The 72,089-nt window shown below is 39.7% G+C and overlaps 1 protein-coding gene and 1 non-coding gene across 2 annotated transcripts; one reads left to right on the top strand and one right to left on the bottom strand.

Moving 5' to 3' along the window:
- Positions 1 to 43,057: 43,057 nt before the first annotated feature.
- Positions 43,058 to 45,526, bottom strand: LOC111908473 (protein NRT1/ PTR FAMILY 5.5). The gene is made up of 4 exons (XM_023904299.3): positions 45,335 to 45,526; positions 44,840 to 45,054; positions 44,253 to 44,767; positions 43,058 to 44,171 (listed from the first exon to the last, which is right to left on the bottom strand). Exons 1-4 carry the CDS (start codon positions 45,357 to 45,359, stop codon positions 43,304 to 43,306), a joined length of 1,623 nt encoding a protein of 540 aa, XP_023760067.1. The 5' UTR covers positions 45,360 to 45,526; the 3' UTR covers positions 43,058 to 43,303.
- A 25,317-nt stretch (positions 45,527 to 70,843) lies between these two features.
- Positions 70,844 to 70,950, top strand: LOC111908490 (small nucleolar RNA R71). The gene has a single exon (XR_002855888.1). It is a non-coding gene; the product is annotated as a small nucleolar RNA R71 (small nucleolar RNA).
- Positions 70,951 to 72,089: the final 1,139 nt, after the last annotated feature.

Below are 72,089 nucleotides of genomic sequence, written 5' to 3'. Positions count from 1 at the left end.
GACTCTCTTGAGGACTAGAAGATGATTCTCCTGATAATGTTGAAGAAGACTCCCCCTCAGGTGTAGTAGAAGGCCCCCCCTCAGAAGCAGCAGGAGATCCTCCCTTATGAGAACCAGAGGAATCTCCCTCAAGTGAGGCTTTAGCTTTCCCTTTTGATGAACCAGAAGATTTGGATATAGGTTTGTACACGACTTATTCATCTTCATCTTCAGAGATGCCCTTCCAATGCGAATCAGCTCAAGATACATTGTTTAAGTACATGTCTAAGGATTTAAAAAGTGATGTGTAATCAAACAGCCAATCCGGACCCACTCTTGCGTCTGTCTCAGTGTCTTCCAACCAACGCACGTCATAGGATTCCACAATCTTCTTGGTTTTCTTATTGTAGACTCTATAAGCGGTGCGAGCAGCGTACCCCACAAAATAACAGTCATCGGCTTTCGCATTAAACTTCGGGTTGGCATCTAGGTGCAGAAGGGTGCAAGGACAGCCAAATACTCGAAAATGACTGACCGATGGCTTGTGTCCATAGTAAATTTCATACGGGGTTTTCTTTTGAGCTTTGTTGATAAGCACTCGATTATTAACATAATAAGCAGTGTTTATCGCCTCCGCCCAAAAGAAAACAGGTAGCTTTGAGTCACACAACATCGTTCTTGCAGCGTCTTTGAGTGTTCTGTTCCGCCTTTCAACAACACCATTTTGTTGAGGTGTATGAGTTGAACTAAATTGACGCATGATACCCTTTTCAGCGCAGAAGTGATTGAGAACAGAATTCTTAAACTCTGTTCCATTATCGGTACGAAGCGCCTTCACCCTATGATTGGTCTGATTCTCAACAAGTATAATGAACTTTTTGATCAATTCAGTGATGCCAACTTTGTTGGATAGAAAGAAAACCCACGTGAATCGAGAGAAATCATCAATCACAACTAAACAATAACAACTTCTATTGATGCTTAGCACGTTCACTGGACCAAAAAAAGCCATGTGAAGTAGTTGAAGAACCTGACTTCTTAAGTTAACATGTTTTGGCAAATGTGGCTTTCGATGATGCTTTCCTTGAGCACATGACACAAATTTTTCAAACGTGATAAAGTCTTTGACAGGCAATCCACGGACCATCTAATTCTTTGCAAGACGATTTAGATTCTTGGCGTTAGCATGACCTAATCTTCGGTGCCACAGCATTGCAGTTTGCTCGGAGATCTTGGAGAACAAACAAGTAACTTGCTCTGGGAGATTGCTATTCATATCGATAATATAGGCGTTCCCATTCCTTTTTCGACTTTACGAGAATCCATTCTTCTGGGATGACAAAGCCTGGCTTTAAGATCATGCATTCCTTGTTAGTGAAATGCGTAGAATAGCCCTTGTCGCAGATTTGAGAGACGCTTAACAGATTGTGTTTTAACTCGGGAGCGAAATTCACATTTTCAAAACTTAGAACTCCATTTGACACAGTTCCCTTTTGAGTAATTTTTCCTCCATCTCCACCCGCAAAAGAGACATATCCCCTATTAAATGATTGAATGTTGTGCGGTTGGGTGATATCTCCCGTCATATGCCGGGAACAGCCGCTGTCGACGAACCATGGTCTGACGACATTTCCCCGCAACTGTCCCTGCAAAATGTGCGGGTTTAATTAGATTTTGGCACCCAGGTCATGATTTTCCTGGGTGTTCCCGATGCCTTTTCAAATTTATTACAAATAACCTTCTCAGTGGGCGTAGATGACGTATTGGGAATAGGTTTGGGCCTCCACTTATAATTAGGTTTTCTGTATGCCTCATTTAATTTTTTCATGTTATGCTTAACAGTCTACTTACAGCATGTATGACTTCTACCAGAGTTGGTTGAAGTTCCATTACTGTTTTGGGAAGAGCTTGACCTTGGCATGGCTGTGCTCCTCTTTGGTAGACTTCCTGGGACATGGTGATTAAAAACCTTTTTACATTTGAAGAAAATATCCCTTTTTCGTTCATCTGCCCAATCATCATCTCGAGAACGACTTCTAGAGAAGTTTCTATTTAAAAACCTTCCTCTGAACTCGTTCTCCCCTCTTGGAAGATTATGGCTCACAAACATTCGATTCAGACAATTTTTAGCAATATGACCACTAGTGCCACAGTTAAAACAAATATTCTTGTTATTGTTGGAACTAGTACTGCATTGTTCAGATTTATTTTCCCTACCAACACCCTTGCTTCTCTCACAAGAACTAGCAACAATATTAGGTTGTGAGGGAAGTGAGGGTGCTTTACTGGTAGAGGGTTGTGAAACTAGTGGTATTTCAACATTTTTATCACAAACACTCAAATTGTCAACCAAATTATTCAAAGATTTATCAGACATATTAAAAACATTCAAAATAGTATCAGTATCAGGAGAAATAAAAACAGTATCCGAAGAATCAAAAACATCACAAAAACTATTGTCATTCAAAACATTTGGAAAATAATTGTCTTTGTTTAAAGCTAAAACTTCAGGTTCGGACTCAGGTTTGATTTCAAACACAGATCCTTTAACTTCGTGCTGTGACTGATTCAAGGATTGATCTGCAGGAGAAGTAGAAATGTTAGTACTTTCAACATTAATAAACCCTCCTGAAACAAAACCATAAGATTTGCCATAAACTATAGAAGATTCATTGGCAATTTCTTCCTTGGACAGTGGCTTATGTAGATATTAACGATTAAAGGGAGGTGGCACATTATTGTATCCTAGAGCTTTCGATTGATTTCTTTTATATTTCATGGTGTGGTCTATCATATTCGCAACCACTTCACTTGAATGATCATATTTTCGAACATCAAGCTTGGTAGTTTCAAATTTACCACTCAAGGATTCAATTTCAGCCACCAGTTCCGTGTTTTGTTTGACTACATAATCATACTTTTCACATTTATTACTGTAGTCCTCCTGTAGTTTTCTAAAGTCCTTTATTTTTTATTCTAGTTGAGCCTTAAGAGGTTTCTAACCTTTCCTAAGTTGATATCCTTCATATTTAAGGTCTTCTACGTCCCTTTTTAATTTGTGATTTAACTCACGAAGAATTTTAAGGCTATCTAGTTCACTTTCTAGATTTTCAATTTTATCATGTAGGGCTTTCACATAATCAATACAATCTTGTGAACATGATGGAAGACTTACCTTGGATGAATTAGGTTCATTGGAAGAAGATACCATCAAGGCAAACTGAAGCTTCAGCACGCTATCCTCTGCTGCAACGATCCCTGCTGGTGTATCATCCGTTACTTGTGCCATGTGAGCATTTTCTGGACCAGAGATGTTGAGAGCTTGTATTTGATCTTCCCAGTCAAATGATTGTGCAACCATAGCCTTCTCATTGTTTGGTTGCCCACTGCTTCTGTTGTTTCCCACTACAACAATTGATCTGTCATTGTTGGGTCTTCTATCCCGGTGAGGGCAATCACAAGCAAAATGCCCTGGCTCGTGACAGTTAAAGCACCTAAGCTTTCCTTTATTAAACCCATCCTTCCTGTCAACGCTCATTCCCCAATTATTCTTTCCCATCTTCTTGGGAAACTGCTTTGCCCTAAAAACGGCCATGGCAATTTGCCATGTGATGTCCATCTCCTCAACGTCCTCCGGATGGATTTGATCAAGATCTGCAAACGATAATTGAGGAGGAAGCTCCCCAGCTACAAGATCATTGTAGCAGTTGATTAGCCCAGCAGAAAAGACAATGTTCTCATCAAACTCCTTTCCCTTTGAAGAAGAAGAAGCAGAAGCCACATTTGAAGGAGTTGTTAAGAGTGATTGGTTCTGTGGCTGGGGCATGGTTGAGACAGAGGGAGCAGATAAGTGAGAGAGCATCTGAGTCTGAGGAGGTGCATTGAAGGGTAAACCTGCAGACGAATAAGAAAATGAAGACAGAGCATTGTTAGTTGAAAAGCCAAGGTTTGCAGTTGAGTATGAATTGACATGGTTTATCTCTCTTTGCTTGTCATTAATATCACATGCTTTGATGACAGCCATCACTTCAGCTAGGATAAGGCGATTGAGATCTTTAGTCTTCTTAATCACAGCCACATTCATGTCCCAAGATTTTGAGAGAGCATTTAGTAGCTTCTTGTTGATCTCAGACTTTGTATAGAAGATCCCCGCTACAGTCATTTCGGTATTGAGAGTTGTAAACCGTTGCAACTGGGCTTCAAGAGTCTTGCCATGCACATAATTCAACATGTTAAATCGTTGCCTTAACATGTCTTGGCGACTTTCTCGCATATCCTCATTTCCTTCATACACTTCAATCAGTGCCTCCCATAATGCTTTGGTAGAAGTGTATTCTCTGAAACCTTGTGCAATGTCTGGTGAGAGTGCCATAGTCAAAATGGCCAATGCCTTCTCTTGTTCCTCAATGGTATCGAAATCTTCATCGGTATAATTTTCAATTTTCTTATCCACCACTTGTCCCGCGACTGTAGTGATTCTGATCGGATCTTTGATTAAGCACTTCCAGACTTTAAAATCCTTCATTTTTATGTACTTTTCGATTCTGTACTTCCACTCAGGAAACCATCAGAAGACATAAGTCGAGGAATGCGCGTAGTTGTTCCCATCACAACGTCTAGTTCTTGGTATTGATTTGGATTTTGTGTTTCCATTTTTTATTATGATAAAATATAACTAAAAACTTTATTTACCGTAAACTATTGAAAAAAAATTTATAAAGGTTCGTACGGCCGTAAACTGATGTTTACGGTCTAAGAAAAATTTGAATTCTGAATAAGAAAAAAAATTATTGATTATTAAATAATTGAGTTACAGAAAATCTTTAGACCGTAAACTTGTGTTTACGGTCCAAAGATAATTTTGAATATTTACTTAGAAAAATGAAGGTGCAATTTATCGATTAACAGGAAATCGATTTTGTGTGAATCATGAGTTTACGGTCGATAAAAAAAATTAATTTTTTTTATTTGAAAATAAACTCAGTTAAGTACGATAATTAAAGCTTGAGATCAGAAGCTCGATTGACTGTGAAAGAGGATTGTTTGTGGTGAATGAGGCTTAAAGGACTTGCGGCCGTGAACACGAGTTTACGGCCGTAAGCTTCGAAAAACTTTAGATTCGACTAGAATGAAACCCTCTTTATCACTGTGAATATCGATTTGGCTAAAAACGCAACTGTAGGACGTCTTTGACACTGGTTTTGCTCTGATACCAATTATAAAGCCTGAAAACGGATCTACCAATGATCAAAAATGAGTAACAGATGCACAAGATGAATCAATAAGCAAATAATGAATAAAACCAAGCTTGCATATGCTTTAAAGCAATAAAACGTCAGATACAACTTGGAGAAAACACGAATGTATCAACAACCTTTAAAGTCTGACACAATGCCCTATTTATAGACTCAACTTACAACCGCAAGGTGTTTACGACCATAAGGAGTTTACGGCCATAAACACATAAAGACTGTAAACTCAAGACAAAAATGATTATCCTACACACCCACTACCACTAACTACTATGCCTAGACCAAACCATTATTCAGGGTCTTTCAGTGGATCAGGTTGGGAAACCTGGTGAGTACATAGGGTTTTATACCCACAATAATATAATTATTATGTTTAATCATCAAACAGTTAACCCAATTACCCATCCCCATTATCTTCTTTACTATTAAGGATCTACCCTAAGAATCAACTATTACTTATTCATTACTCCTAAGGATTACCCGAAGGAATAGGTACGAAGTCCATCGTTGTCAATGACACAACTGTCAAGCACAACTGCTAGTTCTATCACTTATGCACAACTGCCAGAATTGTGACATTCTGTGTGAGGCGTAGCTACCAGTATTGTCTTTCGAGCATAGCTGCTAGGGTTATCTCGTTTATTGGTATTATCGTTTTCGATAGTCCACTCGCAATATGTGACAACCCGAAATTTCCATTCTGAACAAACCATATCAAGCCAATAGAAGTTAGAACAGTTACAGAGAAATTCCAGACTTTGGGTATATGTTTGAGTATTTCAAGTTTAACACTTAAGGAGATATCAGGAGAGTGGATGCACTAAGGTTTTGTGCAACACTATTATTCCAATACTCTATGATATTAGAGTTCATTCCGGGAATAAAATATTTTCTGCCAAAAAAATCTCAAGACTATAAATAGAAATCTGAGCCATATTCATTCATTAGTTACATTTCCAACTAGAGAAAATCCATTTTCTCTCTCACGGATCTTCGGGTTTTTATCCCAAATCGTGAGTACCTCTTCCTAGTTTTATTATATCACATAGATTGTGATTAATAACATCAAAATCATGACAGAACAGCAAGATTTGTGAGTTTACTGCCCAAGAACACCTAGGGGAGTAAACTCCTTTTCAAGAGCCAAATGGTGCCTAGTCTTTCCTTAAGCCATGAAACTAGTTTGGACTTGTACACTAATGAGTTTAGGGACAGAAAAAAATCTCAAAACACTAAGATCTGTGAGTTTACTGCCCAAGAACACCTTGGGGAGTAAACTCTTTTTTAAGGGCCAAAGTGTGCCCAATGTCCCTCCAAACCTTGGAAATGAACCATGAGACTACCCATGACATGTTTAGACATCCAAAACAAATAGAATCAAGGGTTGAAAGTGAGTTCACGGCCAACGAAGTTCTTGGGCCGTGAACTCCATATTAGGGTGCCAAAATGCCCTAAAGACCTTCATTAAGCCAAGAGGCAAACATAGAACCTTACCTTGATGTGTCTAGGACCCAAAACAATAAAAATATCAACACCCATGAGTGTTTACGGCCGCAAACACATGACCAAATGGTCCATGGGCCATGAACTAAAGTTAAGGGTGTTTTGATGCCACCAACACTTCCAAAGGCTTAGGCTTTAAATTAGAATGCTTCCTTATGACCTTTAGGACCCTCATAAACATAAATGGCCATGAGCTTATGGTAGTAAACTCATTTGAGCCGTGAACTCCTTAGAACTTCAAAGAAAGTGGGTTTTCTTCATCCTAAATTAGAGCTAATGTCCCTAAATTATTCCCAAGCCTTCAAACATGCATTCCTACATGAGTAGCCATGAGGTTACGGCCGTAAACTCCCTTGGGCCATGAAATCATGGTAGTAAACTCATGTGAGTGCCTTTATACCTTCCTATGTTGAATCACATGTGATTCCAACACTTGGTCAAGGTGTTACCTAGTCCCGGAAGGTGTTCCCTTTCATATTGATGTTATAAACACTATATTCATGTCAATATGTGTCCTTATATGTCATTTAGGACTTATTGTGTCTCGGGACTTCATTCGTGGAACTTCTCATCCATACACGCGTACCCGCTAGAACCACTCACAACAGGTGAGTTCATACCCCTAAATCAATGTTTTAAATGTTTTTAAATGCTTTAATGGGGGGTAATACAAGTAGAAAACAGTATGTTATTAAATCACTCTTATGTATTTTATAATTGTGTTTTCATCCAGTAGATTTCACATACTTCAAAATGTGATACATGAAATAGTTTTCTATCTTAAAATACCTTGATAGCATAAAGTATTAGTATTAAAATGTATATTAAATGACATCAAGTCACTCTTAATTATTGTTCAAAACACTTAGATATCTTACAAAACCATTAGTTTTACCTTCTTGAACAAAAGTATACCTATACACTTATGTTCATATAAATGTTTTGAGACTATAGTTTTCATCCTTCATTCAGTTTCCCACACTCTTGTTTAGCAAGGGTGTATAAACCTACTTGAACAACCAATTACCTTTCAGTTAACTATCATAGGGATAGTTAGAAGATATAAAACATTATTCCTATTACAAGGAATCACACAAGAGTCAGTTCATTCATGAGTCTATACCAATACATTACTTGATACATGAGTACACTTACATATGCTTACATGATACATGAGTACATTTACCTAGGCTTAAATGATACATGAGTACGTTTACACAGATACATTTATTTGAATACGTTTACATGAATACCATACATGAGTACTGTTACATAGATACATTTTTCCTGTATTCACTTACCTGGATACTTGTACCTAGAGTTACGAGGAAGATCTATTCGTACCTTCTGTGTAAATTTTCCTGCCCATCCTAGTTCAAGGGGATGTTTAGACAGGTCTAACCATTTTGGAGCCCAGCAGTCAGCACCAGTGGGTGATGAACATCTACGGATGCCTGTGGTTACTACTTATATTAGGAGTCAGCTACGAGACTAACCATTCCTCGAGCCTACTATTCGCTACGGAGGTTGATGACCATCTACGGAGGTGTATGGTTAATACTTATATTAGGATTCGTTTACGGGACTAACCCTTCCTCTACCCTGCTACTGCTACAGAGGACAATTAGACAATCTTACGATGTTCATTAGGTTATACATTTCGCTTTCCGCGATGGCGTGTTAATCCTAATACAAAAGGATAACACTTACATGGTTATATTTTTCCTATTTACTTTATTTTGTGATGCATTGACATAAACGATGAGTTAGACTAAGTACTATTTGTAATAGTCAAAAAGAAGGGAAAACTATCATTTTTATAACAGAACATTCAGGTCTTGGTAGAAGACTATCATATCTTTTTCCTATTTTACTTTATTTTGTGATACATTCACATAAACGATGAGTTAGTCTAAGTATTGTTTGTAATAGTCAAAAAAGAAGGAAAAACCATCATTTTCATAGCAAAACATTTGGGTCTTGGTAGAAGACTACATTTCATACTAGTAAGAAATAAGGGATTTTCTAGGGTTTTCAAACTTATATCAATTGTTACATTTAAAGATTTGCCAGACATTCATAACAGTTTTCCAAAACAAGACAATGAAACTTAAATACTTATAAATTCACCAGCTGTAGGCTGATACTCGCTTTCAAAATAACTTGTATTCTCAAGTCACCAGTTAGATAGGTACGGTGGCCAGGTTTTGAGAAGACGGAGCACAGTCAAGACTCGTCTTATTTATATTATTCATTTTATTGTTGTACATTATGAAAGAACACACATGTATTAAAACTTTACTTTTAATGCAATGGATGATGTTGTTGGTTGTTTACTACTTTACACTGTTATGATACTTCACATGACGTCCTCCACCCCGGAACATTTCCGCCGTTCTTGGTTTTGGGGTGTGACAGATTGGTATCAGAGCATTGTTTATAGTGAATTAAGTATATCAACCCATAAAAGATATACTAACTATAAATACATTGGGATTAAAACACTTTGTCTAAGAGTTTATACTTTTAGATAATAAAATATTTAACAAAGTATATGTGCCTGCATTCATACTAAATCTGTGTCATAATGACAAGAACAAAAGTATTGCGATTGTTGAATATCACAGGTAAGCTCAGGGATGTATGGTCAGTATTGGGAGTAGCATAGCCTGATCAACTATGTTGTTCCTAGGAGTGATTAGCACATCCCTAAGAATGGTTGTGATATGGCAACAAGTCTAAAAACTTACCAACATTACCACAATGAGAACGTTATAACAGAACCTAAGTCTAAAATACCATAGGGGTGTTTTGTGTTACTATAAGTAATTTATACTTGAGAACTAAAATGGAATCTTCATTTCCAAGTTGATAGTTGCTAAGTGGATACACTAAAGTTATCTGTAACTAGGATGTTATAGACTTAGAATCGGTGAAATTTTGCTTTACCCCTATTCCTTGTGAATTTGGAGTTGAGGTCACTTATTTGAAGGCCTATCCTGTGTTGATTACATATAACTGGTATGCACTTTACAAATAGCGATGTAACTAATGAAGATTTCCTATATAATTATCTAGATAGTTCGTCTAATAATTATTTTCTTACCCCAAATCCTTGCGTAGATAACATGGCTGGATTCCATCCCCACGGCAACCTGTTCCTTCCGAACGAAGTTATTGTTGGGTGGTTTGGAGAAGAACCAGATGATGATCATCCGATCCCTCTGAATGATCACCATACTGAAGACCTTTCGGATGGAGCTAACTCCGAACTCGAGGTTGAGAACCTACCCCAGGCAACTCTCTTTCCAATTCCTAACCCTCGTCCGACTTTTCATGGCCCGACGCCTCCATGGGTGGAATGTCTAGAAACATGGAGCGAAGATCAAAATCAACCTATGCCGTTCAATGGAGACCAAAGTTTCTACGACGTAAGTGAAGGGAGCTCAGCAGACAGAGTTCTACCAATTCTGATCCGTAGAGTTGCCCGAAACGAAATTCAGGGCATGACAGCTCTACAACATATCGTAGAAGTGGATACAAATAGAGGAATGCATATGCTTTGCACCAGTCGCCTTGAACATGCTTGTGAGAGGCCTGAGAGAGACCATGAAACCCTGTTGCAAGCATTAGCTAAAACTCGAGCCGAAGTCATAGAGCTTCGAGTACGCTAGAGGGTGTACGAAAGATACCTTCTCGATATGGAACGACAACTGGCCGAACTGAGAGTTCACCAGAGGGATGACCATCACCAGTAGTATATGCTTTACTTTATATTCCTTTTTAGAAAGGAATCGCGTTTCTGTCTATGCCTGATGTGGCCTTTTCTATGAATCTAGCATGTACTGTAAGTACTTTTGGTTAGGTCTCTATGTTGTCAAGGACTATCTTTCCTGGATATGATGTAAGACCTTTTTACAAGGTCATTTTCCCGAACTTGTACGTCATGAATATCAAAGATATTGACAGTCGGCTAACTTCTGTGTCATCCTTTATTCAAATACTCTTATCATACTTTCATTAGAGTCTATCTAAAACATGCTTTAGTCAAGTCATTGGACTATAGAAATTGAACTTCGGAGACATCTCCAAGTCTCTTTTAATGGTTGGATCATGTTATTCGCCAACCAACGATACCTCGGTTCGAACAACAAACGCCTTGAGACCATTGTACGAACTTACTTCCGATCTTTGCTAGGACTGCATCATAGGGATGTAGGTCAAACCTTCGTAAACATACTTCCATTCCGTACTAGGACTGCATCATAGGAATGTAGGTCGAACCATAGAGAACATACCTCTATTTTGTGCATGAGCGATCGAACTACATCTAGGTTCAACCATTTTCACTCACAAATTCATTTCTTTCGGTGTAACAGAATCATGTCGCCCAAGAAAAACGATCAGCCCATCAACCAAACACCAACTCTTCAGATTGATGCAGCTACCTTTCAAGCTGCAGTCTCGGCTGCCGTATCAGCTATTCTGACCCACCTTAACACTAACAACGCAAATGTTTGATGGGTTTTAGCCATAAGAACTTTCCTATGTGCGCATGCAAAACCCTAATGCTTGGAACTAGGCTTTCTAATAAACATGCTTTGAATCCAAGTCTTCTAATGACTAATTAGGTTAAATAACAACATTGAAACAGATCTAGAATCATACCTTTGAGTTCCTTGTTGATCTTGAGGTCTTGGAGCTTCTAGAGTCACAAATGTCACTCCTCTAATGGCTTACAAACACCAATAGCAAGAAGAATGATTTAGGAGAGATGAGAGGGGAGGAATTCGGCCAGGGTTCTCTTACTTTATGAGATGTGTCGAATTCCTTATTCCATGGGGTCTATTTATACTTGTAGACTCCTTAAGGGTTACAACCTAAACCCTAATTGGATAATCTTCTCTTAAGGCTATCCAAAACCATTCCATAGATAAGCCTTTGGACGATTTTAGCTATCCTATATCTCATAGAATTCGTCCAAAGCATATCCTAATGGATTTACAGTCTAAAGTTTAACTATCAAACAATTGACAGTTTATACCCCTTTATTTAATTAATCTCTTTAAGTCACCAAATTAATTCTAATTAATTCTTTGACTTATATTAATCAAATAACAAATATATTATTCATTATATTATTCTCATAATATATTAATAATATTTACTCTCTCTTAATAAATCCTCCTATCAAGTTGCTATGGTGAAGGCAACCCAAAAGGACCATGCACAACCGGGTCAAACACTTGTCTAATATAGTTGCAGCCTTAGACACTATTCCAACAGTCTCCCACTTGGATAAGTCTAGTAACTATATTCACAAGTACAATTCGGTTTGCAATCGTAGCTCTCAAAGACGCTGTCAACTCTGATCTAATCAATCTTGTCCTTTATATAAGGGAACGTACAGTCCTCTGTTAGATATCATGCTGACAATCCTATGGAATGGTTAGTCAAGCATTTAGGTTTCTCGATCTCTGATTTATTCGACATAGAACTTAATCGAACACATCAATTCAGTTCTGACCGGGCCAGGCACATAAGTCAAATCAAATGATCGAGCGGCCGAGATATCGCTTTTACCTTCTTAGATAAAAGTTACAGATAAACTTCGACTTATATCATTTACTTATTCATTAACCAACTATACACAACAATACGTTTTATAACACCAAGTTACTGATGCGTTTTCGTATTATCAATGTAGAATCAATTAACAAATAATAAACCATATATCTAGGTTTTAAGACTATATGATATTATCATCTTGCGATCACCTTTTATATCGTATTCCATAAGGTGATTCCAGCAAGCGCGGGTTTATTCCAATGCTCAAAACTAGTTCATAAGCACTCATGAACGTTGCAGCAATCCTTTGCTATGTCTAACACCATTTAGACATTCTACACACCAATTCATGACAATCTTCATTCATATCTACTCCCAACATATGAACGATTGTGGACCATTTGAACAATTCGATTATTCCTAATAAACTCAATTATTCTGGAAGTCAAAACATGCAAAGTGAAACAATAGCTAAACAATTAACATAATATATTAACATTACTCATAAATAAAACTCCTTTATTTAATCATCAAATGTCAATTACATTTATCTATTACACGTTTCTAATACTATCTAATCTATGCTAATATCATCCTTCAGCCCAATACTCCTAGCATGCTGCAAGTGCTTAACCATACTCAGTCCCTTCGTAAGCAGATCTGCTGGGTTATCTTCTGATGATATCCTCTTCACTACGAGTTGTCCTTCTTCTACACGATGTCTAATGAAGTGATACTTTCTGTCGATATGTCTTGATCTACCATGATCCCTCAGTTCCTTTGTCAAGGCAACCGTGCCTTCGTTATCACAGAAAATCTCCATTGGCTCCCTTATGGCAGGTACAACTCCAAGATCACCGATGAAGTTCTTTAGCCATATTGCCTCCTTCGACGCTTCGCACGCTGCAATGTACTATGATTCGCACGTTGAATCAGCTATGGTTTCCTGCTTGGAACTCTTCCATATCACTGCTCCTCCATTTAGGGTAAAGACCCAGCCCGACTGCGAACGGAAGTTGTCCCTGTCAGTCTAAAAGCTGGCGTCACTATACCCTCGCACCTTCATGTCATCACTCCTTCCGAGGACTAAGAACCATTCCTTCATCCTCCGAAGGTACTTAAGGATGTTTTTCACCGCAATTCAATGTGCTTTGCCAGGATTCCCTTGATATCTGCTAACCATGCTCAAAGCGAAGGCTACATCAGGGTGAGTACAAGTCATAGCGTACATGATTGAGCCAACTGCGGAAGCGTATGGTACTCGGCTCATTTCTGTTATCTCCGCTTCGGTACTTGGACTTTGAGTCTTACTCAATTTGGCATTACTTTGTATCGGTAATTCTCCCTTCTTTGAGTTTTCCATACTAAAACGTTTTAGTACCTTCTCTAAGTAAGTATTCTGACTATGTCCAATTAGTCTCTTACTTCTTTCCCTTACTATCCTTATTCCCAAAATGTAAGAAGCCTCTCCGAGGTCCTTCATAGCGAAGCACTTCCCGAGCCAGGACTTAACCTCCTGCAGAGTCGGGATGTCGCTTCCTATGAGTAATATGTCATCGACATATAGAACGAGGAAGCTTACTATACTCCCACTGGCTTTGACATATACACAAGATTCGTCTTCGCTTCGTACAAATCCAAACTCTTTGACTTTCTCATCGAAGCAAAGATTCCATCTGCGAGACGCTTGCTTAAGTCCATAAATGGACTTCTCAAGCTTACACACTCTATTCGGATGCGTCGGATCCACAAACCCATCTGGCTGAGCCATGTAAACATCCTCAGCCAACTTTCCGTTAAGGAAAGCGGTCTTAACATCCATTTTCCAAATCTCATAATCATGAAATGCAACAATTGCTAGCATCACTCTAATAGATTTAATCTTCGCAACTGGTGAGAAGGTCTCATCATAGTCAACTCCGGGAGTTTGAGTAAAGCCCTTCGCGACCAATCGCGCTTTATATGTGTGTACGTTCCCATCCACATCGATCTTCTTCTTGAAGATCCATTTGCACCCAACGATCTTCCGTCCGGGCACGTAATCAACCAAATTCCAAACTTGTTTAACATACATGGATTTGATCTCGCTATCCATTGCCTCTTTCCACTTTATAGACTCCGGGCCTGCCATGGCTTCCTTATAGCTATTAGGTTCATCAAGATTTACTAGTGTACCATCACTAATATACGTGTCCCCTTCGGTAGTAATATGAAAGCCATAAAACTGGGGATGAACTCTAATTCTATCGGAACGTCTAAGAGGTAAGGATTCGTCAATCGGTTCAACCGGAGTTTCCTCCTCGGGTTGAATGCCAGCGGTAGAGGTTCCTTCATCTATCGACTCTTGAATCTCTTCAAGTTCGATTTTCCTCCCACTGTCTCCTTGGCTTATGAGTTCTCGCTCCCGGAAAACTCCTCTCCTCGCAACGAAGACAACATTGTCCTTCGGTCTATAGAAGAGATATCCAAAGGATGTCTGCGGGTAGCCGATGAAAATACATCGCTCACTTCGAGGTTCAAGCTTGTCGTGAGTATCTCGTCTTACGAAAGCCTCGCAACCCCAAACCTTGATATGTGCCAACGAGGGAGCTTTCCCTGTCCACATCTCGTGAGGTGTTTTGGCAACCTTCTTAGTAGGGACTCAGTTAAGGATATGGGCGGTAGTCTCTAAGGCATACCCCCAAAAAGAGATTGGTAGTGAAGCACGACTCATCATAGAGCGAACCATATCTAATAAGGTTCGATTACGCCTTTCTGCCACACCATTCAACTGCAGTGTCCTAAGAGGCGTCAATTGTGAAACTATTCCACACTCCTTGAGATAATCGTGGAATTCAAGACTTAGGTACTCTCCTCCTCGATCGGATCGAAGCATCTTGATTTTCCTGCCCAATTGATTCTCCACTTCATTCTTGAACTCTTTGAACTTTTCAAAGGTGTCTGACTTTTGCTTGATTAAGTAGATATACCCATATCTACTATAGTCATCGGTAAAAGTCACATAGAAGCGGTTCCCATCCTTCGTGGTTGATCTAAACGGTCCACATACATCGGTATGTATTAGGTCCAATAGACCCTCGCCCCTTTCACATGTACTCGTGAAGGGTGACTTAGTCATCTTTCCAAGCAAACAAGACTCGCATGTGTCATCTTCCCTAAGGTCGAATGACTCCAACACTCCATCCTTTTGGAGTTGGGCTATGCGTTTCTTGTTGACATGTCCAAGACGACAATGCCACAAGGATGCTTTATCCATACTAGTGGAAGAATCAATATTCAAAACATCATTTCCTAAGTTATCAACAATCATAACGATTTCATATATTCCATTACATGGTATAGCTTCAAAGTAAAAGACACCATTTAGATAAGCCAAAATAGAACCATTCTCATTATTAAAAGAAAATCTAAATCCTTGTCTATATAAACCATGAAATGAAATGATGTTTCTAGCCATTTCTGGTGAATAGCAACAATTGTTCAAATCTAAAACCAAACTATTCCTAAGCACTAAAGAATACACTCCAATATTGGTCACAGGCGACGATCTTCTATTCCCCATGATTAGATTGATCCTTCCTTGCTCCACATCCCTACTTCTTCTTAGTCCCTGCACATTAGAACAAATGTGATAACCACAACCGGTATCAAGAACCCAAGAAATAGCATGATTAGAATCGTTAGATTTGATTGTGTATATACCTACGAAAGATGGCTTGATCTTTCCCTCTTTGATTGCTTGCAGGTAATATGGGCAGCTTCTCTTCCAATGTCCTATCTTGTGGTAGTGGTGGCACTCTGCCTCCTTCGGGTTAGAACAGGGCTTAGCGGGATCAACTTTGGTCCCACTAGAAGAGGCACCATCTCGGGCTTTCTCCTTGCGATAGTTCTTCGATGAAGCTTTCCTCTTTTTTCCCTTCCCTTGACCAATAGCCAAGATAAGAGCAGTGGACGGATTGGGAGTAGGTGCAACAGACTTGTCCTTGAAGTTGCTCTCAGTGACCCTCAAAAGACCTTGGAGTTTGCTTAGGGTGACCTCTTCTTTGTTCATGTGGTAGGTCATCCTAAATTGGTTGTACATCGGAGGCAAAGAGTGAAACACCATATCGATCACCAAGTCTTCACCGAAGTCAACATTTAACTTGCGAAGGCGGTCGACATACATTTGCATCTTTTGCAGGTGCACGGTAAGAGATTCTCCATGACCCATCTTCACGGAAATCATGTTGGTGAAAATCTCATAACGCTCTTGTCTCGCGTTTTGATGGTATCTCTCCAATAAGTCTTGGTGCATCTCGTATGGGTACATGTCCTCGTAGGACTTTTGGAATTCGTAGTTCATGGTGGTGATCATGATGCAATGTACCTTCGTTGCATCTCGCTCATGAGTTTCAAAGGCGGTGATTTCGGCGGGAGTAGCAACTTCGGGGTTGATTTTCTCGAGCTTCTCATCGAGGACATACTCCTTATCCTCATAGCGAGCAATGGTGCGAATGTATCTTATCCATTCGCTAAAGTTCGTTCCATCGAAGGTGACCTTTTGGCAAAGGCTCATCAACGTGAAAGAACTAGCAGCAGCGTTGTTTGCGTTCGACATCTACAATTAGAAAAGGACAAAGATAGATTAGAATAAGAATCCCTAATTATCACCCAATAAGAAAAATTAGGGCTAGGATCCAACAATAACATTTACATACTAGAAAAGGGATGCCGTAATCTAACATGCAAATAAATTGAAGGTAAGTGAATGACGATTCACTAATTCTCCATCACAAAACTTAAACTATTAGTCCTAAGTGTTTTTGAGAATTCCTAGGTTCGGAGGAGATTCATTGAAACTATTCAATGGCATGTTTAAATCTCGATATGCCCCTCTTGTTTGTGACTGGGATGCCGAGGATCATAAAGCGGGTGTGAATTACCATGTAAATTCACATGGTGCCTTCATTGTAACGATCACCTATTCGATGTGCCGGTAAACCACACATGCTCCATCGAACTATGATAAACAATGAATCACCCTTTGCCACCTTCGCTTAGAACCAATTAGTGTGTCGGTAAACCACACACGCTCCACTAACATCTTAGCAAAGTGCAAAGTGTAATTTCATGGGATTGCATCAATTCACTTTTCCTAAAGTAACTAGGATTCGGAAATTTTAAAAAATGTGTAGTTACTTTGTATTTCTTATTATACTTTTAATGAGAGGATGAGGTTGCCCTATCCTACCCGTTCGGCTAACGATCCTCCACCAATCAAGCAAGCGGTGGGTGTGAGTGTACACCCATTAAGCGCCATTTTATAGGCCACAACCTTATACCCACCTTATAGATCGGCTTCGTGAATGAGGCCTACTAACGGTAAGACTAGCATTTAGTTATACATATATATATATATATATATATATATATATATATATATATATATATATATGTATGTATATATATATATATATATATATATATATATATATATATATATTATTCTAGTAATATCATATTAGTATAGGGTTGTATTTTAAAACTTTTAAAATCTAGGGTTTTAAATTTAAGTTGTCTAAATTAAAACTTTTAATCACAAATATAACTTTCAAAACTTGAGGGTAGGGTTTAAACATTTAAAACATGGAGGATCAAATAACAAATAATTCCAATTAACAATTAATATCCTAATTATCTATATTTGATTTTATTCAAGATAATTACCAAAATAATTAAAATAATTAATTAATTATCATATAAGGAAATTAAATATTTTATTAGTTGATAAATACCTTTAACTAGATCAAGATAATAGTCATATATATCAAAAAATCGGATTTAGATTGATCTATTATGATTAAGGTAAGTTTCCATAAGATAATTATGAAAAAATCCCGAATCTGGCCATTCCTGACGCCTGGACTCGCCGAGTGCACAAGGGGACTCGCCGAGTCCACCTTGGGACTCGCCGATTCAGTGACTCAGAAACCTAAAAATCAAATTTTGCAGGTTTGTTTCAGTTAATCAAGCAACAATTTAAAGAAAACCAAGCTAGGCTCTGATACCACTGATGGGTTTTAGCCATAAGAACTTTCATATGTGCGCATGCAAAACCCTAATGCTTGGATCTAGGCTTTCTAATAAACATGCTTTGAATCCAAGTCTTCTAATGACTAATTAGGTTAAATAACAACATTGAAATAGATCTAGAATCATACCTTTGAGTTCCTTGTTGATCTTGAGGTCTTGGAGCTTCTAGAGTCACAAATGTCACTCCTCTAATGGCTTACAAACACCAATAGCATGAAGAATGATTTAGGAGAGAGGAGAGGGGAGGAATTCGGCCAGGGTTCTCTTACTTTATGAGATGTGTCGAATTCCCTATGCCATGGGGTCTATTTATACTTGTAGACTCCTTAAGGGTTACAACCTAAACCCTAATTGGATAATCTTCTCTTAAGGCTATCCAAATCCATTCCATAGATAAGCCTTTGGAAGATTTTAGCTATGCTATATCTCATAGAATTCGTCCAAAGCATATCCTAATGGATTTACAGTCTAAAGTTTAACTATCAAACAATTGACAGTTTATACCCCTTTATTTAATTAATCTCTTTAAGTCACCAAATTAATTCTAATTAATTCTATGACTTATATTACTCAAATAACAAATATATTATTCATTATATTATTCTCATAATATATTAATAATATTTACTCTCTCTTAATAAATCATCCTATCAAGTTGCTATGGTGAAGGCAACCCAAAAGGACCATGCACAACCGGGTCAAACACTTGTCTAATATAGTTGCAGCCTTAGACACTATTCCAACAATGTTAGCGGGATTGTTAACAACGATTCCAACCCGAATAACAATCAAGCACCTCAATGAACAGCAAACTATGACGACACCCCGAGTCCCAAGACCAAGTGTAACAAACGGAAGACTTGGGCTAAATCAAAGGACAAATCACTTCAAAAGGCGAACAGGAAACAACCACGAGTAACAACCTTCACATCCATGACATCAGTACCTCCTACTACCATCCCTTCGGGTATCCCACTTGCCCCTAACCCAACAGACCGTATGTTGGGGACTTACCGAAGTGCGATAAGTGCATCTTCCATCATCGAGGAGGATGTCGTATACCGCACTGCATTAACTGCAACAGAGATGGGCATACTACCCGCTACTGCAGAACTCGGATCCAACACATTACTTCGACCACCAATGTCAAAACCTCGCGGATATGCCATCTATGTGGTGAGATAGGGCACTTCAAGAGAGACTGCCCATCAGGGCAGATCGACGATGGAACAAGAAGAGTTTGACCTCAAAATGGAAAGAGGCAGCGAAGGAACCTATTATAGTATCGGTTCACTTCCAATCGTCATTATTTTATATGCTTTTAAATCATGTTTAAAAACTAGTGCAACCAGAGTCTTATCTTTTGCGGGATCCTATTCGTTTAGGGATGCTCGTGCTGCGTATACTTGTCTTTTGTAGTATACCTTGTTCGCAGCAATAGTCTTGAAGTAAATCTAAAAGTATAGTAACCCTTTTAGAGATTGCACTGTTGTGTTTTGTCTGTAACGCCTTATGTTCAAATCTAATGTCTTTAGTTTCCTTAGGATTCCGACTTTATCTTAAGACTTGAGTAAATTCGATCTTCGCAATACCAGCTTCACACGTACATCTCTTTCTCAGTAATCGTCTTTTAAGCGAAGCCGTCATATCCGAACACCGAAGTACTCATACAAGGAGTACCTTATAGTTCTTTTCCTTTCCGAAAGAATCCCCACAATATTACTCGTGCAGTATGTCACAACTGGAAATTTTGTGTCATGTAATCTATACACTCAAGTTAATGTGAATCAAAAACTTCAATCAAATACATCATAAAAGTACTACAAATAGTCATCAAACAATTGGAAACCCTAGAAGTTCTTATTTAGGTCCACCTTGGACTAGAACTTCCTTATTGAATCCAAATGGACCAATAAGCTTCCAATTTGACTACCATGGGCTTAGAACCCTAATTGGGCTCTAATTGGACCCACACTAATTTATTTCAACACTATGGGCCATGTTGGGCCTAGAATGAAATGAATTAAAAGCCTTGATACATGAATAACCTAAACTAGTCCAATAAAAATATAAAAATCCTACCACATTCTTTTAGGCTTAAAACATACCCAAATTAACTCTAATATTGGGCATAGGGGCAAAGGCCCAAATTTTTCCTTTTCCCTTCCAAATTCTCGGCCCAAGGCCCAAGTCCAAGAGGAAATGGAAGAGTTGACTATTTGCTTGCCACCTCATTTATACCCAACATGTTTCCATGCACATCTCATACTTCTAGGAACATATCACTTCAAAGATCACTTCTTTTCTTCCTCTCTCTCTTGCTCTTGGCCATATCCAAACACACACACAAAATTCACTCATTCTTCTCTCAAAGAAACTCTCTCATTTCTCCTCCATAATTTCGAGATTTAAGGAGCTTTCAAGGAGAATCCATCACCAAAACTCATCATCTAAGGTAAGTTGATGACTAATCCATGATCTAGCTACTTCATTTCATCAAAAATCTCTTCTAAATCTATTCCAACTTGTGATCATGCACCTTAGAAGTCACCAAACTCGAGATCTACCAAGGAAAGGTGCTAGGGCCAAAAATCACTTCACTTCTCTTCCATCTTCTCTCCAAAACCGAAACTACCCCCCTAAGTTGAGCTTCATACCCCCTATTTTCTGTTTTTATGAGTTTTGTGGGGGGGGGGGGGGAATACAACTGAAAGTGTAGATCCATATATGTTTTGTATGCCTTGTATGATTTCCATGCTTATATGTGTGTTTTTGTGTGTTATAATGTTGGATCTAGCCATAAAACCCCTCAAAACCAAGATATACCTTATGTTAAATGATACTAGCATCAAGTATATTCCTACATACAAAGTGTTCCAAGAAAAATAGCTAAATGGCTTAGTAACATTTTCTTTGGGCTAAAAACTCAATTTTTGGACATAAAATGCTAAAAATATAAAGTTAAAGGGCCCAAATTGAAATATTTCGAAATCTGATAGGGGAGATGAGCCAAAACAGTTTCCATAATGTATTTTCTGAAAATATGCTTGTTGGAGGATTAAAAACATAAATTTCAAGCTTAATGGGCTAAAAATGACATTTTCGGCCCAATAAGGCCCATTATACGAAATTTTCTGTTTTGGAGGGCCAAAACTGTGTTTTTCTGTAAAACAGTGGACTATTAGTGTCCAAGCCCTTTTCAAAGGTTTAAAATGCTTTTTAAATTTAAAAAGGACCAAAGTTGCAAAAATTTTCCAATTTGGGCCAAAATTGTCAAAATTGCGAAAAAGAGGGGTTATAACCGAGAAAACTGCATTTTCAGGGACTTAAACTGCTTTCAATGAAAAATATGCTGAAAATATTATTTTAAATAATTTATGGTGTTAAAATGTCAAGAAAAATGATTTAAGGACCAAACCGGAAAGTTATTAAATTGAAGGGTTGAAAAATGTAAATTTTACAAACAATGAGAGGCTGAAAATAGAAAACTTCCAAGGCTAATTCAATACATGCAATTTGATCAAATAATGGCACTGCGACTATCGACGAAATACAATACACAACAATACCAAAAATCGTTGTCAAACGAATTGATTCGGTCTCGAATCAATAACAATCCGAAAATACTAACACGGCGATAACTCGATTCATACACGAAAACATTTGGTAATTCAACATACATGCGAGTGTGCACAGATGTCTACGCACCATCTTTGGGCCCCAAAAGTGTAAAATCTTGTTCGTTGGGCCTAGCTAGCCCAATGACCTGATCTTAAGGCCCGAAGACTTCTACCTTACGAAGTGTTGGGTTTTACCGATCTAACACAACGTAAAAGGACTTTCAATGGCTTGTATACTATTGGTCCCCAAGGGTCCTTTGGTATTGCTAGTAAAGTCGATATTTCATGCGAGGCGGGTTAGGGACCCCTCGTACCTTTTTTTATCCCCAACCGGTTAATGGAGTCATCGGGGCCTTCGTGTCCTCTTTCTCTTCGGATGTGGGACTACACATAGTCAGGGCGGTTAGATAACGTGATTAGTATGAACGACGCCTACGGGATCGTTAGTAAAGCTATAAACTGGTCGTTTGTGTAACGCGTGTTTGTAGTAAATAATCATGCTCAAAAATAATCCAATGTCGCCTGGGATTGATAACTTCACGCGTTGCAATCGTTTCATTTTAACTCCATGAAATTCTAGAATTAGGAAAACATCGGGTTTTCCTAGGGTTTTTCAATACATACGGACTCGAAATCTGATAGGGGAGATGAGCCAAAATAGTTTCCATAATGTATTTTCTGAAAATATGCTTGTTGGAGGATTAAAAACATAAATTTCAAGCTTAATGGGCTAAAAATGACATTTTCGGCCCAATAAGGCCCATTATACGAAATTTTCTGTTTTGGAGGGCCAAAACTGTATTTTTCTGTAAAACAGTGGACTATTAGTGTCCAAGCCCTTTTTAAAGGTTTAAAATGCTTTTTAAATTTAAAAAGGACCAAAGTTGCAAAAATTTTCCAATTTGGGCCAAAATTGTCAAAATTGCGAAAAAGAGGGGTTATAACCGAGAAAACTGCATTTTCAGGGACTTAAACTGCTTTCAATGAAAAATATGCTGAAAAATATTATTTTAAATAATTTATGGTGTTAAAATGTCAAGAAAAATGATTTAAGGACCAAACCGGAAAGTTATTAAATTGAAGGGTTGAAAAATGTAAATTTTACAAACAATGAGGGGCTGAAAACAGAAAACTTCCAAGGCTAATTCAATACATGCAATTTGATCAAATAATGGCACTACGACTATCGACGAAATACAATACACAACAATACCAAAAATCGTTGTTAAACGAATTGATTCGGTCTCGAATCAATAACAATCCGAAAATACTAACACGACGATGACTCGATTCATACACGAAAACATTTGGTAATTCAACATACATGCGAGTGTGCACAGATGTCTACGCACCATCTTTGGGCCCCAAAAGTGTAAAATCTTGTTCGTTGGGCCTAGCTAGCCCAATGACCTGATCTTAAGGCCCGAAGACTTCTATCTTACGAAGTGTTGGGTTTTACCGATCTAACACAACGTAAAAGGACTTTCAATGGCTTCTATACTATTGGTCCCCAAGGGTCCTTTGGTATTGCTAGTAAAGTCGATATTTCATGCGAGGCGGGTCAGGGACCCCTCGTACCTTTTTTTATCCCCAACCGGTTAATGGAGTCATCGGGGCCTTCGTGTCCTCTTTCTCTTCGGATGTGGGACTACACGTAGTCAGGGCGGTTAGATAACGTGATTAGTATGAACGACGCCTACGGGATCGTTAGTAAAGCTATAAACTGGTCCTTTGTGTAACGCGTGTTTGTAGTAAATAATCATGCTCAAAAATAATCCAACGTCGCCTGGGATTGATAACTTCACGTGTTGCAATCGTTTCATTTTAACTCCATGAAATTCTAGAATTAGGAAAACATCGGGTTTTCCTAGGTTTTTTCAATACATACGGACTCGAAATCTGATAGGGGAGATGAGCCAAAATAGTTTCCATAATGTATTTTCTGAAAATATGCTTGTTGGAGGATTAAAAACATAAATTTCAAGCTTAATGGGCTAAAAATGACATTTTCGGCCCAATAAGGCCCATTATACGAAATTTTCTGTTTTGGAGGGCCAAAACTGTGTTTTTCTGTAAAACAGTGGACTATTAGTGTCCAAGCCCTTTTCAAAGGTTTAAAATGCTTTTTAAATTTAAAAAGGACCAAAGTTGCAAAAATTTTCCAATTTGGGCCAAAATTGTCAAAATTGCGAAAAAGAGGGGTTATAACCGAGAAAACTGCATTTTCAGGGACTTAAACTGCTTTCAATGAAAAATATGCTGAAAAATATTATTTTAAATAATTTATGGTGTTAAAATGTCAAGAAAAATGATTTAAGGACCAAACCGGAAAGTTATTAAATTGGAGGGTTGAAAAATGTAAATTTTACAAACAATGAGAGGCTGAAAACAGAAAACTTCCAAGGCTAATTCAATACATGCAATTTGATCAAATAATGGCACTGCGACTATCGACGAAATACAATACACAACAATACCAAAAATCGTTGTTAAACGAATTGATTCGGTCTCGAATCAATAACAATCCGAAAATAGTAACACGACGATGACTCGATTCATACACGAAAACATTTGGTAATTCAACATACATGCGAGTGTGCACAGACGTCTACGCACCATCTTTGGGCCCCAAAAGTGTAAAATCTTGTTCGTTGGGCCTAGCTAGCCCAATGACCTGATCTTAAGGCCCAAAGACTTCTACCTTACGAAGTGTTGGGTTTTACCGATCTAACACAACGTAAAAGGACTTTCAATGGCTTGTATACTATTGGTCCCCAAGGGTCCTTTGGTATTGCTAGTAAAGTCGATATTTCATGCGAGGCGGGTCAGGGACCCCTCGTACCTTTTTTTATCCCCAACCGGTTAATGGAGTCATCGAGGCCTTCGTGTCCTCTTTCTCTTCGGATGTGGGACTACACGTAGTCAGGGCGGTTGGATAACGTGATTAGTACGAACGATGCCTACGGGATCGTTAGTAAAGCTATAAACTGGTCGTTTGTGTAACGCGTGTTTGTAGTAAATAATCATGCTCAAAAATAATCCAACGTCGCCTGGGATTGATAACTTCACGCGTTGCAATGGTTTCATTTTAACTTCATGAAATTCAAGAATTAGGAAAACATCGGGTTTTCTTAGGGTTTACAATACATACGGACTCGAAATGTATGCAAGTTTAATGAACAATTTTTACAAGTATAGAAACAAACAAGCATACCTATGGATCTTCACAAACGTTTTCAAAATCTTTTCTTTTCAGAAAATATCGGATTTTCTGGTGGTTTTCAAACGACACGAAACATTGTTTTTCAAATACCGCTTATGAACTCACCAACATTTCAAATGTTGACGTTTTTCAAAATACTTGTATTCTCAGGTAACAGATAAAGTGAAGGAAGAATTGTAGTCAATGATGTTTTGCTGTGTGTTAATTAGTATCGAACAATCTACCTTTGAGAATGTAATGTTTTGAGACAATGTAATGGATGTAAACACTATCAGTTGTAATATTCAAATGTTGGTGATGAATGATGTTATGTTTCATGTATATTCATTGTGATGGTATTCAATTGAGTCACGACAGCCCCCGGACGTTTCCGCCGTCTGGTTCGGGGGTGTGACAGGTTGGTATCAGAGCTTTGTTTATAGTGAACTAGCATGTCGAGCCACACATTGATATGCAACTATAAACCAAAAAGAGGGACTAACATAACTCTGAACAAAACAAGTAAATAAAACACGCTTGCTTGCATTAGGAATAAGAACATAACGCCGAATCAAACACAATAATGCTGGTATCTCGGTTAATTTGGGACTGTTCTTAGTGATACCAAGGAGTGAATGTAGCCTGATCAACTACATTATCTCCAAAGTAAAACTAACACACGTCTTGATGAGACCGGGATAGCTAGGGAACCTAAAACTATACCCTTTTATCACCAAAAAGAAAGCGTCTAGTTAGCATAAGTCATAGTCAGGAGAGTGACGATAGTTTATATTTTCCCTCAGTCGTCATGGAGGAAGAGCAGCAGGGTATCCAGTTCCATCAGGTCCTAGTGGCTCACGGGATGCTTGAGGATGAACCGGGAGAGAATCCAGGGGAAGCACACGACGTCGGACCCGACGAATACGACGACACTGACTACGAATTTGGAGAGATCGACGACGACGACGAGGAAGGTCAGGTCGGGGATCAGGACCCCGTCCCGTCATGTGAGAACGAGGCACAACCAGATCACCCCGCTCCACCAGTGAACCCCCCTAGAGAGAACCGTTCCCTCGAAGCTGAGATCGCTGCACTGCAACAACAGCTGTATGCTATGGAAGCTCGGGCAGTGCAAGCAGAGCATGAGAGGGATGAGGTTATTGGAGACATGGCAGAGATGGCGCAGCTACTGGCGCAACATTTCGGCATATGACCTCGGCACCACCTCCAGACGCAGCACATCACGGTTATGGATAGACTTATCATAGTAGGTCATTAGGAACTATGCTATGTACTACGACTCTATGTTTAAGTGACTACACTACTCATGGAGCCGTTATGTTGTCGAATTAGTGCCACTTATGTATGCTCTTACGAGCAAATTTTCTTGTATTAAATGCGGATAATATTAATGAACTTTTGTGTGTTTTGCTATGATACTACAAGTTGTTATGTGTTGAGACGTTAGGATCGTAGGTCCGATGGTAGCAATGTTTAAGTTCGTACCATACACCTAGTTAGTAGGATCACAACCTCACAAAAACCACGTACACTCAACATCTTTCTGTTTCATGACAGAAAGATGCCTCGCCGAGCTACTCGCGGAAATCCCGAACCAACCCCGCCCGAAGTCGACACCACTGCTTTCCAGGCAGCCGTGTCGGCTGCGGTCACAGCAGCTATGGCACAACGTCACCGAGGGAACAACGACGGAGGCAACGGGTAAGGGTCCGAAAGTTCGAACAACGGGACCAATCAAGGACCCACTAGAACGTGCACCTACAAGGACTTCACAAACGCTAAACCATGAACTTGCAACGGCACTGGAGGGGTTATCACTCTGAAGCGATGGATCGAGAAGGTAGAGTCGGTATTCGAGATATGCGATTGCCCCGAGCAGATGAAGGTGAAGTTCGCGGCCTGCACTTTTGTGGACCAAGCACTCACTTGGTGGAACGGACACGTGGAAGCTATGACGCTCCGTGTCGCCAACTCTATCCCATGGGCAGAAATGAAAGAAATGTTAATGGTTGAGTACTGCCCCCGAGGCGAAATACAGAAGATGGAGCAAGAGTTATGGAATCTCACTGTGCAGAATGCGAACATCGATGCTTACATATCGAGATTTAGCGAACTATCTCTGATGTGCCCGGGTATGATCACAACCGAAGGAAAGAAGATTGAGCGATTTATCTGGGGACTGACACCTCCCATTCAAGGGAATGTGATAGCTGCGAACCCTGAAACGTTTGACAGTGCAAAGAGATTGGCGAAGAGGTTGTATGATCATAACAACAAAAAGGGCGAGAAGCCAGTGGAGGCTGAGTAGAAAAAGGAGGGTGATGGCAAGAAAGGGAGGAACAACAAGAGAAAGGGGCGTCAAGGCCCCGAGACCTATAAAAAGCAGCAGACGGTGGCAGTTAACGCCGTCACCGCATCGGTTCCAGCCACACCACATGCTCCAGCCTCAGCTACTTCAAATGCTTCAAGAGCCTATTCCGGTAATCTTCCCAAATGCAATAAGTGCGGTCTCCATCATCACGGCGAATGCAGGGAACTCCATTGCACCAGTTGCAACCGAAGGGGATACACTGTAAGGTTCTGCAGGACTTATCCTCCCCAGAATCAAAATCAGGCAAACAACCACAACAACAACAACCACCGCAATAACAATAACACCAATGCCGGCGGCAACAATACAGGGCCTAGCCACACCTGCTTCGGGTGTGGAAGGACGGGGCACTTCCGCTGAGATTGCCCTAACAACAACAATTCAGGAAACAGAGGAGCAGGAAGGATGCTGACTATGGGTCAGGGTGATGCAGTTCAGGACCCTGCAGTTGTGACCGATACGTTTCTCCTAAACCACACTTATGCATGCATCTTATTTGACACCGGAGCGGAGCGAAGTTTCGTAAGCGAAAAGTTTAGACATTTACTAAAACAACAACCCCAGAAACTAAATGAAACCTATACGGTGGAAATGGCCAATGGGAAAACCGAATCCATTGGGGAGATCTACATCGGATGTAACTTAACCCTTAACCAACACGTCTTTCGAATAGACCTAATGCCAGTATCAATTAGGAGTTTCGATGTGGTTATCAGCATGGATTGGTTAAGCCCCCACCATGCTGACATTATGTGCCACGAGAAGGCTGTTCGCCTTCGTCTCCCAAATCACGAAACCCTAGTAATTTATGGGGACAAACCTAGCACGAATCTTCGTCTCATCTCGTGCATCAAGGCACAAAAACATCTGCGAAAGAACAACTTAGCGTTCTTGGCTCACATAGTGGACAAGACCAAAGAAAAAACTAACATCCGAGATATTCCGGTAGCGTGTGAATTTCCAGACGTGTTTCCTGAAGATCTTCCAGGAGTACCCCCAGAGAGACAGGTTGAGTTCCGAATCGACCTCGTTCCAGGAGCAACTCCTCTCGCTAAATCACCCTATCGGTTGGCTCCTGCTGAAATGCAGGAATTGTCCAGCCAACTCAGTGAGCTTCTAGACAAGGGATTTATCCGACCTAGCTACTCGCCATGGGGAGCTCCGGTGCTCTTTGTCAAAAAGAAGGATGGATCTTTCAGAATGTGCATCAATTACAGAGAGTTAAATAAACTCACTGTTAAAAATCGCTACCTAGTCCCACGAATCGATGATCTATTCGACCAGCTCCAAGGAGCTAGTTATTTTTATAAAATAGATCTACGGTCCGGATACCACCAACTCAAAGTCCGGGAAGAGGATATTCCAAAAATCGCTTTCCGAACCCGCTACGGACATTATGAATTCGTCGTAATGCCCTTCGGTCTAACAAATGCACCTGCCGCATTTATGGACCTAATGAATCGAATCTGTCGACCGTTCCTTGACAACTTCGTCATTGTATTTATCGATGACATCCTTTTCTATTCTCGAAGTAAAGAGGAGCATGGCCAACATCTCCGACAAGTCCTAGACACTCTGCGATCGGAAAAACTGTACGCCAAACTCTCCAAGTGTGAGTTCTGGCTCCGGAGTGTGAATTTCCTAGGCCACGTAGTTAGCCAAGACGGAATTCATGTGGACCCCTCTAAGGTCAAAGCGGTGGAAGGATGGACAACTCCGACCACGCCCACAAAAATTCGTCAGTTCTTAGGCCTAGCAGGCTACTATAGGAGATTCATTCAAAACTTCTCTAAGATCGCCAAGCCGCTTACCTCACTCACACAAAAGGGTGTACCATTCAAATGGACAGACCGACAAGAGATTGCGTTTCGAACTTTGAAGCAAGCTCTCTGTAGCGCTCCTGTACTATCTCTACCTGAAGGAACGGAAGATTTTGTGGTCTACTATGATGCGTCGAATCAGGGCTTAGGTTGCGTTCTCATGCAACGTGGAAGAGTGATAGCATATGCGTCCCGCCAACTAAAAACGCACGAAGTAAATTACACGACCCATGACCTAGAATTGGGAGCTGTAGTCTTCGCTCTGAAAATTTGGAGGCACTACCTGTACGGTACGAAGTGCACCATCTTCACGGACCACAAGAGCCTCCAGCACATCTTGAACCAGAAGGAGCTGAACATGAGACAACGAAGATGGGTGGAATTACTAAACGATTACGAATACGAGATCAAGTATCACCCAGGCAAGGCCAACGTGGTAGCTGATGCATTAAGTCGGAAGGAGTACTCTAATCGCCGTACGAAAACTCTCTCGATAACCATTCAATCTCATCCGGCCACTCAAATTGCATCGGTCCAGTCGGAGGCTATGAAAACGGAAAATAGAGCTAGCGAGACATTGCGCGGGATGGAGAAGAACCTAGAAGCAAAGGAGGATGGGGTAAACTACTTCATGAACCGTATGTGGGTCCCAAAAATCGGAGGATTTAGGGAGGTTGTTATGAAGGAAGCCCACAAGACGCGATACTCCATTCATCCTGGTTCGGACAAGATGTATTTGGACATTAAACAACACTATTGGTGGCCTAACATGAAGGCGGAAATCGTGACCTACGTTAGTAAGTGCCTTACGTGCACCAAAGTGAAGGTGGAATACCAGAAACCTTCAGGGTTGTTACAGCAACCGGAAATCCCTGAGTGGAAATGGGAGGGGATTTCTATGGATTTCGTGACCAAGCTACCCAAGACGTCGGACGGACTGGACACCATATGGGTAATAATCGACCGACTGACGAAATCTGCCCATTTCCTGCCAATCAAAGAATCCTACAAGATGGAGAGATTGACGCGTTTGTACCTATGAGAAATTGTGAGACTCCATGGAGTGCCACAGTCTATTATCTCGGATAGGGACAGTAGGTTCACATCGCGCTTTTGGCAATCACTCCACAAGGCAATGGGAACTCATCTTGACATGAGCACCGCGTATCACCCACAAACGGACGGTCAAAGTGAATGAACCATTCAAACGCTTGAAGACATGCTTCGTGCATGTGTGATAGACTTTGGGAAGTCTTGGGATACCCACCTACTGTTGATCGAGTTCTCATATAACAATAGTTACCATTCGAGCATCAAGGTGGCTCCTTTCGAAGCACTGTACGGGCGTAAATGTAGATCACCGTTATGTTGGGCTGAGGTAGGTGATACCCAGCTAGCAAGGACACATACGTCGGATAGGGCACTAACGGGACAGGAGATCATTCGCGAAACCACATAAAAGATCATCCAGATCAGAGCTCGATTACAAGCATCGCGTGACCGACAAAAGAGCTACGCCGACAAACGGCGAAAGCCCTTAGAATTCCAGGTCGGTGATCGAGTACTGTTGAAAGTCTCACCTTGGAAAGGGGTTATACGTTTCGGAAAACGGGGAAAGCTGAACCCGCGATACATTGGACCTTTCGAAATCGTCGCTCGAATAGGTCCGGTATCCTACAGACTGCAACTACCCGCAGAACTAAACGGTGTACACCCCGTGTTTCATGTCTCTAACCTGAAGAAGTGCCTATCAGATGAAACCCTTGTCACTCCTCTTGACGAAATCGAAATCAATGAGAATCTCCTGTTTGTTGAAGAACCAATCGAAATCATGGACATGGAGGTGAAACGTACTAAGCAAAGTCGCATCCCGATCGTGAAAGTACGGTGGAACGCAAAGCGTCGGCCAGAATTCACGTGGGAACGCGAAGACCAAATGAAACAAAAGTACCCTCACCTATTCTAGCATTCTCAAATCTAGCTTTCAAACAGAATTTCGGGACGAAATTCCCTCTAACGGGGGGATGATGTCACAACTGGAAATTTTGTGTCATGTAATCTATACACTCAAGTTAATGTGAATCAAAAACTTCAATCAAATACATCATACAAGTACTACAAATAGTCATCAAACAATTGGAAACCCTAGAAGTTCTTATTTAGGTCCACCTTGGACTAGAACTTCCTTATTGAATCCAAATGGACCAATAAGCTTCCAATTTGACTACCATGGGCTTAGAACCCTAATTGGGCTCTAATTGGACCCACACTAATTTATTTCAACACTATGGGCCATGTTGGGCCTAGAATGAAATGAATTAAAAGCCTTGATACATGAATAACCTAAACTAGTCCAATAAAAATATAAAAATCCTACCACATTCTTTTAGGCTTAAAACATACCCAAATTAACTCTAATATTGGGCTTAGGGGCAAAGGCCCAAATTTTTCCTTTTCCCTTCCAAATTCTCGGCCCAAGGCCCAAGTCCAAGAGGAAATGGAAGAGTTGACTATTTGCTTGCCACCTCATTTATACCCAACATGTTTCCATGCACATCTCATACTTCTAGGAACATATCACTTCAAAGATCACTTCTTTTCTTCCTCTCTCTCTTGCTCTCGGCCATATCCAAACACACACACAAAATTCACTCATTCTTCTCTCAAAGAAACTCTCTCATTTCTCCTCCATAATTTCGAGATTTAAGGAGCTTTCAAGGAGAATCCATCACCAAAAATCATCATCTAAGGTAAGTTGATGACTAATCCATGATCTAGCTACTTCATTTCATCAAAAATCTCTTCTAAATCTATTCCAACTTGTGATCATGCACCTTAGAAGTCACCAAACTCGAGATCTACCAAGGAAAGGTGCTAGGGCCGAAAATCACTTCACTTCTCTTCCATCTTCTCTCCAAAACCGAAACTACCCCCCTAAGGTGAGCTTCATACCCCTATTTTCTGTTTTTATGAGTTTTGTGGGGGGGGGGGGGAATACAAGTGAAAGTGTAGATCCATATATGTTTTGTATGCCTTGTATGATTTCCATGCTTATATGTGTGTTTTTGTGTGTTATAATGTTGGATCTAGCCATAAAACCCCTCAAAACCGAGATATACCTTATGTTAAATGATACTAGCATCAAGTATATTCCTACATACAAAGTGTTCCAAGAAAAATAGCTAAATGGCTTAGTAACATTTTCTTTGGGCTAAAAACTCAATTTTTGGACATAAAATGCTAAAAATATAAAGTTAAAGGGCCCAAATTGAAATATTTCGAAATCTGATAGGGGAGATGAGCCAAAACAGTTTCCATAATGTATTTTCTGAAAATATGCTTGTTGGAGGATTAAAAACATAAATTTCAAGCTTAATGGGCTAAAAATGACATTTTCGGCCCAATAAGGCCCATTATACGAAATTTTCTGTTTTGGAGGGCCAAAACTGTGTTTTTCTGTAAAACAGTGGACTATTAGTGTCCAAGCCCTTTTCAAAGGTTTAAAATGCTTTTTAAATTTAAAAAGGACCAAAGTTGCAAAAATTTCCAATTTGGGACAAAATTGTCAAAATTGCAAAAAAGAGGGGTTATAACCGAGAAAACTGCATTTTCAGGGACTTAAACTGCTTTCAACGAAAAATATGCTGAAAAATATTATTTTAAATAATTTATGGTGTTAAAATTTCAAGAAAGATGATTTAAGGACCAAACCGGAAAGTTATTAAATTGAAGGGTTGAAAAATGTAAATTTTACAAACAATGAGGGGCTGAAAACAGAAAACTTCCAAGGCTAATTCAATACACGCAATTTGATCAAATAATGGCACTGCGACTATCGACGAAATACAATACACAACAATACCAAAAATCGTTGTTAAACGAATTGATTCGGTCTCGAATCAATAACAATCCGAAAATACTAACACGACGATAACTCGATTCATACACGAAAACATTTGGTAATTCAACATACATGCGAGTGTGCACAAACGTCTACGCACCATCTTTGGGCCCCAAAAGTGTAAAATCTTGTTCGTTGGGCCTAGCTAGCCCAATGACCTGATCTTAAGGCCCGAAGACTTCTACCTTATGAAGTGTTGGGTTTTACCGATCTAACACAATGTAAAAGGACTTTCAATGGCTTGTATACTATTGTTCCCCAAGGGTCCTTTGGTATTGCTAGTAAAGTCGATATTTCATGCGAGGTGGGTCAGGGACCCCTCGTACCTTTTTTTATCCTCAACCGGTTAATGGAGTCATCGGGGCCTTCGTGTCCTCTTTCTCTTCGGATGTGGGACTACACGTAGTCAGGGCGGTTGGATAACGTGATTAGTGCGAACGACGCCTACGGGATCGTTAGTAAAGCTATAAACTGGTCGTTTGTGTAACGCGTGTTTGTAGTAAATAATCATGCTCAAAAATAATCCAACATCGCCTGGGATTGATAACTTCACGCGTTGCAATGGTTTCATTTTAACTTCATGAAATTCAAGAATTAGGAAAACATCGGGTTTTCCTAGGGTTTAGAATACATACGGACTCGAAATGTATGCAAGTTTAATGAACAATTTTTACAAGTATAGAAACAAACAAGCATACCTATGGATCTTCACAAACGTTTTCAAAAGCTTTTCTTTTTAGAAAATATCGGATTTTCTGGTGGTTTTCAAACGACACGAAACATTGTTTTTCAAATACCGCTTATGAACTCACCAACATTTCAAATGTTGACGTTTTTCAAAATACTTGTATTCTCAGGTAACAGATAAAGTGAAGGAAGAATTGTAGTCAATGATGTTTTGCTGTGTGTTAATTAGTATCGAACAATCTACCTTTGAGAATGTAATGTTTTGAGACAATGTAATGGATGTAAACACTATCAGTTGTAATATTCAAATGTTGGTGACGAATGATGTTATGTTTCATGTATATTCATTGTGATGGTATTCAATTGAGTCACGACAGCCCCCGGACGTTTCCGCCGTCTGGTTCGGGGGTGTGACACAGTACGTCAAGTTCAATTCAAGGATTTATACGGTTGATCTATCACTGAAGAATGTATACATGAGAGTGATATATAATCAATGTTCTACAGGTTTAGAATTGATGATTCCACTTTAACTTCTTTTCCCTCGATGGGATGTGAGATTAAGGAAGAATCAGTTATTCGACTACCTTTTCAATCTTAATTATATACGACTCGTATACACGAGATTGTGATCATTGAACCATGTATGAATTCTAATATGAACTTCAGGACGGAGATTGTCCAAGAGTACGAGTAATTGCATTGGCATAGGAACAAACTTAGAACCCAGTATGACTCTTATAACCAGATTGCCTTACAGTCTAAACACCTACGGAAGATACAAGAACAGCCCAGACAACACAGCGAACTACTCAACAATAGAATTAGAAGACCAGGTTCTCACCCTTGAGAGCTCCGGTCTTATTCTTACGAGAAGTCGACGGAGTGCATCATATGCACCTCGACGACCAGAGACTTCATTAAGATTTCCTTTAGAAATTGTTGTCTCTGCCTCGCATAGACGAGTTGATTGAGCAAACACAGGGAAAGAATTACTTTCAGAAATGGACCTGAGATCCGAATATCACCAGTTCGAGTGTTAGGGAAGGATGTCCTAAAGACTACCCTTCGAACTCGATGCGGACACTTCGAGTTTGTAGTGATACTCCTCGGATAGGACCAATACACCAATACTATTCATGAGCTAAATAAGTGGAGTACGTCTTTCTTATTGGGATCAGTTCGTCATTTCTCCATGTAATGACTTACTTATCTACCATTGTAGTAAGAAAGAACCTGTGGAAACATTACCCTCAGAGATACTTTTCGCAAAGTTCTCTAAACATGAGTTTTGGAATTAAGAGTCAAATTTCCTGAGACACACTATTAGTGATGTGGAAATTCTGGAGTACTCTAGCAAATTATCCAAAACCGTTGGGAATTTGTCGGCACCGTAGTAACTGACGAAAAATTCGCCAAATTCTAGGTCTTACAGACCTACTATCATAGTCCATTCAGAACTCCTCGCAAATTTCAGAAATCCTTTTGACCTTGACCCAGCAAGGGGTGGCCCTTGACTGGGAAGTTAAGCGAGAGAAAGAACCTTTGGAATTCCAAGTGAGAGACCAAATTCTTTAGGAAACCTCACTCTGGGAACGGCTTAGTACGCTTCATAAAGCGTGGAAAGCTAAATCCAATGTAGTTAAGACCTCCGAGATTCTTACCAGAATCGGTCCTGCATCTCACAAAATAGACCTACTCCGCGAACTCAGTAACGTACATTATACCCTTCGCGTCTCGAACTTGAAATAGTACCTTTCCGTTAGAAATCTCGTATGCCCACTCAACGAGATCGAGATTAACAAGATCCTCGCCTTCATATTAGAACGGTAGTGACCCTCGACCGAGTGGTCAAGCGGACGAAGCAACGCTGTTGCCCGTTAGTGAAGGTTCGTTGGGATATCAACCGAGAACCCGATTTCACTTAGGAGTGTGAGGAACAAATTGATTAGGAAGTTTCCACCTCATGACACGATCATGCGTACCTACTTCCTTGCCTAAATTCTAATTTCGTGACAAAATTCCCTTTAACAGGGGGATGATGTGACAACCCGAAATTTCCATTCTGAACAAACCATATCAAGCCAATAGAAGTTAGAACAGTTACAAAGAAATTCCAGACATTAGGTATAAGTTTGAGTATTTCAGGTTTAACACTTAAGGAGATATCAGGAGAGTGGATGCACTAGGGTTTTGTGCAACACTATTATTCCAATACTCTATGATATTAGAGTTCATTCCGGGAATAAAATATTTTCTGCCAAAAAATCTCAGGACTATAAATAGAAATCTGAGCCATATTCATTCATTAGTTACATTTCCAACTAGAGAAAAGTCATTTTCTCTCTCACTGATCTTCGGGTTTTTATCCCAAATCGTGAGTACCTCTTTCTACTTGTATTATATAACTTAGATTGTGATTAATAACATCAAAATCATGATAGAACAACAAGATTTGTGAGTTTACCGACAAAGAACACCTTGGGGAGTAAACTCTTTTTCAAGAGCCAAATGGTGCCTAGTCCTTCCTTAAGCCATGAAACTAGTTTGGACTTGTACGCTAATGAGTTTAGGGACAGAAACAACCTCAAAACACTAAGATCTGTGAGATTACCACCCAAGAACACCTTGGGGAGTGAACTCCTTTTTAAGGGCCAAAGTGCGCCCAATGTCCTTCCAAACCTTGGAAATGAAACTTGAGACTACCCATGACATGTTTAGACATCCAAAACAAATAGAATCAAGGGTTGAAAGTGAGTTCACTTCCAAGGAAGTTCATGGGCCGTGAACTCCATATTAGGGTGCCAAAATGCCCTAAAGACCTTCATTAAGCCAAGAGGCAAAAATAGCACCTTACCTTGATGTGTCTAGGACCCAAAACAATAAAAATATCAACACCCATGAGTGTTTATGGCCGCAAACACATGGCCAAATGCTCCATGGGCCGTGAACTCAAGTTAAGGGTGTTTTGATGCCACAAACACTTCCAAAGGCTTAGGCTTGAAATTAGAATGCTTCCTTATGACCTTTAGGACCCTCATAAACATAAATGGCCATGAGTTTACGGTAGTAAACTCATTTGGGCCGTGAACTCCTTAGAACTTCAAAGAAAGTGGATTTTCTTCAACCTAAATTAGAGTTAATGTCCCTAAATTATTCCCAAGCCTTCAAACTTGCATTCCCACATGAGTAGCCATGAGGTTACGACCGTAAACTCCCTTGGGCCGTGAAATCATGGTAGTAAACTCATGTGAGTGCCTTTATACCTTCCTATGTTGAATCACATGTGATTCCAACACTTGGTCAAGGTGTTACCTAGTCCCGGAAGGTGTTTCCTTTCATATTGATGTTATAAACACTATATTCATGTCAATATGTGTCCTTATATGTCATTTAGGACTTATTGTGTCTCGGGACTTCATTCGTGGAACTTCTCATCCATACACGCGTACCCGCTAGAACCACTCACAACAGGTGAGTTCATACCCCTAAATCAATGTTTTAAATGTTTTTAAATGCTTTAATGGGGGGTAATACAAGTAGAAAACAGTATGTTATTAAATTACTCTTATGTATTTTATAACTGTGTTTTCATCCAGTAGATTTCACATACTTCAAAATGTGATACATGAAATGGTTTTCTATCTTAAAATACCTTGATAACAAAAGTATTAGTTTTGAAATGTTTATTAAAATGACATCAAGTCACTCTTAATTATTGTTCAAAACTCTTAGATATCTTACAAAACCATTAGTTTTACCTTCTTGAACAAAACTATACCTATACACTTATGTTCATATAAATGTTTTGAGACTATAGTTTTCATCCTTCATTCAGTTTCCCACACTCTTGTTTAGCAAGGGTGTGTAAACCTACTTGAACAACCAATTACCTTTCAGTTAACTATCATAGGGATAGTTAGAAGATATAAAACATTATTCCTATAACAAGGAATCACACAAGAGTCAGTTCATTCATGAGTCTATACCAGTACATTACTTGATACATGAGTACACTTACATATGCTTACATGATACATGAGTATATTTACCTAGGCTTACATGATACATGAGTACGTTTACATCGATACATTTATCTGAATACGCTTACATTAATACCATACATGAGTACTGTTACGTAGATACATTAATCCTTTATTCACTTACCTGGATACTTGTACCTAGAGTTACGAGGAAGATTTATTTGTACCTTCTTTATAAATTTTCCTTCCCATCCCAGTTCAAGGGGATGTCTAGACGGGACTAACCATTCCGGAGCCCAACTGTTATTACCAGTGGGTGATGAATATCTACGGATGCCTATGGTTACTACTTATATTAGGAGTCAGCAGCGGGACTAACCATTCCTCGAGCCTACTGTTCGCTACAGAGGTTGGTGACCATCTACGGAGGTTTACAGTTAATACTTATATTAGGATTTGTTTACGGGACTAACCCTTCCTCCACCTTGGTGCTGCTATAGAGGACAATTGGACAATCTTCGGATGTTCATTAGGTTATACATTTCGCTTTCCGCGATGGCGTGTTAATCCTAATACAAAAGGATAACACTTACATGGTTATATTTTTCATATTTACTTTATTTTGTGATACATTCACATAAACGATGAGTTAGACTAAGTACTGTTTGTAATAGTAAAAAAGAAGGAAAAACTAGCATTTTTATAACAGAACATTCAGGTCTTGGTAGAAGACTATCATATCTTTTTCCTATTTTACTTTATTTTGTGATACATTCACATAAACGATGAGTTAGACTAAGTACTGTTTGTAATAGTCAAAAAAGAAGGAAAAACCATCATTTCATAGCAAAACATTTGGGTCTTGGTAGAAGACTACATTTCATACTAGTAGGAAATAAGGGATTTTCTAGGGTTTTCAAACTTATATCAATTCTTACATTTAAAGATTTGCCAGACATTCATAATAGTTTTCCAAAACAAGACAATGACACTTAAATACTTATGAATTCACCAGCTTTAGGTTGATACTCGCTTACAAAATAACTTGTTTTCTCAAGTCACCAGTTAGACAGGTACGGTGGTCATGTTTTGAGAAGACGGAGCACAGTCAAGACTCGTCTTATTTTGATTATTCATTTTATTGTTGTACATTATGAAAGAACACACATGTATTAAAACTTTACTTTTAATGCAATGGATGATGTTGTTGTTTGTTTACTATTTTACACTGTTATGATACTTCACATGACATCCTCCACCGCGGAACGTTTCCGCCGTTCTTGGTTTTGGGGTGTGACAGAATACATGTCAATGTGTTTTTAGAGTACACCGATGAACACATCGTTCACAACACCTACGGGTTAGAGCCTGCTAGTGTTCCACTGGACTGTGTAGATTAGTCCGTCGTTGTTATCCATACTCTGCTAGATGATGGGGCGAACATTTGGGAACAAGGCTTCTCATATCGTCCACCTCTCAGCCTTCCCTCATGGTCTATATCACCTCTCAACTCATCATCCAACTCATATTTTATCTACCCATGTTTACCCAGCATATTACGTAGATATAAATACATATACAGTTTAAATCATATAAAACATGTACAAAATCGTTCATCCAGCATAGATAACAAGTATACAGATAATGTGCATACGTACCACGTAATTTATATAAAATACTTCATATCTATGTATAAGATTAAAGTAACTAAGCACTCACTTGACTAGTTAGTGGAGACTAACTATTGTCCTGATATCAAGCTTAGCACTGCTTTCTAACTTATTATCTCGTCGAAACCTTATGTATGTCTATATTCCTTGGTCTCTCAAAACTTCTTGACGATGTATTTATTTGTTTCATAGAAAAATGTTGATCGGATGCTTATTTATACTCAAAGACTTTCAACAAAGTACAAAGAATCCATACGTTTTCAAAAAGCCATCTTAAGTATCGACACATTGCCCCTAATTAATTTGAAGTTGTACACTAGTGATTAGTTAATCAACACGTACCAAATGAACTTGCCACATAAACTTTCGTACGTGTTCTCTTTTGTATGAATCATAAATATGGATAAAATTCACAAACTTATTTTTTTTTTCCTTTATAACTATTTGATTATTTACTATAAGTTATGAAATTAACATATTATATAAGTCGGCGTTTGTTTTTCTATTATGACTAAAAATCATAATATATATATATATATATATATATATATATATATATATATATATATATATATATATATATATATATATATATATATAGAGAGAGAGAGAGAGAGAGAGAGTCAAGATCAAATAAGAAGGAAATTTTTGGTAGGAAGGTAAGAAGTTTTTTTTCTACATATTTTTTCACGAACAAACAAAATGAATCATTAGATGATTCATTTGTAAGATGATTCACAAGAAAAAAATCTCAAAAAACATCTCGATGATTCATTTATACAATGATTTTGTTGTTATTCACTAAAATTATCATAAAAATGAATTTTTTCTTAATTTACTTAAAAATGAATCATAAAAATATTTTTTTGGGAATTTTTTCTTGTGAATTATCTTACAAATGAATCATCTAGTGATTCATTTATTTTGTTCGTCAAAAAAATATGTAGAAAAAAAACTTCTTACCTTCCTACCAAAAAAAATTTCTTACCGGATCTATATATATATATATATATATATATATATATATATATATATATATATATATATATATATATATATATATATATATATATATATATATATATATATACAAACTTTCTAAATTTGCTAATAGATAATTAACATCGTAAAATATAACTAATAATTATCGTCGGAAACCAGATGTAACATAAAAAAATTACCGTTCCACTATTTGAGTCCACCCTTTAATTTATTTAGACCAAATACATCTTATAACATACATAGTGATATTTTAGGGTCGTTACAACTTTTGTTAAGATCATTTATCCTAAATAATCTTTTATTTAAAAAAAATTATTTTATTGCTCTTCGATAAAAAGATTTATACAAATATTATATACTCATAAAAATTGTCTACATAACACATATATAATAAATAAGTATTTTTATATAACTGGTAAAGGGTATGAAGAGAAATTATCTTATTCGAGGATTTAAATCTTTTTAAATAAAACAAATAGTCATAACGAAATTTCTTAAATGTCTAGTCCAAACTAACGGGCGTTACATAGAGCCTCTCATGCTCACGGTTTTGACCCAAAAAAAGAAGGACAATGAGACTTGCAGGAAGTATGTCAAAACCTTTCAATGTTCTCGCTTGTCTAATATCCAAAAAGCATAGGAAGACCATAAATGAAAAGGAGAGACAACTTTGTCTCAAGCATGACAAAAGAATAGACAAGATATGCATGCCTTGTTTCCTCCTATTTTTTGAAAAAGACGTATCCAAAAGAAGACAAAAGTTGTCTGAGATGGCTAGTTTATATATACATATATGTTATCTTTATAAAAATCAATCATTTTTATAAAGAATTCCTAATATATATATATATATATATATATATATATATATATATATATATATATATATATATATATATATATATATATATAAATATCTTATTTGATATAAAACTACATTTTATATAAATTGAAATAGTTTATTAAGATATAAAAATATCTTATAAATAATCATACTTTATAGTATATTTCATAAGTTATTATTTCTCCAATAAATAATATTTCCACAAATAATAAATTCCTAATATATATATATATATATATATATATATATATATATATATATATATATATATATATGAGTGTGTGTGTGTGTGTGTCTTATTTTATAGAAAACTACATTTTATATCAATTGAATTAGTTTATTAAGATATAAAAATATCTTATAAATAATCATACTTTATGATAGATTTCATAAGTTATTATTTCTCCAATAAATAATATTTCCATGAAAAAATTATTTTCCAATTAAATACAAGTGTTGATATATATTTATTAATAATCAAATTATACTAATAAATAATCAATTAACTGTAACTTGCTATATGGTGTGAGCCTATAGCATCATATATTATTAGCAATATCATTCTATAATGATTCTTGGGTATACTAGATATTTCACATATTAATACTTTAAAACAACCCTTGTGGAGAGAAAGGAGACTCCAACATATATAAACAATTATTGGACCATGTCACACTTATGTGAGATACACTAACACTCATCCTCATATTCAAAGGATCGATGGGGATTAACAGGGATGTGTTGAACCATGGGGAATGCAGGACGCCGACTCTAATATCATGTAAATATATGTGTAACCCATATTAACTCTCCAAAAGAACCTTTGTGGAGAGAAATGAAACTCCAACATATACTTATTGAACCATGTCGTACCGATGTGAGATACGCTAACAATAAGAAATAACTTTGTATTCCCTTGGCGCCCAAAGAAGAAGTCCAACAATAGAGGAAGGAAAAACACGAAGAATAGGGAAAAAAAAGTAAGAACACAAAGTAACTTTGATTACTTGTTCAACAATGCCTAACTGCTGGAAAAACTTAATGAAATTAAAACAAACCTTTACCCTTATTTATACTAAATAAAGTACAATCTTAATCTAAAACAAAAAAATCATATTCAGAGGATCGATGGGGATTAACAGGGATGTGTTGAACCACAGGAGTGCAAGACGCCAACTCTAATATCATGTAAATATATGTGTAGCCCATATTAACTCTCCAAAAGAACCTTTGTGGAGAGAAATGAAACTCCAACATATACTTATTGAACCGTGTCGTACCGATGTGAGATACGCTAACAATAAGAAATAACTTTCTATTCCCTTGGCGCCCAAAGAAGATGTCCAACAATAGAGGAAGGAAAAACACGAAGAGGCAGTTGGGAAAAAAAAGGAAGAACACAAAGTAACTTTGATTACTTGTTCAACAATGCCTAATTGCTGGAAAAACCTAATGAAATTAAAACAAACCTTTACCCTTATTTATACTAAATAAAATACAATCTTAATCTAAAACAAAAAACTCATATTCAGAGGAACCCAAAGAAGATGTCCAACAATAGAGGAAGGAAAAACACGAAGAGGCAGGGAAAAAAAATAAGAACACAAAGAAACTTTGATTACATGTTCCACAATGAGTCAATGCCTAATTGCTGGAAAAACTTAATGATTAAAACAAACCTTCACCCTTATTTATACTAAATAAAATACTATCTTAATCTAAAACAAAAAACTGCATATATATGGAAAGTTTCCCAAAGGCATTTTCTCTTAATTACACCATAAGAATTGACACCCACAATAACCATTTCAACAGCAACATTTCACGTCATCTTGGAATTCCTCTTTCATTTCTCCCCCTTCTGCTTCATCATCACCATCATCCGGTGATTCCTTATACTTGTAGAAGGAGGCAACAATGATATAGATAACAGTATTAACTGAGCTTAGTGCAGCCAATGTCCAATAATACCGATCCAAACGGCTCTCATTCAATGTAGCCTGAAACCAGTTCCGCTTTTGGTATCCCTCACTCACCTTCCCCACAATACCGACACACAAAACACTAGCCATGGTTCCTAATCCAAGCACACCCTTTGTGAAATACATGAAATATTTATTCATTGATTTGGGCGCTTGGTGCTTGAAGAAGCTTGTGATACTCGTATTAGCAATCCCATCAACGGCTGCAAGGAGTACAAACTGTGGAAGCAGCCAAAATATACTCATTGGGATCCTCTGGTTAGGCTTGTCTAGCAACCCGTGATCCTTAATCACATCAAGCCTTCGAGTTTCCACTTTTGCAGCAGTGATGCAACAGGATACTGAGATAACCATAGCTGTGACGATCCCGACTGGGGGGGCATACTTTTTGTTTGGCATACACTTGGTCAATAAGGAATAAAAGGATGCAGATATGCCACTGGAGAGTGTATAGAACATAAGAAAGATTGGAATTGAGACATTTATTCGTCCAAGTTTACTGTCCATCCGATTGGCTTGCTCAAGAAAGTAAGTGTTTCCAGTAGAAAGCACAATCCCAATCACTATGAAGGTTAGCCACATCGGTGCCATACGAATACCGATTTTGGTATCTTCTACTTCGCGAACACTGCAGAACCTCCACTTTTCAGACTGATGCTGTTCTGGTAACTGAATAGCTGCCTTGTCTAAGCACCTGTGTTTCACAATATAAATGGTGAAATTAACTGAATACTAATTTCAGTGTTGTGTTTTGAATAAGAAAAAGTCAAAAGACCTGAGGCTGCTGGTGGAATGAGCATCTTGACCATTATAGAGCTGTTTATGATCGGGAAATGGTTGAGAAAAGTTACGAGCAGCAGCTACAAAAACTCTCAAGGTACTTGTTAACGGGCTCCCCTCTGCTGGGTTACAAGGTTTGTACACTCGAGATCCACTCAAGAACAGAAGGGTTGCAACCAACGAAGATATAGCCGGAATCCCAAAACGGATTGACCATGGCTTTATATATGGAAGTGCAATACCTCCAACAATTGATGCCACCACCACTATAACCACACCTGCTATTTGCCAAATACTTTTATCTCCATCTTTAGCTTCATCTTCATTTTCACTTTTTGTTTGTAGATCTAAAAATGACTTTAGCGAGACTACATGACCAGCCATTCCGACTGCTATCAATGGTAAAGCTGTAAACAACAAGACTTTTTGTGTGTACCCAACACATTCCTCCTTGTAGTCGCTACATGGGCCAAGGACAGGAGGGGTTGACATGAATAAGAATCCTAATCCCTACATTAATTTGTGTTCAATTTCATCATTTTTCTCGATTGCTGAAAGAAACTTGTATATTAAATCACTTACTATAGTGTACGCAGTGCTAGACAGCAGAAGCATATAGTAGTCACCCATGAAGGTGTCAACAACAAATGCAAACACAATCGTTAAAGCTGGTGTGATTCCGTTCCAAATATTTATAATACCAGCAGCATGTGTACTATTAAGATTCCAGACATTTGTCAAGTAGTTCACCATCACATACATTGCAAAATCAGCTAACAGATCTGCCACTAGCAATGCTGTATTTCCGAGAAAATAAGAATAAAGTTACAGATTAAGGGAAATAAGTTGATTGTGCCACTTATAAGTAGGTCATCATCACTTACATTTCCAAATTTTTTACAATTAAAAAAAAAAAAAAACAAACAAACAAAAGAACAAAAAAGAACTTATACGGATTGGGAAAAGCAATGCCGTCAACACAGCTACGCTGATCAGTTCAAATTAATCATCGATACCAAACTAAGACCAGAGAAGAAAAGAAAATCTAAGATCTATCTATCAACAGTAAGGGATTACCTGATATCCTAACAAATGAACCCATTCTTACGTTGACTTGGATGTCACAGTTTCTCGTGTACAAAGATGTTCAAGCCGTAAAAATTATCTTACAAATTAACAACACGATGAGTAACTCTGAAAGTTTAGTCGCTAAATGAAAAGGTACAGAGAAACGGGAACCTGGCTTAAGGGGGAATGAGTTACAACGGTCTTTTATCTACCAAATATAATCATAAAGAAAGATCACAGTGACTTGCTTATACGTGCACTACAAAAAGGAATTTTTTGGTAATCGCATTAACAAAGAACTTTTACTCGTAATTTAATAACATGTTTTTATATTCTTATTTATAATAATAACAAGGGTTAAAAATATAAAATAATTAATTAGTTAATTTTATGTTTCCAAAATAGTCATTTAACTTGTTTTTTTTAATGTTTAGGATTTTTTTTTTCAAAATAATTAATTAGTTATTTTTAGGGTCACTAAACAAACAAGTAACTTATCTTATGTTTTGGGTTTTTTTTCCATAAAATTTCTTTTATTTTGACTTTTTTTTTTCTATATAGACCAAAGTCTTTTGTTTTTTTAAAAGAACCCAACTTTTAACTACTACTAGTTATTTAAGCCCCAAACCACTTACCAACATATAATTCGGTTTTTTTCCCATAAAAAACCTTACATTTTGTGCGTGGTTTGCAAATGTAGTTAGAAACTTGTAGTTGGTACTTAGAAGTTGTAAGTTGTAGCTTTTATTTGTATAACGGTGTCACACCCCAAAAACAACGATATATAAAATTTTGTTTTTAGATTAAAGAATCATTAATAGATTTCTTCCCATAAAAACCAGAGTAATTAAGTTTTACAAAACATTGACAAATCAAAGTAATACATAGAAAACACAAACATGTGGTGTGTGCTCTGCAATCATCCCGAGCCCTTCCATTTGAAAACCCGATTACCAGAAATATAAACTGAAAACCGTAAGCATAAAGCTTAGTGAGTTCCCAAAATACCAGATAACATACAACCAGAAAATACCATCCATAAAATATCATTCACAAAGTATCATTCACAGAGTATCATCCACAGAATATCATCCACATACATATAGTTACCATGGGCTCCCCCCATAGTTTTTACCAGGAATGTCATGGGCTCCCTCTCGTGGTCTTATATCCAAATGTCATGGGCTCGCCCCATGGTCTTTCATGGAAGTATCATAGAGATAACTAGTACTCGACATAACAAGTAATGGGTCGGCTTTGGTGTCTTCGACCCATGGATATAGTGAGAAGACTCGCCTCACATTGCCGAATCACACAAACGAACCCCGACTGTTGGCTGACAAATCCCCGAACTGTCAAACATCAAAAAACACCCAATTAACAATTGGGTGCCAATGCATAACCATAAATCCATACTTGGGGTAAAAAGACCAATTTACTCCTAACCTAGCTTAGTCCAAGACCACGGCTCAAACTCAAACTTTAGAGGACCAAAAGCCAAATAATCAACTAAGGCCCAATTATGGCCTAATTTTTAAAATTGGGCCCAAACCGTTACATGGACCTTACCCTAATGTCCATCCAAATATCCTAGCCCATACACTTAGCCTCGGATGGCCCAACAAAAACCCAAACACCAAAGCCCAAAAGAAAGGCCCAACTCGAAGCCCAAACAAGATCAGGGTTTTCACATAAAATGACGATTATGGTTAAATGAGAAAACATAACACATTAAGGAATTAATCAATTAAGTCAATCACTCTACCAGGTCAATCATACAACGTGGTCAGGTATAATTCATAATTCCAATCCAACGGTCCAAAACGCGAGTCCCAGCATCTAGAGTTCGACATCCAGGAAACAAACCACTGATCAAACAATTTAAACAAGAAGATGAACAATCAAGCACAAGAACAGAGAAAAGGAAAGAATTAATCAAGCAATGAACATGTATTATAGTTGGGACGCAAACATGTAAGGTACACCTTGACAACACACACATATGATGGGTTTTGGGCATAAGACATCCTCTGTGCTCAAACAAACCCTAATGCTTGTATCTAGGTTTCTCTATTGTACATGCAACTTATCCAAGACTATAAACCTTAATTCTAGCATTCAAGTAATCATATTAACATGAGAATCAGTTTATAATGTTACCTTGATTGTTATGTAGCAATAACAATCCCAAATCTCCTTGTATTGACTTTGGAAAGCTTAGAGTCACAAGTGTCACTCCTCTAATGGTTCACAAACACCATAAGCAAGAGGATGAATAGGAGAGAGGATGGAGGCTACCAAAATCGTGTGAAAACCCTAGCAAGATGCTTAGCCACATTTTCGGTCCTTAAGGGATCTATATATAGTGAGGCTATTAGGGTTATCTAACAATGAAACCCTAATTTGGATGCTTAAGCCCTAAGCAACCCATAGACTCCTTTAATCAAGCCCTTGGACGATTTCTTTATGGGTTTCCCATTAGAATTCGTCCACCCCTTGATTCAAGGCAATACATGGCCCAAATTGCAATTATCTTATAATTACAATTCCAGTCCCTTAAGTTTAATTATTCCCTTTTAGTCACAAAACTAATTACCAATTAATTCTTGACTAATATTAATTAAACAATATGATTTCTCCATTAATATATTATTCTCATAATATATTAATAAATCATATTTAATCCTCTCTCTCCATAATTCATCCTATCAAGTTGCTTTGGTGAAGGCAACCCAAAAGGACCATGCACCATCGGGTCAAGTACATACCAAAATAGTTATGGACTTAGACACTAATCCAACAGTCTCCCACTTGGATAAGTCTAATAACTATTCTGCGTATGACTTCAGATCCCGATCTGCAATCGTAGCTTTCCAAAGCCGTTGTCAACTCTGATCCTATTAGATACGCGTGTCCTTTAGATAAGGGATCATATATTCCTCCATTCTAGATATCGTATGAGATATGATTTCAAATCATTCTCTTTGTACTATATCTCGATTTCCGATTTATGACGAATGACTAATTGAACAAATCAAATTAGCCCTAGCTCGGACGAGCATTTACGTTTGTCATCACTAAACCATCGAGGGGCCCAAAGATATCGCTTTTATCCTACTTTGGATAAAAAGAACGGATAAACTTTGATACAATGCTTGCTTGCACTTACTCATCGAATCACATACAACAATATGTTTTATAACACCAAGTTACTAGTGCGTTTAGATATTATCAATGTGCAACCGATTCGCAAGATACAACTCACACATCTCGGTATCAAGAATATAAGATGTTATCGTCTCACTAATCACTCGTGATACAATTCATGGAGCGATCCAAGTGAGCGTGGGTTTAATCCAATGCTCAAATCATATTCATAAGCACTCATGAGCGTTGCAGCAAACATTTGCTTATGTCTAATACTCTTTTAGACAATCCAAACACCAATTCACGACAGTCTTCATTCATACCTACTTCCAACATATGAACGACTGTGGCCCATTCGAATAATTCGATTATTCTTAATAAACTCAATTATTCTGGAAGTCAAAACATGCAATGTGAAACACAAGAATAATACTAATCCCATATGGCCTAAAACTTTTGAGTATAAATAAAACTCCTTTTATTTATCACCATACCAATTACTCATTATTTGTCGTTTCGGGTAATCAACTTCTTACTTGAATTATTAGACTTGTCCCATGATCCTAACATGCACACAATGTTTACCTATGGTTCTTACTTTGTGAAATAGATCATATTGAGCACATTTCCAATCATTCTCATTTCACAACTCCAAATCCTTTTTCATAAGTGTCAGAATATCAAATTCTTGCTACTTATAGAATATGCTAGATTCTAACACTTTATGCAATGTCACTGCACCAAAATCACAAACACTATTGCCAATGATGTTACAAAGTTCTCTATCGGAGATTGTTACAAGACAATTCCTTAGATATGATGTCTCTCACTCAAAGTACATTCCTTTGAACATCCTTTTGCATAAAAATTTCTAATCTAGTCATAGATTTTCCAATGTTCAATTCCCAATATAGATACATTTCCATATTTTCCATATGGCAACTTATTCTTAATAGAATCTTATCTATTCATAATAATGTCGATATGGTCCATCCAATATGGAAACATTTCCATAATTTCCATATGACAACTCATTCTTAATAGAATCTTTTCTATTCATAATAAGGTCGATATGGTCCATTCAATACCATGCTTCCAACTACTCACAAGCAACCAATCCTCATCGAACTTTGGATTATCCTTTGATAGTTGTTTAATTATTTTAGTCAAAACCGATTCTAGTCCTTTTTCCCTCTAAATGCGCTAGACATTTGGAAAATTTTAGAATGGTCAAACATTAAAGCATTTGCAATCGATCCTCTACCCGAAGCGTATGGGACACGATGCATGATGTTTTATTTGCTATGTTCTCAAAATTCGAATTGTGAAAAGGAATGTCGTAATCATAATCGAAATTTTAAGAACACTGATGTGTGTAAATTCAACTAGTTTTATCCCTACTTTTTATTAATAATTTAAGCACACAAAGGCAGTGAACCTGTCTTTAAGTGGTATAGATTCATAAGTAAGGTATCGAACTCAGGGAACGGGCAATTAAACTAATAGCTAATTTTAACTAAAACAAATAATAGAAGTAAAGGGTTTTTCTCTAGTTTTGCAAGACTAGAAACTTAAACAAACTAAATTAACTAATTAACTAAAGCAACGACTATTCACCAAATTTGATAAAGATGTTTCTATTTAGGTTCAACCAATTCACTCCTATGGTTATTTAAGTTAAGGTAGATTAATTGCTATTGGTTACCAATGATAGTAGTTAGGTTCATGTTCATTACTCCTAACCCTTAGACAATTAACTAATTTAAGCGTTGATCAAGTGTTTAAACTAATTAATTCCCCATATTAATTATTTGGATTAAATAAGATTTGCAATGGTCAATTAAGTTATTAATTCAATTAACCTCTTGTTGATGGTTTCTCAAACAAGCTCACACATTAATCTTCCTATTTTCTTATTAATCTTAGTTTCATACTCATTACTTCCAAGCATATGTTTTAGCATTCACATAGACATATGAGGTTAACAATAAAGTGATGTTCATGCAACCTAATTGCCTTCCAATTAACAGAAAATAGTAGTGATTAATACATAAGGTTCTTTAACAAACTTAATTTAATAAATCACCAATAGACAATTAAACAAAATTCAATAATTAAACCATAGGAGTTCTTTGGTATTCCCCAAACAGAAACAAAAACGAGTTTAGCTCATAGTTGCAGTAGAAACAAGCATAAAAACAAAGTTTATGAAAGCAAACATGTTTAATTCCTAAGTCTAAGTGGTAGAATTAACCTAATTGCTTGAATTCTTCCAACTCTTGAAGCTTAGGGTTCCTCAGCGCCTTCTGAACCTTTTAGTCGCAGCTATGTAACACCGTGATTTTCAAGGCAAAATTTTCATTTAAATAATCAATTTAACATTAAAATACTTGTTTAAAATCATATTCATATTTGAATTACAAAACATAGTTCCATTTTCACTTGAATAGAAAACCAGGATCCTCCAAATTACAACTCTTTCTTTGGTGTGTACAATCGAGCCGGTGCCATCCCGTGTTACTGAAAGAACCTGAAACAACATAACATAAACACTGTAAGCACGAAGCTTAGTGAGTTTCCCAATATACACCTTACACACATACGCCTTTCCAGGCCCTGACCTTCCGGTCCACTGCACAATGCCTTCCGGCCCATAACGTATTGCCTTCCGGCCCATAGCACATTGCCTTCCGGCCCATAACATATTGCCTTCCGGCCCGTAACATATTGCCTTCCAGCCCATAACATATTGCCTTCCGGCCCGTAACATATTGCCTTCCGGCCCATAACATATTGCCTTCCGGCCCATAACATTTACAACACATAATACATTTAATCTAACGCACATAGCACATACATCATATATCATACCTGACCTTTCTGTCACATAACATATCGCCTTCCGGCCCGTATAAACATACATATCATGCATAGCAACTACCTTTCTATTTATAGCATATATAACACATATCACGTCCGACCTTCCGGTCACACAGTCAAACCCTTCCGGGTACAGTATAGTGAGAAGACTCACCTCGTGGATACTGAAAGCTAGCAACTCCTGAAATCCCTCGTACTCGATTCGCCGAGCTACAGACTCCCTGTAATATCGTACGTCCCTTATTAATACATTTATCTTTCAAGACAACTGACCCTAAGAAATCACACCTAGGTCAACTCTGGTCAACAGTCCACGGTCAACTCGATCGGACTCGGCGAGTACTTTGGCGACTCGGCGAGTCTAGTCATCCTCCAGTCCTTTAAAGTTTCCCTTCTACTCGTCGAGTATCCTCCTTGACCCGACGAGTTACTCCTGGAAGAATCGCGGGGCCACCCCGACTCCACTTACCGAGTCTGAGGAACAACTCGGCGAGTCCCAGTTATTCTTCAAGCTACTCGCCGAGTCTGCTCATCTGACTCGGCGAGTCCATGCCATGCAGTCGCTCAAATTGCTTCCTAAGGTCATAACTGCTCCGACCATTTATAGGTCTGGCCTTCCTCGACTGGTCCTTTACATAAGGTCTTCATTTAGGTGCTCATGCTACACCCCAAGACTTATGGTTTACATGTTGACCTAAGGCATAAGGATTTCAATCCAAAACCTTGACCAATTCCCGAAATGCCCAGACCTGGAATAATCTGGACCTCCAAAGGTCCCAACACAGGGTTACAATCGCTTGGGGGACCTGGCTAACACTCAATCTATCCACAAAAGGGTTCCATAAACCCTAATCCTCTAAATATATCAACATAGTAGAGTATACCCGAATTCATACCTGGATAATGTATTCTCTGTGTCCCCAATCTTCAGCATGTGACTCCCTTGCTGTTCCTATAGCCAAAACCTTCCCTTCCTTGCATAACAACTCCTTCACATACACCCATGGCCTCTAACCTTGCTCCAGATGCACACAATCGGTTTAGGGCTCCTCTCAGACGGCTAAAAGGGAACAATGACGACCAATGATCCCCTTTATACGTCCCAAACCTGAACGGTTAGGGTTTTCGCTAAACAGCGCAGACTCGCCGAGTCCCTATCTGGACTCGTCGAGTCCAGTCGCGAACCCGCGACCCGATCTGCGATCCTACTCGGCGAGTCTGGCTCCAACTCGCTGAGTCCCCCCTTTAAAACACCCCAAAATGTAATTTTAACAATACTTGAGATTTCGGGCTGTTACAATTCTCCCCCACTAGAATCAGACTTCGCCCTCGAAGTCTCACTCTGAAAATAGTCTCGGATGCTGCTCTCGCATCTCACGTTCCGGCTCCCCAGTCACTTCCGATCCCCTCCGAGGTTGCCACTGAACCAATACCAGAGGTACCTCCTTGCTCCTCAGAACCTTGATCTTCCGATCCCTGATGGCCACTGGCCTCTCTGTGTAACTCAGGCTCGCATCCACCTAATTGTTCTCTAGTGGAACCACTGCTGACTCATCGGCTATACACTTCTTCAATTGCGACACATGGAAAGTGTCATGGATCTAACCTAATTCCGTTGGCAGCTCCAAACGGTAGGCCACCCGTCCTACCCTCGCATATTCACGAAAAGGCCCAACATACCGGGGCCCCAACTTGCCCCTCTTCCTGAATCGAATCACTCCTTTCCAAGGAGAGGCCTTCAAGAGTACGAAGTCGCCGACCTGACACTCATGCTCGAAACGGCGTCTTTCTGCATAACTTTTCTGTCAGCTCTAGGCGATCAATAACCCCTGTTTAACCTGCTGAATCTGCTCTGTCGACTGAAGCACTATCTATGTACTGTCCACCACTCCCTGTAACCGAGAGTTACCCAAGATGCAACTTTGCTCCAAATCTCAACGATCACTCGGCCCATCAGGGTTAGGAAACCATGAATCACCGGATCCCCGATCCAAAGCCCACTTTATCCATTTCGAAACGACTGCGAGATCCATTCTCACTCTCAGAGCAATTCTCACGAGTTCTCCTCTTGCAAACACATACACATGCTGCACTAGTCCCAACATACCTTTCTCTTCCCTTACCTAGGGAATCCGCTTGACAACCTTGCCACTACTCCATGCATCACATGCTCTGGATCTGCTCGCAAGGACTCTCGGGTCCATGCATTACCCTTCCTCAGTGAATGAGGGTCCAACATTACTTCCTATGCAACAGCTCAAAGGGCGGCATCCAATGCACTTATGATGGCTGTTGATATGGGACAACTCAACCAATGATAAATACGTACCGTGGCTTCCTCCGAAATCTAATACACATGCCCGAAGCATGTCTTCGAGCGTCCGAATCATTCACTCTCTCTAAAGTGTCCTTAGATGTCATCAGGATAATCTCCTTTCTCATATTCCTCTTCAAGACTGAATACCAGATCAGCTTTTGGCTCCACAGCTGAGCCCCCAACGTCACCCATATCATGATCCAAGTGTCCCACTAACTTCCTCCCCGTGACCACTATCCCGGCCCAGTGACACGCAAGTCACGAAATCCTCTTTTCCTCATGCGAGAAAAATACAATCCAATCGAGGATCGTCTCAACTCAAATCTCTGATTTCTGCTGCGCATCTTCCTTGCGCATTTCCCCACATCTCCCGACAGAGACGGAGACCCCCGTCTTGCCCCCGACTCAACATCCAAGCTCCAAAGACTCAATACCAGGGCTACCCAAACTCACAACTCTTCCACCTCATACACTATTCGAAAACATTCCAACATCGAAATTGTCTTGCCATCTAGTGAGTACTTCAGCTCCCCGCAGTATCACAACGTCCTCTGTCTTGTAAGTACCGCGACTCGAATATCCATTATAGACTATGGAGGCAATCATCATAACAAATGCCCATCTTGCGAAAATCCACTCTCCCAAATAATCTCCCTGGATGCCCATACTCGAAGGCTCCCACTAGATCCGCAGATACTTGATATGCCACACGTCGATTCAGTTCAAGATTCACGAATAACTCCGAAATAAAGATATCATACCCGAATATCTCAGAATACCCCAACAGAACATCACAAGATCCTGCCACCACCACTGATCTTCTGCCCCAAGCATCATATAGACACAATAATACATTTCTTCTGATCCCCATAATTAGATCTATAATTTTTCCACCTTACAACTTCGGTGCATCTAATTTCTCGATTGGAATACAAGAAAACAGTGACATTACGGAATATGCTGATAATTCTCCGAAACCCTTTGCCCCGACACTCAAAATCCAAACAAGGATACGCATACCGACCCATTCATTCTCTGTCTACTTGCAACAACACCAAACACCTGTCATGGATACATTCGTTCTCCTCCTCAAGTACTTCCCGCATTAACTCACTCTGACCCTTTTTCCTTGACCACCGACACCTCTGGTCTCATGATTTCTTACAGCATATCTCTATACTCCACTTATAACTACTCTTGAGAAATCCTTGCTTTCTTACATACTGCACCCGGTTCTCCCCCACTTAGGGTTCGAACCATCACCAATTAGCACACAACCAACCCATGACTATTTTTCACCAGTGAAATCGCACCTGCTCCAGGAAGTGCTACGCAACGCCTGATAATTTCCCCCCCCCTTAAGGAAGTCAATCAACCCTCTATACTCTGAACCTCTGCTTAACTCTCCAAGAACTTCTCCTCACGACTACCTCTAATCGTTCCAAATCCCATACCAATCTAACACTAAGCATCTCAACTGTTCCATAACATCCCTGGCTCATAGACTGCGCTGCAAAATCATCGTTCCTCTTACCTCAACTCATCAACCCATGTTCCAACACCGGAATTGTCGCAAGGACAGGGACCCACTCCCAACATAGACGAAAACTCTCTGCACTGCAACACTCGACTGAACTCCCCACTTCTACCACTACAACACAACCTACTATTCTCAATTAGGTGTGGTGTGGTTCTCGACTACCTCCGTCCCAACTGACTGTCCGCTCACGATAACTCACTGTCTCGCAACACACCTGCTACCTGATACCCTGAGGGAAATCATTATCGATAACGACCTGCAGGGTGTATTCCCAATCCAAAACTGAAACATCAGACCTCTCGTGTCTTGCACACGAACATAATGGCACCACCCACCTAGAAGGTGACCTCTCCTCTATCGACTGATTGCTCGACCCATCCGAAATTTTCCTCTGTCTTTAACTCCTTACCAAAATACTCTGATAGGCACTCGCCTTTCCCCTCGAGGAACACCTCTCCATACTCAATCATGGTCTGCAGGCCTAAAACCCATAGCGTCCGATCTCTACCTCATCGATCATGACCTGATAACAAGATAGTCACAAGCATCATCCACTACGAACCATGGTACTCATCCCATGACATCCCTTCTCAATCTGCTCCGGTGTATGGTACCCGAACCATAACATCACTCCTCAATCTGCTCCGATGTATGGTACTCGAACCACAACATCTATCCTCAATCTGTTCCGATGTATGGTACCCGGACCATAACATCACTCCACAATCCGCTCCGATGTATGGTACTCGAACCACATCATCTATCCTCAATCTGTTCCGATGTATGGTACCCGGACCATAACATCACTCCGCAATCCGCTCCGATGTATGGTACTCAAACCATCACATCACTTCTCATCCCGTTCCTTAGGACCTTGAGAATGCTCCCTGTATCAAGTATGGGTCCTCTGCTTTCAGTAGTACGGGCCCATACTACCTGCCACATCTACCCATACTTTCCACACGGACCATCCCAGTGTTCCTAAGTAGCTGATCGACCTGCTCTTTCACCAGTCCCATCGCGCGTGCTCGCTCCCCAGCGAAATCCTCTACTCTACCAGCGCACTCATCTGGCTAGGTTTACTCCCTAGTCCCTTCCGCCGTCCTCCCACTTCTTTGCAATCAGCTGCTGAAGAGCTCCAAATGATGCTAGCCATCTACCTCCTGAATATCGTCATACTCACTTAGTAGCTGACTCCCATCATCGAGAGTCCCACAAAGCACAAAGCAAGCAGCATTCGAGCATCGAAGAATACATAGGACTCCCTATCTGTGATAGCTCCACCTTCTCGGCTCATCCTCGGAAATACCACTGAACTCTGTAGCTCTACCCCTCGTGCGTTCTAACTAGATACCCTCACTCATCACATGCACACAAAAGCATAACGCACATATAACAACAAACCCTAGGCTAAGGCATCACAAATCAGGCCACTCTAGTCCTAAGATATGAAATACCTAGCCTGTCTCTAGCATGCAATAATATCTCATAAAGTGCATCATAGATATTTCATAACACAAAAGTAAGGGTATTTTGGGAAATCACCGTTTGGCTCTGGCTGATTGTACACACTGCTCTTTCTAGCTTTCTCTTTGAACTCTTATTCACTTTTAGAAAACTATTTACTTGAAAACTTTTTCTTACTTCCTCAGTTTGAGTCCAGATTTACCCGAAGGCGTATCCGAATCCCTCAAACCAAGGCTCTGATACCAATATGTAACACCGTGATTTTCAAGGCAAAATTTTCATTTAAATAATCAATTTAACATTAAAATACTTGTTTAAAATCATATTCATATTTGAATTACAAAACATAGTTCCATTTTCACTTGAATAGAAAACCAGGATCCTCCAAATTACAACTCTTTCTTTGGTGTGTACAATCGAGCCGGTGCCATCCCGCGTTACTGAAAGAACCTGAAACAACATAACATAAACACTGTCAGCACGAAGCTTAGTGAGTTTCCCAATATACACCTTACACACATACGCCTTTCCAGGCCCTGACCTTCCGGTCCACTGCACAATGCCTTCCGGCCCATGAGATAATCGCCTTCCGGCCCATAACGTATTGCCTTCCGGCCCATAGCACATTGCCTTCCGGCCCATAACATATTGCCTTCCGGCCCGTAACATATTGCCTTCCGGCCCATAACATATTGCCTTCCGGCCCGTAACATATTGCCTTCCGGCCCATAACATATTGCCTTCCGGCCCATAACATTTACAACACATAATACATTTAATCTAACGCACATAGCACATACATCATATATCATACCTGACCTTTCTGTCACATAACATATCGCCTTCCGGCCCGTATAAACATACATATCATGCATAGCAACTACCTTTCTATTTATAGCATATATAACACATATCACGTCCCACCTTCCGGTCACACAGTCAAACCCTTCCGGGTACAGTATAGTGAGAAGACTCACCTCGTGGATACTGAAAGCTAGCAACTCCTGAAATCCCTCGTACTCGATTCGCCGAGCTACAGACTCCCTGTAATATCGTACGTCCCTTATTAACACTTTTATCTTTCAAGACAACTGACCCTAAGAAATCACACCTAGGTCAACTCTGGTCAACAGTCCACGGTCAACTCGATCGGACTCGGCGAGTACCCTGGCGACTCGGCGAGTCTAGTCATCCTCCAGTCCTCTAAAGTTTCCCTTCTACTCGTCGAGTATCCTCCTTGACCCCACAAGTTACTCCTGGAAGAATCGCGGGGCCACCCCGACTCCACTCGCCGAGTCTGAGGAACAACTCGGCGAGTCCCAGTTATTCTTCAAGCTACTCGCCGAGTCTGCTCATCTGACTCGGCGAGTCCATGCCATGCAGTCGCTCAAACTGCTTCCTAAGGTCATAACTGCTCTGACCATTCATAGGTCTGGCCTTCCTCGACTGGTCCTTTACATAAGGTCTTCATTTAGGTGCTCATGCTACACCCCAAGACTTATGGTTTACATGTTGACCTAAGGCATAAGGATTTCAATCCAAAACCTTCACCAATTCCCAAAATGCCCAGACATGGAATAATCTGGACCTCCAAAGGTCCCAACACAGGGTTACAATCGCTTGGGGGACCTGGGTAACACTCAATCTATCCACAAAAGGGTTCCATAAACCCTAATCCTCTAAATATATCAACATAGTAGAGTATACCCGAATTCATACCTGGATAATGTATTCTCTGTGTCCCCAATCTTCAGCATGTGACTCCCTTGCTGTTCCTTTGGCCAAAACCTTCCCTTCCTTACACAACAACTCCTTCACAATCACCCATGGCCTCTAACCTTGCTCCAGATGCACACAATCGGTTTAGGGCTCCTTTCAGACGGCTAAAAGGGAACAATGACGGCCAATGATCCCCTTTATACGTCCCAAACCTGAACGGTTAGGGTTTTCGCTAAACAGTGCAGACTCGCTGAGTCCCTATCTGGACTCGTCGAGTCCAGTCGCGAACCCGCGACCCGATCTGCGATCCTACTCGGCGAGTCTGGCTCCAACTCGCCGAGTCTCCCCTTTAAAACACCCCACAATGTAATTTTAACAATACTTGAGATTTCGGGCTGTTACAAGCTAATCCTTCAAAATTCGCCAGGAGTTATGTCCCATGAGATAAGGATTCGTCTTTTAAAGATATCCCAAAACAGAGGGTACTCGGCGAGTAGCAGAATCAACTCGCCGAGTAGGTCAATACTTATCTGTCTTTAGATTAGCAGTCGTATTTATCTTCTGGCATATCATCGTGTACTCACCGAGTAGGGTCGATCTACTCGCCGAGTAGGTCCTTCTTTTCACTCTTTAATCTTCACTTGCTTTCCCTTTTCTCCTCTTTGCCTCCAAGCATATCTTTTGGACTGAAAACACAATTCAAAGCATTTTAAGTACCTTTTGTCCACATTATTTTCATAATTAACCAAAAATAACTAAGAATATATGTTAAATAATTAACTAATTATGCACATATCAAAATACCCCACACTTGACTTTTGCTTGCCCCCAAGCAAAACTATATTTTAAACACATTAAAATCACATTAATAACTCCAATCCTTCCCAGCCATTATGCCAAGACCGCAACGCATACATTTGTGTCTAAAATTCCTAAAAACCCCCCATATTTCAAATACTCACAATCCTCATAAACATTCGCCCACTCACCCCAAACTATGCTCATTTTATGCAACCCTCCGAATCCATCCTCAGAAAACCTCTTTACCCTCAAGGTATTTTTAATTGAGCAACCTAAGCATACATAATCTAGAAAATTACAATTTATGATACCACTATGGAGCTCTTTGGAATTCTTCACTTCTTGATAATTTGATCTTGGATATCTTTGAATTCACCACCTTTGTTGTTTGATTTTTGGTATCTTCAACTCTTTGGATTTCTTGGAATTTTGATCTTCAGATCTTTACTTCATTTGCTCCAAAATTCTTACAATTTTTCTTGTAATTTTCTCTTTTTTTTTTTTTTTTTTACATGTATACCTCACTTCTTTTTTTTTCTTTCACTCAAATCCCTACATGCTTAAGCAGGGGCGCTCAATCTCAACCTTTATTAGCTAATGATAAAAATTTTCCTGGATACATTTCAGGTTTAGGCTGCTAAACATATTGCATCCCTCAGGCTGAGCAAGGTCGTGTTTTTGTCTCATGATTTCACTGAAATAAGGAAGCCACAAATGCACTAGAACGTGTATAGGCTCAACTAAACATTTGGGTTCTCATGCAATTATTAACACAATTCTAATATGGACTCCTAATTTTTTTACCAAAATTTTCTAATTTAAGACCTAATCATTTTTAATATTCAACAAATTTAAAAATTAGCCTAAATTAAGATTTTAAGTGTTCTAAGATGTGACTAACCCCCTACCCCACACTTATTTTATGCAATGCCCTCATTGCATATTATAACAACTAAAAAGAATGCAAATAGAGAGAAAGTCGGAACAAACTCCCCTGGGGTAGCAGTCGCTAGGTTGACACTCTCTTCTTCAACTCCTTCTTCTAGTGACTTTAACCATGGGAACAGCTCATCCATGGCACGGGTGTCATACGTCTCGTGTGGTTGATAGCTCGAATACTCCAAGGAAAAAGGGTTGTTGCACAAGCCTCAGTAGTAATGCAAAAAGAATGTATGAATAGCGCATGTAAAAGTAGCCAGAACAAATCAATAACTCCTCCTGCAGCAGGCTACTCGGTGAGTAGGGTAGTAAACTCGGCGAGTAGAAGTTGTCGGACAAAGCAGATCGTGCAGAAGCAGATGTACTCGCCGAGTAGTATTAGTGCACTCGGCGAGTAGAGCGTATAATTCCATAAATTTTCTAACCGCTGTCTCTCTTTACTCTAGTGTTGACATGCAAATATAAATGCACTCTCCAGTAAACTTCCTAAACAGCAACACTTTAATAAACTCTCGATTCGTACGGACTCGATCCTAGGAACAAAACTCCATAAGCACTCCTAAAGGTTCTCATTCCTCGCTTGACCATTCGTAAATAGCATGCATCCTAGCTTCAATACTTGAAAAGAAAACTAAAAGTAACACTAAAATTCAAACCACATAGCCAAGTTCACATGTCCACAATTGTCTTAAACAAACATCATAATCAAACAAAAACAAAAACAAATAAAATCTTCATTCTTCCTCGTCCATCCCGGCTCCTCCAGCTCCACTACCCCCTTCTCCACCCCTTCTTTGCATCCTTTCGTCCCAATCCATGATGTAAGGATAGCCGGGTCCCGGTCGCGGGGCAATATGCATTTGTTGGAAGAGATAGTCGAAGGATTGATTGGTGTAATTAACTCCTCGCCCTATATCATCCAAATATCGTCTATACTCCACTTGATTCCACCCCTCGTTATCCTCCACCGGAATCACCGGTGGGTCTTCTCGTACCCGCTCGTTCCTCGGCCTAACCCGCCTTCCCGGCTCCTCGGGGACCGTCGGCTCGTCCTCATTCGGGATCGTAAAAGAATCACCAAAATTTTCCACTATCCGAGCCCTCCTATAGAGTGTCGTATTGAACGGATGAGGGTGGATAACCGTTAGCATTTGAGCTTGCGGTAATTCCAAGATCCCAAATGATCGCGCAAGCCGAGTAATGAACATACCCCCATTGATCTTCGAGTTGATGTTTTCCTTAACCGCTCCCTTCGCAAGAAATTTAGTGATGCAATATGGGAGGTTGCAGAAAACATCGGGGGTGATGATACTCCACATATAAAAGATATCAAGGGTGGGAACTTTATCCCCATCCTTTCGCATGTTGGTCGTGCTCGCAACGAACCGGTGAATAAGTCGATGGATTGGAGAACGGATATGACCTTCTTGAGCAGTGGAAGGTATATAGACCCGGTTAGCAATTGTACTCCACCATGTTGATGCCACCACCCCCTCGGGAAGTTCTTTGTGAGTATTTTCCAAGAAGGCTTCAAAGTATTCTGTCATCGCTATGTCTTGATCGTAGATGCCTAACCGCCAAGAGAATTCAATCATGTTGCATTGTCGCAGCTCTCCTCCCAAAGAAAACGAAACCGTGTTTGGGTTGTAATACTCAGTACCACCTCGGAATGAAATGGTAGCAAAGAATTCCCAACACAACTTCGCGTAGACGGGCTCTTGGATTTTAAACAATTGCAACCAACCATCACAAGTGATGTTGGCATAACCCAAGTTACAGTCTTTCACCAAATATGGTGTAAGTTCCTCTTCCAAGCCAACATTGCCCATCCATCCCCAATCCACTGCAGTGGGCAAGTGAATTTCCTTTTGTCGCAGAGCTTCAAACCTGTTTAAGGCTCGGGTTTTGGAGGATTTGGAGGTGATGTGTTGAAAGGATAACCATGGCATATCACCATGGCCTCCTCCACGTGATGACTGTCCTCTCCTTGCCATGCTATCTGCATAAACATTCCAAAAACACAGCAACAAACAACACCCCATAATTAAAACAGGAAATTTTTTCATCTTTGTGGGACCTACTCGCCGAGTACATGACCATACTCGCCGAGTAGTATGAACACTCGGACAGATCGAAACCGGATCTGTATAATCTGTGTAATAGTCCAATTTGTTCATAGGGGTTTGTTGTAATTGTGTATCTAACCATAGATCTTGAAGAAAGTACTCCAAATAACCTCTAATTCATGAGTAAATCAAAGCCCTAAAAATTGGGGAAAACTCCCCAAATCCGAAAATATACCAAATATGGGGAGATATGTGATAAAGATTGGACCTTTCATAAAATTAAAGAGTAAAGATGTTACCTTGCTGCTTGAATTAAGAGAAAGAGGAAGAAAATTGACTACGGCGGCTGAAAGAAGATGCTCGGCGAGTGTGGGGATGAAATGTTGAATAAAAGTAATTTTTTACAGATTTTGATTTACTGGGTTTGAACCGTCTACTCGCCGAGTATAATGGATCTACTCGCCGAGTAGACCCGCGTGTCATGCATTTTTGGCTGTATACGAACATTTACTCGCCGAGTATAGCCGATATACTCGCCGAGTAGATGTCTCAGGTTGAAAAAAATTTAAATTTTGCCAAATTTTACTATATTAATTCCTTTGTTTAGCCTTTCCACCCCACACTTTCAGTAGAGCTTGTCCTCAAGCACTTAGAGAAGTAGAATGAATGAAGAAAAATGAAAAAAAACAATACGAAAAATAAAGAAAGGGAAAGAAAATGCAAACGTGAAACTCGGGTTGCCTCCCGAGAAGCGCTTCTTTTGATGGAGTCATTAGCTGGACTCCGCCCCTTCTACGTGTTTGCGATTCCGCACAGCAGGAGCTCCTCCATTCCTTCATTGCGGGGGACTCCTTATTCATATTTCTTCACTCGATGGCCATTGACTTTAAATGGCGTGCCATCTCTTGAGATCAATTCTATAGCCCCGTGAGGAAACACCGTCTTGACCACAAATGGACCATCCCACCTTGATTTGAGTTTGCCCGAGAAAAGTTTTAATCGGGAATTGAAGATTAGTACTTTTTGGCCTTTATGGATGTCTTTGCTTTTGATTCTTTGGTCATGCCATCTCTTGGTCTTTTCTTTATAGAGCCACGAACTAGAATAAGCCTCATGTCGGAGTTCTTCAAGGGCATTCATTTGCATTAGACGGTTGGTCTTCAATTCTTCCATGTCAAAGTTGCACCTCTTTAGCGCCCAATATGCCTTGTGCTCGATTTCAACCGGTAAATGGCATTGCTTTCCATAAACTAACCTATATGGTGTAGTACCAATAGGTGTTTTGAAAGCGGTACGAAATGCCCATAGCGCGTCATCCAATTTGTCCGACCATTCCTTGCGGTTGCTTCCCACCGACTTCTCTAAGATACGCTTCAAAGCTCGATTGGTCACTTCCGTTTGCCCACTCGTTTGCGGGTGGTATGATGTGGAGAACTTATGGGTCACCCCATATTTCTTGAGCACCTTGTCCAATTGATCATTGGCAAAGTGTGTGCCACGGTCACTAATTAAGGCCTTCGGAACACCAAACCGGGAGAATAATTTTTTCAAGAACCGTACCACTACCCGTCCATCTCGGACAGATCGAAACCGGATCTGTATAATCTGTGTAATACTCCAATTTGTTCATAGTGGTTTGTTGTAATTGTGTATCTAACCATAGATCTTGAAGAAAGTACTCCAAATAACCTCTAATTCATGAGTAAATCAAAGCCCTAAAAATTGGGGAAAACTCCCCAAATCCGAAAATATACCAAATATGGGGAGATATGTGATAAAGATTGGAACTTTCATAAAATTAAAGAGTAAAGATGTTACCTTGTTGCTTGAATTAAGAGAAAGAGGAAGAAAATTGACTACGGCAGCTGAAAGAAGATGCTCGGCGAGTGTGGGGATGAAATGTTGAATAAAAGTAATTTTTTACAGATTTTGATTTACTGGGTTTGAACCGTCTACTCGCCGAGTATAATGGATCTACTCGCCGAGTAGACACGCGTGTCATGCATTTTTGGCTGTATACGAACATTTACTCGCCGAGTATAGCCGATATACTCGCCGAGTAGATGTCTCAGGTTGAAAAAAATTTAAATTTTGCCAATTTTTACTATATTAATTCCTTTGTTTAGCCTTTCGACCCCACAGTTTTAGTAGAGCTTGTCCTCAAGCACTTAGAGAAGTAGAATGAATGAAGAAAAATGAAAAAAAACAATACGAAAAATAAAGAAAGGGAAAGAAAATGCAAACGTGAAACTCGGGTTGCCTCCCGAGAAGCGCTTCTTTTGATGGAGTCATTAGCTGGACTCCGCCCCTTCTACGTGTTTGTGATTCCGCACAGCAGGAGCTCCCCCATTCCTTCATTGCGGGGGACTCCTTCTTCATATTTCTTCACTCGATGACCATTGACTTTAAATGGCGTGCCATCTCTTGAGATCAATTCTATAGCCCCGTGAGGAAACACCGTCTTGACCACAAATGGACCATCCCACCTTGATTTGAGTTTGCCCGAGAAAAGTTTTAATCGGGAATTGAAGAGTAGTACTTTTTGGCCTTCATGGATGTCTTTGCTTTTGATTCTTGGGTCATGCCATCTCTTGGTCTTTTCTTTATAGAGCCACGAACTAGAATAAGCCTCATGTCGGAGTTCTTTAAGTATATTCATTTGCATTAAACGGTTGGTCTTCAATTCTTCCATGTCAAAGTTGCACCTCTTTAGCGCCCAATATTCCTTATGCTCGATTTCAACCGGTAAATGGCATTGCTTTCCATAAACTAACCTATATGGTGTAGTACCAATAGGTGTTTTGAAAGCGGTACGAAATGCCCATAGCGCGTCATCCAATTTGTCCGACCATTCCTTGCGGTTGCTTCCCACCGACTTCTCTAAGATACGCTTCAAAGCTCGATTGGTCACTTCCGTTTGCCCACTCGTTTGCGGGTGGTATGATGTGGAGAACTTATGGGTCAGCCCATATTTCTTGAGCACCTTGTCCAATTGATCATTGGCAAAGTGTGTGCCACGGTCACTAATTAAGGCCTTCGGAACACCAAACCGGGAGAATAATTTTTTCAAGAACCGTACCACTACCCGTCCATCTCGGACAGATCGAAACCGGATCTGTATAATCTGTGTAATAGTCCAATTTGTTCATAGGGGTTTGTTGTAATTGTGTATCTAACCATATATCTTGAAGAAAGTACTCCAAATAACCTTTAATTCATGAGTAAATCAAAGCCCTAAAAATTGGGGAAAACTCCCCAAATCCGAAAATATACCAAATATGGGGAGATATGTGATAAAGATTGGACCTTTCATAAAATTAAAGAGTAAAGATGTTACCTTGTTGCTTGAATTAAGAGAAAGAGGAAGAAAATTGACTACGGCGGCTGAAAGAAGATGCTCGGTGAGTGTGGGGATGAAATGTTGAATAAAAGTAATTTTTTACAGATTTTGATTTACTGGGTTTGAACCGTCTACTCGCCGAGTATAATGGATCTACTCGCCGAGTAGACACGCGTGTCATGCATTTTTGGCTGTATACGAACATTTACTCGCCGAGTATAGCCGATATACTCGCCGAGTAGATGTCTCAGGTTGAAAAAAATTTAAATTTTGCCAATTTTTACTATATTAATTCCTTTGTTTAGCCTTTCCACCCCACACTTTCAGTAGAGCTTGTCCTCAAGAACTTAGAGAAGTAGAATGAATGAAGAAAAATGAAAAAAAAAACAATACGAAAAATAAAGAAAGGGAAAGAAAATGCAAACGTGAAACTCGGGTTGCCTCCCGAGAAGCGCTTCTTTCGATGGAGTCATTAGCTGGACTCCACCCCTTCTACATGTTTGCGATTCCGCACAGCAGGAGCTCCTCCATTCCTTCATTGCTGGGGACTCCTTCTTCATATTTCTTCACTCGATGGCCATTTACTTTAAATGGCGTGCCATCTCTTGAGATCAATTCTATAGCCCCGTGAGGAAACACCGTCTTGACCACAAATGGACCATCCCACCTTGATTTGAGTTTGCCCGAGAAAAGTTTTAATCGGGAATTGAAGAGTAGTACTTTTTGGCCTTCATGGATGTCTTTGCTTTTGATTCTTTGGTCATGCCATCTCTTGGTCTTTTCTTTATAGAGCCACGAACTAGAATAAGCCTCATGTCGGAGTTCTTCAAGGGCATTCATTTGCATTAGACGGTTGGTCTTCAATTCTTCCATGTCAAAGTTGCACCTCTTTAGCGCCCAATATGCCTTGTGCTCGATTTCAACCGGTAAATGGCATTGCTTTCCATAAACTAACCTATATGGTGTAGTACCAATAGGTGTTTTGAAAGCGGTACGAAATGCCCATAGCGCGTCATCCAATATGTCCGACCATTCCTTGCGGTTGCTTCCCACCGACGTCTCTAAGATACGCTTCAAAGCTCGATTGGTCACTTCCGTTTGCCCACTCGTTTGCGGGTGGTATGATGTGGAGAACTTATGGGTCACCCCATATTTCTTGAGCACCTTGTCCAATTGATCATTGGCAAAGTGTGTGCCACGGTCACTAATTAAGGCCTTCGGAACACCAAACCGGGAGAATAATTTTTTCAAGAACCGTACCACTACCCGTCCATCATTTGTAGGTAAAGCCTTCGCCTCCGCCCATTTTGAAACATAATCTACCGCCACTAGGATGTACTTGTTTCCTTTGGATGTGGGAAATGGCCCCATGAAGTCTATGCCCCACACGTCGAACACTTCACACACTTGAATGCTATGTTGTGGCATTTCATTACGGGATGAAATGTTTCCCACCCTTTGGCAAGCATCGCATTCTTTGACATATTGGGTTGCATCTTTTAAGATTGTAGGCCAATAGAACCCAATGTCAAAGATCTTCTTCGCGGTATAGTGTGCTCCATGATGTCCTCCCGTGGGCCCGCTATGGCAGTGCTCTAGTATTTTTCGACTCTCCTTTCCGAACACACATCTTCTTATAATTCTATCAGCGCAGCTTCGGAAGAGGTATGGATCGTCCCAAAAGTAATATTTGATCTCCGAAAAGAATTTCTTCTTTTGCTGACTACTATAATCCTTCAGGAGGTAGTTGGTAGCTAAATAGTTAGCTATGTCTGCGAACCATGGCTCCTCTCCCACGGACACCATAATGTATTCATCCGGAAAGTCGTCTCCATGCTTATCTTCTTGCAATGCCGGGTTCTCGAGCCTAGATAAATGATCGGCCGCTACGTTCTCCATTCCTTTCTTATCTCGTATCTCTATATCGAATTCTTGAAGAAGCAGCACCCATCGTATTAGTCTTGGCTTGGCATCCTGTTTGGAAACCAAATACTTGATAGCCGAGTGGTCAGTAAAAACAGTGGTTTTAGATAAAACCAAATAAGGGCGAAACTTATCAAAAGCGTAAACTACGGCTAACAGTTCTTTTTCAGTAGTAGTATAATTCTCTTGGGCAGGATTTAAGGTCTTACTTGCATAATAAATGGGTTGAAAGTGCTTATCAACCCTTTGTCCAAGGACCGCTCCTAGTGCATAGTCACTAGCATCACACATGATCTCGAAGGGTAAGTTCCAATTTGGTGCTACAATGATCGGGGCATTAGTTAATTTTTCTTTTAGAAAGTCAAATGCCTCTAAACACTCTTTAGTAAAATTAAAGGGTGCATCTTTTAGTAATAATTGTGTTAGAGGTTTCGTAATTTTGGAAAAATCTTTAATAAAACGCCGGTAAAAACCTGCGTGTCCCAAAAAACTCCTAATGCCCTTCACATTAGTTGGTGGGGGTAATTTAGCAATGGTGTCTATCTTTGCCCGATCCACCTCAATTCCCTTTTTAGAGACTTTATGTCCCAAAACTATTCCCTCCTTGACCATGAAGTGACACTTTTCCCAATTTAGGACCAAGTCGGTTTTCTCACATCTAGCAAGCATCGAGTCAAGATTTGTGAGGCAGTCATTGAAAGAAGATCCGAATACAGAAAAGTCATCCATAAAGACCTCCATGAATTTTTCTACCATATCATGGAATATGGCGATCATGCACCTTTGAAATGTCGCAGGTGCATTGCATAGTCCAAATGGCATGCGTCTATAGGCAAAGGTCCCACTGGGGCATGTAAAGGTGGTCTTTTCTTGGTCCATTGGGTCTATGGGTATTTGGAAATACCCGGAAAACCCATCTAAGAAGTAATAGTAGCTATGGCCTGATAGTCTCTCTAACATTTGATCTATGAAAGGAAGGGGAAAATGGTCTTTGCGAGTGGCATCGTTTAGCTTGCGATAATCGATGCACACTCGCCAACTGGTTACCGTTCGCGTTGGAATTAACTCGTTCTTCTCGTTGGTAATGACCGTCATTCCTCCTTTCTTGGGCACCACTTGGACCGGAATCACCCATGGGCTATCGGAGATGGATTAGATGATTCCTGCATCCAAAAGCTTGACCACCTCCTTCTTGACGACTTCTTGCATGTTCGGGTTTAATCTTCTTTGATGTTGCACCACCGGCCTTGCTCCTTCTTCTAAGTTGATTTTGTGAGAGCAGTAGGATGGACTTATTCCCTTTATGTCGGAGATGCTCCATGCGATGGCTCTTTTCCTTTTCTTCAACACCCGTACAAGCTCCTCCTTTTCCGTCTTGGAGAGATCCGAGGCTATAATCACTGGCTTCTGATTTCCTTCTTCCAGAAAGGCGTATTCCAGATGGTCAGGAAGTGTTTTGAGCTCCAATTTATTGTGCATAGTGGCGGACTCACCGAGTGCAAGTATGGTACTCGGCGAGTTGGTGGCGGCATTCACGATTGCTGGCTTTTCTTCAGATGTACTCGGCGAGTAGATCGGGTCTACTCGGCGAGTAGGGCTTTCAGCTTGGTTCTTTAGTTCTTCATACTCTGCTTCTTCCAACAGTCTTTCAATCTCTAATAAGTCTTTTTCTGGATCAAATACTTCTTCCAAATCTGCAAACTTGCTGGAATCTTCAGGTATGTCTTCTTCCAATAACTCGTCAAGCATGTCGATTGAGAACGCCGTGTCGTCACTACTCCTTGAGTACTTCATGGCTTGGTCTACCCCGAATGTCACTGAGTCGTCCCCAACTCGCAATGTGAGCTTAGAATCTCTCATGTCTACGATGGCGCTAGCGGTGTTGAGGAAGGGTCGTCCAAGGATGATTGGTACTTGCGGATCCGCCTCCATGTCGAGAATGATGAAGTCAGCCGGGAAGACAAATTTGTCTACTTTCACTAGCAAATCTTCACATATGCCTCTTGGGAAAGTAATCGTCTTGTTTGCCAAATGAATTGCCATCCGAATTGGGCTTGGCTCCGGGAGGTCCAGCTTTTTGAAGAACGAGTATGGCATAAGGTTCACACTTGCTCCAGAATCAGCTAAAGCATGAATTGCAGCCAAGTTGCCAAATTGGCAAGGCAAAGTTAAGCTCCCCGGATCACCCTTCTTCTTTGGTAATTTGTTTAGCATGGCGGCGGAGCAATTCTCATTCAGTACTACTTTCTGCACTTCTTCCATCTTTCTTCTATTAGTGAGGAGTTCCTTAAGGAACTTTGCATACTTGGGTATTTGCATGACGGCTTCAATGAAAGGAATGTTTATTTGAAGAGTTTTAATATGATCAAGGAACTTCTGATATTCCTCTTCCTACTTCTCCTTCTTGGCTCGGGCTGGGTACGACATTGGAGGCTGGTATGGTTTCAAGGGTGGTTGTTCATTAGTTTTTGCAGATGTACTCGCCGAGTCCATCGGTCCTACTCAGCAAGTAGGGCTCTCATATTGTGAGTGTTGGTTTTCGACTTGTACTTCCGTTCCTTCCTTCTGTGAGTCCTTGTTTGCTTCAGTTCGAATGGGGGCCATGGGAGTAATAATCTTCCCACTTCTTGTGGTAACAATATTCACTTGTGCGCCTCGTGGGTTGTTCTCGGTTTTGCTAAGAAGCTCACCCGGTGACCTTTGGTTTAGTTGTTGAGCAAGTTGCCCAAGCTGAGTTTCTATGTTGTGGATGGATGCTTGCTGGTTCCTGAGCATTGTTCTTGTTTCTTGGATAGCAGCATCGTGGTCACTATGTCTTTTCTCGGAAGCAGCCACAAATTTAGTTAGCATTTCTTCCAAGCTTGGCTTCTTCTCTTGCACCGCCTCCTCCTTTTGGTAAAAGCCTCTCCCTTTTTGTCTATACTTCTCCTCCTTGGCCTTCTTGTACTCTTCGTAAGGCAGCCACTCCTTCTTTTGTTTACGCCAGTCTTCATCATACCGGTCACCGCTCGAATAGCATACTTGTGCCTTTTTGTTGCCGTGCTCATCCAAATCACAATCTCTAGTGAGGTGAGGTCCATTGCAATTCTCGCAGCCCACCCGTATGGCATGGATAGTTTGATCCATTTTGTCCATTCTCCTATCCATGGTTTTTAACATGGCCATGACCGCGGATAAATCTTCAGTAGCAGCGTATGCGGCTCCCCTCGTGACATCATTCCTATGGTTGTGGTATTCTCTAGAGTGTTTAGAGAATTCTTCAATTAATTCTTTGATCACCGGGGGTGGCTTCTTTGTAAGTGGGCCTTGTGAGTCTAGCAGCTGCCGGGTCGTGACATTGACTCTAGCATAAAAGATGGAAACTTCCTGTTGGCTATTTAGATCATGGTGTGGGAAATTTCGTAGCAGACTTTTGTACCTCTCCCATGCTTCATATAACGACTCTCCAGCTTGTTGTTCAAAGTTTGCAATGGCCTTCTTGAGCTTGGCTATCTTGGATGGTGGGCAAAAGTGATCAATAAATTCTTCCTTCATTCTGGCCCAAGTAGTGACTGACCCGAGAGGAAGTGATTTGAGCCAGTCTTTAGCAGCACCCTTGAAGGTTACCGGAAGCATCCGAAGCAGTTGAGTTGACATTTAGAATGTTGAAGTAATCAGCAACATCATTTACTTCATCCAAATGTTTGTAGGCATCTTCATGATCTTTCCCGTAGAAAGGTATTTCCTTGAGTGAAGCTAGGATATGACCTTTTAGCTCGAAGGTGGCAGTTGCGGGAATTGCGGGTTGCACAAGTCCCGGGCCATGGTCGTCGCGCATCCTCTTCTTCCATTCTCCTATGGAAATTTCATCAATGTTAGCCATATTGAATGCTAACTCTTCCTCCGATTCGGTTTCTTGTTCGTAAGTTGCCTCGTCTTCTTCCTCGGTTTCGTATCTAATCTCTTCTTGAATTGACTCCTCAATTATCAAGGAAGCGCTTGAAGCTCCTGATTTGCTGCTCCTCTTTTTCCCAAAAACATGTCTTCAAGTTGGACAATGGTGATTTCTTTGGTGTGCTTGAACTCTCAACGTCCTTCCCTTTGTTTCTTTTCAATTCAGATTCGGGGTCTTCAAACGGGGGTACCAGTGGTGTGTTTGCTCCTCTGGTCATGAAAGTCCTGAAATTAATCAAATAAAAAGCGTAAAAAAGAACAAAAAGATTGTAAACAAATAAAAGAAAAAAAAATTGTAACTAAACTGTTACTCGCCGAGTAGGTGCGAGTGCACTCGGCGAGTATCAGTGGTTTTTTTTTTTTAAAAAAATTCTAAGTTTTTTAACCTAACTAAAACAGATACTAAAACCTAATTACCAGTTACTAAATTGCAATAAATGAACTTTATGCAAGTAAACTCACACAAAGGATCGAAAAAAATTAGGAATTAGCTTAATTATTTAGAACCGTTCCCCGGCAACGGCGCCAAAAACTTGATGTGTGTAAATTCAACTAGTTTTATCCCTACTTTTTATTAATAATTTAAGCTCACAAAGGCAGTGAACCTGTCTTTAAGTGGTATAGATTGATAAGTAAGGTATCGAACTCAGGGAACGGGCAATTAAACTAATAGCTAATTTTAACTAAAACAA

Source organism: Lactuca sativa, chromosome 2 (assembly GCF_002870075.4).
Source record: "Lactuca sativa cultivar Salinas chromosome 2, Lsat_Salinas_v11, whole genome shotgun sequence".
Classification (NCBI taxonomy): domain Eukaryota; kingdom Viridiplantae; phylum Streptophyta; class Magnoliopsida; order Asterales; family Asteraceae; genus Lactuca; species Lactuca sativa.
The sequence above is the reverse complement of the archived record's forward strand: the minus strand, read 5'-3'. Positions and strand labels throughout refer to the sequence as shown.

What these genes read in the sequence shown, in the direction of transcription:
- LOC111908473 (XM_023904299.3), bottom strand. Translation starts at nt 45,359, where the DNA reads ATGGGTTCATTTGTTAGGATATCAG. An exon ending in CTAGCACTGCGTACACTATA is followed by an intron (nt 44,768 to 44,839) that starts GTAAGTGATTTA and finishes AAATTAATGTAG; the next exon opens with GGATTAGGATTCTTATTCAT. An exon ending in CATTCCACCAGCAGCCTCAG is followed by an intron (nt 44,172 to 44,252) that starts GTCTTTTGACTT and finishes TGTGAAACACAG; the next exon opens with GTGCTTAGACAAGGCAGCTA.